The sequence below is a fragment of the Mobula birostris genome, chromosome 10 (genome assembly GCF_030028105.1).
Source record: "Mobula birostris isolate sMobBir1 chromosome 10, sMobBir1.hap1, whole genome shotgun sequence".
Classification (NCBI taxonomy): domain Eukaryota; kingdom Metazoa; phylum Chordata; class Chondrichthyes; order Myliobatiformes; family Myliobatidae; genus Mobula; species Mobula birostris.
The window spans coordinates 11,265,356-11,325,365 of NC_092379.1; the positions used below are offsets into that span (position 1 = coordinate 11,265,356).

The 60,010-nt window shown below is 48.4% G+C and overlaps 1 protein-coding gene across 2 annotated transcripts; it reads right to left on the bottom strand.

Moving 5' to 3' along the window:
* Positions 1-19,483: 19,483 nt before the first annotated feature.
* Positions 19,484-49,300, bottom strand: dmac2 (distal membrane arm assembly component 2). 2 transcript variants are annotated; one of them, XM_072269908.1, is made up of 6 exons: positions 49,199-49,300; positions 41,507-41,688; positions 39,880-39,960; positions 32,772-32,911; positions 30,078-30,240; positions 19,484-19,997 (listed from the first exon to the last, which is right to left on the bottom strand). In XM_072269908.1, the coding sequence occupies exons 1-6, from the start codon at positions 49,247-49,249 to the stop codon at positions 19,796-19,798; spliced, it is 819 nt and encodes a 272-aa protein (XP_072126009.1). In that variant the 5' UTR covers positions 49,250-49,300; the 3' UTR covers positions 19,484-19,795. The 2 variants fall into 2 exon arrangements, with proteins under 2 accessions (XP_072126009.1, XP_072126010.1); XM_072269909.1 differs by lacking the exon at positions 49,199-49,300 and adding an exon at positions 41,783-41,936.
* Between the last annotated feature and the right edge of the window lie 10,710 nt (positions 49,301-60,010).

Here is a 60,010-nt window from a genome sequence, read left to right on the forward strand (position 1 = left end):
GGTGGAGGATTACAAATACCTGGGGATACGAATTGACAATAAACTGGACTGGTCAAAGAACACTGAGGCTGTCTACAAGAAGGGTCAGAGCCGTCTCTATTTCCTGAGGAGACTGAGGTCCTTTAACATCTGCCAGACGATGCTGAGGATGTTCTACGAGTCTGTGATGGCCAGTGCGATCATGTTTGCTGTTGTGTGCTGGGGCAGCAGGCTGAGGGTAGCAGACACCAACAGAATCAACAAACTCATTCGTAAGGCCAGTGATGTTGTGGGGATGGAACTGGACTCTCTGACGGTGGTGTCTGAAAAGAGGATGCTGTCCAAGTTGCATGCCATCTTGGTCAATGTCTCCCATCCACTACATAAAGTACTGGGTGGGCACAGGAGTACATTCAGCCAGAGACTCATTCCACCGAGATGCAGCACAGAGCATCATAGGAAGTCATTCCTGCCTGTGGCCATCAAACTTTACAACTCCTCCCTTGGAGGGTCAGACACCCTGAGCCAATAGGCTGGTCCTGGACTTATTTCCTGGCATAATTTACATATTACCATTTAACTATTTATGGTTCTATTACTATTTATTATTTATGGTGCAACTGTAACAAAAACCAATTTCCCCCGGGATTAATAAGGTATGACTATGACTACTATTATCTAATAAAGTGGCCGCTGAGTGTATCTTCGTCTGCGGTGGCCCGTCCACTTCAAGGTTCGATGAGTTGGCCGTTCAGAGATGCTCTTCTGCACACCACTGCTATAACGCGTGGTTATTTGAGTTACTGTCACCTTCCTGTCGGCTTGAACCAGTCTGGCCATTCTCCTCTGACCTCTCTCGTTAACAAGGGCTCTTCACCCGCAGAACTGCCGCTCACTGGAGGTTTTTTCTTTGTTTTTCACACCATCCTTTATCACCCTATCTACTAGCTTGGCTACTTAGCTATCTTGTAATTGCTGTGGAGGGAAGGATAGTGAGGGCTAGTAACTAGTAACTAGAGATATGAATTGTGCTAATGTGGTAACAGGGAACCACAGACAAAGCCAAACAGCAGGGACGTGGAATTCGGCAGAGATGACACCCAATCCCAGTAACTTCTCTAATTATAAGAGGGTTGATTGATAAGTTTGTGGCCTAAGGTAGAAGGAGTCAAAAACGTAGCACATTTATTTTTCAACATAGTCCCCTCCTACATTTACACACTTAGTCCAGCGGTCGTGGAGCATACGGATCTTGGACCTCCAGAAAGTGCCCACAGCAGGGGTGATTGATAAGTTCGTGGCCTAAGATAGAAGGAGATGAGTTATACAGCTCTCGTTACATGCACATGCAGTTCAACTCCTTGAGTGATTGAAGTTAATAACTCATCAGTTAATAATGCTTAAGGGTTTTTTGATAAGTTTGAGGCCTAAGGTAGAAGGAGATGGGTTATTAACTCTGTGGGCATGTGGCCAAGTGGTTAAGGCACAACACGTGGCCGAAAACAGAAGGAGATGAGTTATACGGCTCCCGTTGCATGCACATGCAGTTCAACTCCAAGTGATTATGCAGGAAGTTTGAAGTTAATAACTCACCAGCTAATAACGCATCAGGGGTGATTGATAAGTTTGTGGCCTAAGGTAGAAGGAGATGAGTTATCATCTGTGTGGGCACGTGGCCAAGTGGTTAAGGCATTGGACTAGCGACCTGAAGGTCGTGAGTTCGAGCCCCAGCCGAGGCAACGTGTTGTGTCCATGAGCAAGGCACTTAACCACACATTGCTCTGCGACGACACCGGTGCCAAGCTGTATGGGTCCTAATGCCCTTCCCTTGGACAACATCGGTGTCATGGAGAGGGGAGACTTGCAGCATGGGCAACTGCTGGTCTTCCATACAACCTTGCCCAGGCCTGTACCCTGGAGAGCAAGACTAATGGATGCCCTTAATAACTCATCTCCTTCTACCTTAGGCCACAAACTTATCAATCACCCCTCGTATTACAGCAAACTTCCACTGTTGTGACAGAAAATTGATTTAGTAGAGGCATAGAGTACTGCAGTATGACACCAATTTTCAGTAAGGCCACTAATTATATTATAATGTGCACCCATTGTTGTAAGAGTAAACTAGATTTGCTGTGGGGGCCTCCGTTGGTCAGAGTTGACCATGGATTCTGCGTCCTAGTTGTCTAGATACGCAAGCCTGGGCAGTACAATATGGAGAGCGAGCTGTTGCCCATACAGCAAGTTCCCCCTCTCCACACATCTGATGAACCCAAAGGAACGGCAGAGACCGATACAGTTTGGCACCAGCAGTGTTGCGGGAGTTGCCGGTCGGTGTTTAACTCAATCTAGAAATGCCTTGGGGACACCAGCTCCGGATTTTTCCCTCGGGGTTTACTCCCGAAGCCTCCCTCATGAGTGGGTACAGCCGCAAGGCAGCGGAAGTTCGAGATTGGAGCTTTCCTTCTCCTAGACGAGCTGCCAACCATGGCTGACGAGCCTCGTCTGCCCGAAGCGGCTGGTTTTAACGCACCAGTAACCCGGCTCTGTCAGTAGAAACGGTTCCATTGGGCTCAATAGCTAAGCCACATGCAAAAGCCAGGAGCTGGACTTGGTTGTCAGAGGCTATTTGAGGTGCACACCACTGGGAGCATTTAATAGGTAGTGGGAGCTTATCCCCACTACCACCTCCTGGCTCTAACAACTGTTAATCCTGTGGATAATTAATTTATTCTGTAATCAGGTCCTAGTCAGTTCCTTATTTAAGTCTTCCTGTAGCTACTGTTCTATTATCAAAACATAATTTCACTGGTAAAATCATCAACTGAAAATGGAGATTCAGGCTCAGCTAAATCAGTATTGACTGGTCCCTTGGTGTGCTCCCCTTTTTAAAAACTCGCCTGTTATTTTGAACCCCAACAATTGAAGGCCTTTCCAACTGCCAGATGTAATAAGACCATAAGCTACAGGAGCAGAATTAGGCCATTTGGCCCATCGAGTCTGCTCCACCACTTCATCATGGCTGATCCATTTCCCTCTCAGCCCCAGTCTCCTGCCTTCTCCCCGTATCCCTTCATGCCCTGACTAATCAAGAATCTATCAGAGTATTAATGGCTCTGTCTGTCTGAGTAGATGCACCCGGTTCCGGGGCGCAGACCTGGGCGATGAATATGGAGATCCTGGGCTGCCCAGGCATCAAGATCCCCCGATCAGCCTCGCAAAGGAATGCGAAGCAGTACATTTGGCATCAGCTTGGCTGCAGGAGCTGCCGGGAGGTGATGTGATACGTCATCCAACCCCCTTAGGGGCTCCACTCCGGATTTGTGTAGGGTTTACTCCTCAGCCTTCTCTTCTCCCGAAGATACCCACAAGGCAGTGGGATCTGTAACCCTGGATAGGGGCCCATACCAGGTACTGTCAGCCGGAGCCAGCTGAGCCCGGGACTCGTGTAAGGCAGGGTCGTCACGCCCTGTAGTAGTGACATATGGAGCCACTACCCACTACCTCTGCCTTAAATATACATAAAGTCTTGGCCTCCAAAGCTGCCTGTGGCAAAGAATTTCAGATTCACCACTTTCTGGCTAAAGAAATTCCTCCTCATCTCCATTCTAACTGGATATCCCTTTATTTCTGGGCTGCATCCTGCGACCACAGGAAACATCCTCCACACATCCACTCTATCAAGGCCTTTCAACATTTGAAAGGTTTCAATGAGGTCATCTCTAATTCTTCTTAATTCCAGTGAGTAGAGGCCCAGAGCCATCAAAATGCTCTTCATATGAGAAGCCTTTCAATCCTGGAATCATTTTTGTGAACTTTCTTTGAGCAAATCCATTCTCAGATAAGGGGCCCAAAACTGCTCACGATACTCCAAGCGAGGCCTCACCAGTGCCTTATAAAGCCTCAACATTGCATCCTTGCTTTTGTATTCTAGTCCTCTTGAAATGAATGCTAACATCGCATTTGTCTTCCTCAACACTGACTCAACCTGCAAATTAACCTTTAGGCAACCCTGCTCAGGGTCTCCCAAGTCCCCTTGCGCCTCAGATCCCTTTGTGATGTGAAAGGTTAGTTTTCCCAGTCCTAAGCCGCTTCTGCCATGCTGGTTGCTGATTGGCCTGTTCGAAGGATGCAGCAGCATTCCTATTGGTCACCCCCATTACCTTAAACTTTGATTTGCCTGTTACAACACTAGTGTCCAGTCCTGGTCACCTCAGGGGTGTAAGAGTAACTTTCCTTTGTCTCCAGGGGCTCCTCTTCACACTGAGGTCACGAGCAGGGCTGAAGAACCATTGGGAAAGTGTGCTGCTGATGGGGGAGGGCCCACACACATTCTTCGCTAAGTATCTCTTTGTTGAATGTTTAGTTTTGCAGTGGTGTAACTTGTGTGACTTAACAAGGTACCCATTGAGTATGAAGTGTTACTGAAGGTTTAGTGTCGTAGTTTGTGTAACTTAAGGTGGCTTTGGTGTTAGGTCGAACGTTTTACTGTTTGTAAACAAATGGTTAATGTGCGTATTCGTAATCGGTGCCTTCTGCCTCACTCACCAAACCTGCGAACCTGCTTCATTGTAACACCAGACATTTCATTTCCAGATATCCGTACCCCTTCCCACAATTACTTTGAAACGTGCTGGTTGGGGGTTGGGAAACACTTGGAAACATCTGCGTCCCTCAGCCTCAGAGACGACCAGGTTGCACGTTGAAGCAGAGTGGCTTTCCTTGGAGGCTCAGTGTTAGCGACATCGAACCGAGCGTAAAAGCGATTGAGCTCATCTGGGAGAGAGGCCGCGATGTTGGCCGCAGCACAATGTTTGGCCTTGAAGTCTGCGATGGTATACAGCCCTCGCCACAAGTCACGTGTGCTATTCGTTGTTCATACCAAGGGGCTGGAGACTACCTAGATAGTATATCAGGTGTTGCTCCTCCAACCTGAGTTTAGCCTCATCACGGCAGTAGAGGAGGCCATGTATGGACATATCTGAATGGGAATGTGAAGCAGAGATGAAGCGGGTGGCTACCGGGAGATCCTGTCTGTTGTGGCGGACGGAGCAGAGGTGCTCGACGAAGTGGTCCCCCAATCTGCATCGGGTTTCACCGATGTAGAGGAGGCCGCACCGGGAGCACCGGATGCAATAGATGACCCCAACAGATTCAAAAGTGAACTGTTGCCTCACTTGGAAGGACTGTTTAGGGCCCTGAATGGTGGCAAGAGAGGAGGTGTAGGGACAGGTGTAGCACTTACGCTTACAGGGATAAGTGCCGGGTGGGAGATCCATGGGGAGGGACGTGTGGATTAGGGAGTCGCGGAGGGACCGATCCCTGCGGAAAGCGGAGAGGGGTGGAGAGGGAAAGATGTGCTTAGTGGTGGGGTCCTGTTGAAGGTGGTGGAAGTTGCAGAGGATAATGTGCTGGATCTGGAGGCTTAGTGTGAGTGTTGCTTTGACCCCAGCGTCTGCAGATTAGTTTGTGTTTACGATAGCCTTCCTCACTGTCCACTACACCCCCAACCTTGGTGCCATCCACAAATTTGCTGATCCGGTTAACCACGTTATCAGCCAGATCATTAATATAGATGACCAACTACAAAGGACCCATGATGTTGAATACTGAACTGCAGTCCAGGAACAACATTTTAACGTAGGCATCCCTCTTCTCCAGGTGAGTGAGGACGGTGTGTAGTGCTGGGTTATGGCATCAACAGTAGACCAGTTCTGTCGGTAGGCAAATTGTAATGCCCCACCTCCCCTTCGTACCCCATCCGTTCGTTCGTTCTTTCTTTCTTTCTTTCTTTCTGTATTTATTTATTTGTTAATTATTAATTTTTCTCTCTCCTTCCTTTTTCTCCCTCCGTCCCTCTCACTATACCCCCTGCCCATCCTCTGGGCTTCCCCCCTCCCCCTTTTCCTTCTCCCTGGGCCTCCTGTCCCATGATCCTCTCATATCCCTTTTGCCAATCACCTGTCCAGCTCTTGGCTCCATCCCTCCCCCTCCTGTCTTCTCCTATCATTTCGGATCTCCCCCTCCCCCTCCCACTTTCAAATCTCTTACTAGCTCTTCCTTCAATTAGTCCTGACGAAGGGTCTCGGCCCGAAACGTCGACTGTACCTCTTCCTAGAGATGCTGCCTGGCCTGCTGCATTCACCAGCAACTTTTATGTGTGTTGCTTGAAATTCCAGCATCTGCAGAATTCCTCGTGTTTGAATTGTAAGGGGTCCAGTGTGGGTGGTAACATGCTGCAGATGTAGTCCTTGACCAGCCTCTCAAAGCACTTATAATTGAGGTGAGTGTGACAGGGCGTCAATCGTTCAGGTATGCTACCTTGGTTTTCTTAGGTACGGGGACAATGATGGACGATTTGAAACAGGAGGGAGAGGGAGATATTGAAAATGTCTGTAAACACACCAGCCAGCTGCTCAGCACACACTTTGAGGACGCGGCCTGGGATGCCGTCCAGGCCTGCTGCCTTAGAGCTGTTAACACGTTGGCATGCTCTACGTCACCAAGGTGCAGGTCTCGTGTGTGCTGCTTGGATTTCCAGCATCTGCAGATTTTCTCTTGTTTGCCGCAATTCATATTCAAGATACTCCAAGTGAAGAGTGCGTACAGTGTGGGGGTAAGGATCCGACGACATCTGAAGGCACTTGAAAAGTTCTATCAGTGCTGCCTTCCAAACATCTTAAATATGAGCTGGGAAGCATCAGCAAGGGAGATGAGGCTGAGTACAGGGCTACGGTAGGAAACTTTGTCTCATGGTGTGAGCAGAATTATCTGCAGCTTAATGTGAAAAGACTAAGGAGCTGGTGGTGGACCTGAGGAGAGTTAAGGTACCGGTGACCCCTGTTTCCATCCAGGGGGTCAGGGTGGACATGGTGGAGGATTACAAATATCTGGGGATACGAATTGACAATAAACTGGACTGGTCAAAGAACACTGAGGCTGTCTACAGAAGGGTCAGAGCCATCTCTATTTCCTGAGGAGACTGAGGACCTTTAACATCTGCTGGACGATGCTGAGGATGTTCTACGAGTCTGTGGTGGCCAGTGCGATCATGTTTGCTGTTGTGTGCTGGGGCAGCAGGCTGAGGGTAGCAGACACCAACAGAATCAACAAACTCATTCGTAAGGCCAGTGATGTTGTGGGGATGCAACTGGACTCTCTGACAGTGGTGTCTGAAAAGAGGATGCTGTCTAAGTTGCATGCCATCTTGGTCAATGTCTCCCATCCACTAGATAATGTACTGGGTGGGCACAGGGGTACATTCAGCCAGAGACTCATTCCTCCGAGATGCAGCACAGAGCGTCATAGGAAGTCATTCCTGCCTGTGGCCATCAAACTTTACAACTTCTCCCTTGGAGGGTCAGACACCCTGAGCCAATAGGCTGGTCCTGGACTTATTTCCTGGCATAATTTACATATTACATTTTAATATTTATGGTTCTATTACTATTTATTATTGATGGTGCAACTGTAACAAAAACCAATTTCCCCCGGGATCAATAAAGTATGACTATGACTATGACTATGACTATGAATGAAGAGCCAACGTCAGTGTGCTAAATGAAGCAAGAACAACAAGCATTGAAGCCTACGTCATCAAGAACCAACTAAGGTGGAGCGACCATGTTGTTCGGATGAAAGATGAATGTCTGCCGAAACAAATCTACTACTCCCAGGTTAAAGAAGGCAAACGTAAAAGAGGCGGACAACACAAGAGATTGAAAGACGTCTTAAAAGCCAACATGAAGAAATGTAACATCGACATCAGCAATTGGGAAACCAATGCCAATGACAGGAAACTCTGGCAAGCCATCAGCCAGACAGCAACTTTCGAAGCCGACAGATGTGCAGAATTAGAAGAAAAGAGAGGAAAATGGAAAGAGAGGCAGCAACAACCAAAGCCCGATCTGCCATCTGGAACTACCTGTCCTGAATGCGGAAGAACTTTCAAAGTCAAGATTAGACTCATAAGCCACTTGAGAGCCCATAAGTAGATCAACAGAACAAAGACCATCATCCTCGACCTCGAGGGATAGCCACCACGACGACGAAGGCTCCAAGTGAATACCCTGATGTGCTGGAAGCCGGCCGTAGCCAAAAATCCACGCCATTCACTCCTCCTCTGAGACTCCCTTCGAACAACACGTCACTCCCTCCTTGGTGCCCTTTTCAAACCAGCCGACAGGGTCTCTTTCAGTTACCACATCTCTCCCTTCCTCTCGACCGAAACACAAACTCCCCTCCTGGCCATTTCCTCCTTTGACAATTGTCTGCGAGTTATTTCTTTTCTGGTTCAGGGACACAACAATAACAGGCCCAACGAGCCCAATTACAGGAGCAGCTGAGGACCCAATTACAATTAACATGCGACCTATTAGCCTACTATCACATACGTCTTTGGAATGTGGTAGGAAACCAAGATCACTGGAGAAAACCCATGTGCTTGCAGGGAGAAGATACAAACTCCTTGCAGAGAGCAGAGGAACTGAATCCAGGTCACTGGTGCTTGAATCATTTTTTGCTGGCTGCCATGCTAATATGGGAAATGAATCAGCTGTGCAAGGGGACCGCAAACTTGCCATTGGGTTTGGAGGGTTGCGTGCCTCAACAACACGGGGGAACTCTGTTGGCTGGAGTCAGGGCTTTCTGCTTTGACTCTTGGTAGGGTCAAAGGGTAGAGGCCAGGCTAAGAGTGGTCCACCAGTCCTCCAGGTTCGGGGGTTCAGGTCAGGGCTAACAACCCTGACTGGTCAAAGTTGTTACAGAAACAGCAATAGAAATATAGGTGCAGGAGTAGGCCATTCGGCCCTTCGAGCCTGCGCTGCCATTCAGTATGATCATGGCTGATCATCCAACTCAGAACCCTGTACCAGCCTTCTCTCCATACCCCCTGATCCCTTTAGCCACAAGGGCCATATCTAACTCCCTCTTAAATATAGCCAATGAACTGGCCTCAACTGTTTCCTGTGGCAGAGAATTCCACAGATTCACCACTCTCTGTGTGAAGAAGTTTTTCCTAATCTCGGTCCTAAAAGGCTTCCCCTTTATCCTCAAACTGTGACCCCTCGTTCTGGACTTCCCCAATATCGGGAACAATCTTCCTGCATCTAGCCTGTCCAATCCCTTTAGGATTTTATACGTTTCAATCAGATCCCCCCTCAATCTTCTAAATTCCAACGAGTATAAGCCTAGTTCATCCAGTCTTTCATCATATGAAAGTCCTGCCATCCCAGGAATCAATCCCAGGAATCCTTCCACATCTGAGTGAGACAGTATTCCTGAGTCTCCACCCGGAACTTGCTTGACCAACAGTAGTGAAAACCGAGAACGTTGAAGGAAGCCCTGAGCACCGCCAGGACCAAGACCTCGATTGGTTTGGATGGCCAAGAACAGAGATGGAGGACTTTCACTGCTGCCCTAAATGCCAGCGGTCAAGGTATGCTGCTACACATGTTGCTGATGTGTTCAGATAGATTGCTACGCGACCGGTAGTGGTTACCAGGAAGCTGTTTTGGCTCAGGGCATTAGAGTTCAAAGTTCAATCCTGACACCCTCTGCTAGGAGTTCCCACTTGTCCCCGGGTCAAAGTTGCTGGTGAACACAGCAGGCCAGGCAGCATCTCTAGGAAGAGGTGCAGTCGACGTTTCGGGCCGAGACCCTTCGTCAGGACGTCACCCTATCTAGTCCGTTCTACATTCGGTAGGTTCCAATAAGATTCCCCCGTATTCTTCTACATTCTAGTGAGTACAGGCCCGAAGCTGCCAAATGCTCCTCATATGTTAACCCCTTCATTCCCAGAATCATCCTCATCAGCCTCCTCTCCGATGACGACACCTCCTTTCTGAGATATGAGGCCCAAAGCCGTTGACAATACCCTAAATGCGGCCTGACTGGTGTCTTATAAAGGGAGGGAGGGAATGTCTTATAAAGGCTCAGCATTATCTCCTTGCTTTTATATTCTATTCCCCTTGAAATCTGATACAATATGGATGTTAAATTCCCAATTAGACTATTAGATTAGATTATGAGAACACTCAGTCCTCATTTATTGTCATTTAGAAATGCATGCATTAAAAAATGATACAATATTCCTCCAGTATGATATTACAGAAACACAAGACAGACCAAGACTAAATCTGACAATAACCACATAATTATAACATATAGTTACAACAGTGCAAAGCAATACTGTAATTTGATAAGAACAGACCATGGGCACGGTAAAAAAAAGTCTCCCAAGTCCCAATAGCCCCAACATCTCACGTAGATGGGAGAAGGAAGAAAACTCTCCCTGCCGTGAGCTTCCAGCGCCACAAACTTGCCGATGCAGCATCCTGGAAGCACCCGACCACAGTCCGACTCTGAGTCCGTCCGAAAAATCTGAGCCTCCGACCAGCTCTCCGACACCAAGCACCGAGCACCATCTCTGCCGAGCGCTTCGACCCCGACCCTGGCAACAGGCTTTAGGCAAAGCCGAGGATTTGGGGCCTTCCCCTCTGGAGATTCTCGATCGCACAGTAGCAGCGGCAGCGAAGCGGGCATTTCAGAAGTTTCACCAGATGTTCCTCCGTGCTTCTCACGTCTGCCTCCATCAAATCAGGATTGTGCACGGCCCCCTACTTGACAGATAAGAGATATTCATTACCGGAGAGGCCACGTGCGCTGCATCGCGCCACCATCTTCTCCTGCTCTTCTTTCAGCCATGACCCAGTAACACCCACATACCTATCAATCTCTAACTGTGCTACGAGATCACCTAGAAGCTTATTCCATCTTCTGCGTATATTCAAGTCTCTGGCTTTTGGTTTGCATCATTTCCATCTAGGGAAAACACCTGTGTCTCCAAGTAGCTGTCTGCACGCGACAGTGACCACACCATGGTACACTGTTTCGACCGCCGGGCTAAAGCACGTGAGGGCAGCCAGCAACCTCATACTCCGGTGAGTTAGGGACGTGCCAGGCCCGGCATGCAAAACCAGCTCCAGCAGACTGCGTGGGTGGGATCGACAGTGAGATCCAATGGCCAGGAGCTGGCTCAGGGAGTGACAGCAAGTTAGGATTTGACCGCACTCTATCTTCCCTGCAGCCCTGGTAACGAGAACAGGAAGGTACGGCACCAACCTGGTTTCCCACAATCTATTTACATATTAAAATGCAGCATCATTACGGCAACATTGCCCTTTCTGTCACCTGTTGTAAACTTGTATCTACAATGCTCCGTGGAGAGCGAAGGGCACGACGAGGCACAGGAGACGTCATGGTGGTGGTGGCCAGTGCTATTGTTCCACGAGTCTGTGGTGGCCAGTGCGATCATGTTTGCTGTTGTGTGCTCGGGCAGCAGGCTGAGGGTAGCAGACACCAACAGAATCAACAAACTCATTCGTAAGGCCAGTGATGTTGTGGGGATGAAACTGGACTCTCTGACGGTGGTGTCTGAAAAGAGGATGCTGTCCAAGTTGCATGCCATCTTGGACAATGTCTCCCATCCACTACATAATGTACTGGTTGGGCACAGGAGTACATTCAGCCAGAGACTCATTCCACCGAGATGCAACACAGAACATCATAGGAAGTCATTCCTGCCTGTGGCCATCAAACTTTACAACTCCTCCCTTGGAGGGTCAGACACCCTGAGCCAATAGGCTGGTCCTGGACTTATTTCATAATTTACTGGCATAATTTACATATTACTATTTAACTATTTACGGTTCTATTACTATTTATTATTAATTGAGCAACTGTAATGAAAACCAATTTCCCCCAGGATCAATAAAATATGAGTATGACTATGCATCCAAGACAGACCCCAGCCGTGATGAATACTTGCTCCACTGGTCCTGGCCTTCCGAGGTTGAGAGAGCAGAACTGCCCCAGGGCAACGGCTTTCCCACTTTGAAAACTCTCCCTCACGGATTCCCCGTCATCGTTGGACACAATGGACAACCACCACCACATAATGTGATCACATATTGTGGTCATTTCCACCCAAGGGTTTCTGAGGAAAGGAATGAGGAAAAAAAACAACGAAGAGGAAAGAGAAGTGGAGAGAAAAATAAAAAATTATACTTCTCTAGCATCTTTTTTAAACTTCAAGACATCCCAAAGCACTTTGTGGCTAATGGAGTACTTTCAAGGCATGAAATGGGGGATGGGGGAGGGGCTGTTGTTGCACAGCAAGATCCCATTATTAGTTACCAGTACTTCTATTTTTTTTTGTTTTCTTCCTGACAGAGATACTATCTGAGAAACTGATATTGACCCCTCCGAAAGGACCACAAAGTTGTCGTTGGGTTTGGAGGCTTGCGCGCCTCAGTGACCCGGAGGTCTATGTTGGGCTGGAGTCAGGGCTCTTGGCGGGGTCACCCATGCCAAACAGGTCAAAGGGTAGAGGCCAGACTAAGAGTGGTCCACTAGTCCTCCAGGTTCGGGGGTTCAGCTTAGGGCTAACAGCCCTGACTGGTCAAAAACAAAATTGTTACGGAAACAGCAATGAAGAACCCTTCTACATCTGAGTGTGACGGTATTCCTGAGACTCCACCCGGGACTTGCGTGACTGACAGTGGTGAAAACTGAGAGGAAGATACCAACGTGACAAAGGAAGCCCTGAACACTGCCAGAGATGGAGGACCTTCATTGCTGCCCGAAACGCTGTGACATAAGTAAGCAGTGATAATTGAACCGTTACTAATGAGAATTGCCCAAATACTGTAGTGGCCATGGGATATTTGACTTCACCGAAGTTCAGTAAAGCAACATTGAAATAGTGGGTACACGTTCAACTCTTCCACTCTGCACAGTGACATCTGTAACCTCTTTCTGGGTGCCAGGATTTGTCCAGTAATATTTTTAGCAACAAAAAAAAAACCATGAGCACTTCTTATAAAAATCACTAAATGGCTCCCTTCCCTTGCCAATTCCAGATGAAAATTTCCATATTTGTACTACTCTGAACTTCTCACTGTCAGATAGGGCTCCCCAACTCCCCAAGTGACAGAAGTACCGACCGTATTGGTACTCCTTGAAAACCACAATAAAATAATATGTTTTTAGAGATACAGCGTGGAATAGACGCTTCAAGATGCACTGCCTAGCAACCCCCAATTAACCCTAGCCTAACCACAGGAGAATTTGCAATGGCCAATTAAACTACTAACAGCTAATAAACACGAAAAGGTCTATAGAACTCTAGAGCAACACACACACAAAATGCTGGAGGAACTCAGCAGGCCAAGCACTGTCTATGGCAATGAATAAACAGTTGATGTTTTGGGACGAGACCCTTCCCGAGGACTGAGAAGGAAGGGGGAAGATGCCAGGATAAAAAGGTTGGGGTGGGGAGCGGGGGAGAGGACGGAGGCTAGCTGGAAAGTGATAGGTAAAGCCAGGCGGGTGGGAAAGGTCAAGGGCTAGAGAAGAAGGAATCTGAGAGGAGAGGCCACACTTGGAGTACTGTGTCCAGTTCTGGTCGCCTCACTATAGGAAGGATGTGGAAGCATTGGAAAGGGTACAGAGGAGATTTACCAGGATGCTGCCTGGTTTAGAGAGTATGCATTATGATCAGAGATTAAGAGAGCTAGGGCTTTACTCTTTGGAGAGAAGGAGGATGAGAGGAGACATGATAGAGGTATACAAGATAATAAGAGGAATAGATAGAGTGGATAGCCAGCGCCTCTTCCCCAGGGCACCACTGCTCAATACAAGAGGACATGGCTTTAAGGTAAGGGGTGGGAAGTCCAAGGGGGATATTAGAGGAAGGTTTTTTACTCAGAGAGTGGTTGGTGCGTGGAATGCACTGCCTGAGTCAGTGGTGGAGGCAGATACACTAGTGAAGTTTAAGAGACTACTAGACAGGTATATGGAGGAATTTAAGATGGAGGGTTATATGAGAGGCAGGGTTTGAGGGTTGGCACAACATTGTGGGCCAAAGGGCCTGTACTGTGCTGTACTATTCGATGTTCTATGTTCTATGAAAGTGGACCATAGGGAAAAAGTGAAGGATGAGGGGACCCAGGGAGAAGAGGTAAAAGGTCTTTGGACTATGGGAGGAAATCAGAGCACCCAGAGCCCTTCCTCTCGTTCACCATTCCCCATTCCTGTTTCTGTCTCTCCCCTTCTCTCCTTACCTGCCCATTACCTCCCTCTGGTGCTCCTCCCCCTTCCCTTTTTTCCATGGTCTTCTGCCCTCTCCTATCAGATTCCCCCTTCTCCAGCCCTTTATCTCTTTCACCAGTCAACTTCCCAGCTCTTTAACTCAACATCCTCCCCCTCTTCCGGTTTCACCGATCACCTAACACCTTATACTTCTACCTCTCCTCCACACGTGGCCAAGTGGTTACGGCTTTGGACTGGCGACCTAAAGGTCGTGAGTTCGAGCCCCAGCCGAGGCAACGTGTTGTGTCCTTGAGCAAGGCACTTAATCACACATTGCTCTGCGACGACACTGGAGCCAAGCTGTATGGGTCCTAATGCCCTTCCCTTGGACAACATCGGTGTCGTGGAGAGGGGAGACTTGCAGCATGGGCAACTGCCAGTCTTCCATACAACCTTGCCCAGGCCTGCGCCCTGGAGAGTGAAGACTTTCCAGGTGCAGATCCATGGTCTCGCAAGACTAACGGAGGCCTCCCCTCACCTTCTTACCCTGACATCCCATCTATCTTTCCAGTCCTGATGAAGGGTCACAGTCCGAAACGTCAACGGTTTACTCTTTTTCCATCGATGCTGCCGGGCCTGCTGAGTTCCTCCAGCATTTCGTGGTGTGTTGGTTTGGCAAACTTGCCTTCACCGGGCAGTGAGTACGGGAGATGGAGCCACATGCTGCCACTGCAAGAGTTGATGGCAAGCCCACGCTTTGAGAAGCGAATCATGAACACAAGAGATACTGCAAACGCTGAAAATCCAGAGCATACTTGCAAAATGTTGGAGGAACACAGCAGGTCAGGCGGGGAGGGGACTGCCTTTTGATCGTTGGTGAATAGCTCTATGGTCTGCTATTGGGAGCGGGAGACTGCCTTTTGATTGCTAGTGGGATCGCTCTGCAATTGGAGAGGGGAAGACTGCCTTTGACCGCTGGTGGGATCACTCTGAGCTCTATTGGAGAGAGGAGACTGCCTTTTGAACACCGGTGGGATGGCTCTGTGCTTTGCTGTTGGAGAGGGGAGAATGTTACTCAGGTTTCTGCATTTTGGATACGGACTTGGATTCTGGACTTACTTTCAGCCTTATAGATTTTTTATATTCTGTGTTTAACGCTGATCTTTCTCGGGGTTTTTTTGTGCGGGGCAGGGGGATTTGGGGGTCGATGCTCTTGGTCCGTTTTTGTTCTTTTTTAATGTGGGGAGGGGGGGATTTGGGGGTTGCCGATCGAGCTGCTGTTCTTTTCTTTCTGGCTATCCGGAGAAGAAGAATTTCAGAGTTGTATACATCGATAATAAATGGAGGGGAGAAAAGATGGCCACTCCGAAACGATATCGTATTTGTGAAGTAGGATGCCGTGCACAATCCTGATTTGATGGAGACAGCCGTGAGGAGCACGGAGGAACATCTGGAGAAACTTCTGAAATGCCTGCTTCGCTGCCACTGCTACTGTGCAATCCAGAATCTGTGGACGGGAAGGCCCCAAATCCTTGGCTTTGCCTATTGCCTGTTGCCGGGGCCGGGGTTGAAGCGCTCGGCAGAGATGATGCTCGGTGTCGGAGAGCTGGTCAGAGGCTCGAAGTTTTCGGACGGACTCGGAGTTGGGCTGTGGTCGGATGCTTCCAGGATGCTGAATCGGCAAGTTTGTGGCGCTGGAAGCTCATGGCAGGAAGAGTTTTCTTCCTTCAATCGTCTTCGTGAGATGATGGGACTTTCGAGAGACTTTGAGATTTTTTTTACCGTGCCCATGGTTTGTTCTTCATCAAATTACGATATTGCTTGCACTGTTATAATATGTATATGTTCTAATTATGTGGTTATTGTCAGTTTTTTTTTAGTCTTGGTTTGTCCTGTGTTTCTGTGATATCATTCTGGAGGAACATTGTATCATTTCTTAATGCATGCATTACTAAATGACAATAAAAGAGGACTGAGTGACCTTTGAACCTTTTTACAGTCGGTGGCTCACCAGGACTGGAAAGGGAGGGGGAGGAAGCAAGAATAAGAAGGTGAGGGAAGTGAAGGATGAAGTAAGAAGTCACAGTCTTGTGTGCAGTTCAGGTCACCTGGCGGTAGGAAGGATGCCATTTAAGCCAGAAGGAGTGCAGAAAAGAGTCACAAGAACGATCACTGGGACTGCAGGGCTGGCGACTGAGACTGTTTTCCCTTGAACAAAGAAAGCTGAAAAGTGACCTTATCAATATGCCTAAAACAAGAACACACAGATTTAAAAGGGAACTCCTTCACACAAAGGGTGCAGGGAATATGGAACAAGATGTCAGAGGAAGTTGTAGAGGTGGATGTGTCGAAAAGACTTTTGGACAGGTACATGGATAGGAGAATGTTTAGATGGTGGTGGGGGGGCGGTGGTTGGAATCAATACCATTAAGCAAGGGGTCCAAGGACCCCAGGTTGACAACCCCTGGTTTAGAGGGATATAGGCCCAAATGCAGACAAGTGGGATCAGCTTAGGTCGACATTTTGGTCAGTTGGGCTGAATGGCCTGTGTTCGTGCTGTGTGACTCTGTCACTCTGCATGCCGCTATTGACTCAAATAACAGTAACACGAGATGGGTGAAGCCACCTACTCCTCAGGGTATTAATTACTGGACCTTCTCACCGTGGGAACGTTTTCATCAGAGAGTGGGAGGAGCTAAAGATGGCACCAGTGGGCTTTGCAGACCCTGGTGACGACTTCCAGTTTGTCCACAAAACAGTTTAATCTTCTCTTCTTGCGTGTCTTTTCTTCCTTTTCAAAGAGGCTGCAGGCCTGTCGGTGTCCGTGATCTACAGCTGCAGCTCAAACTATGGTTCTTCACGGGCAGGGTGGGTTCTCACTTTTGGGCTCGCTGTGCGGCCTGGAAGACGTGTGCCTTCAGGGTGCGGCCTCATGGACGACCCGGTCCCTCACCGAAGTTGCCAGCTGAAGTATCATGAGAGATTGAAGCATCCAGGCAGCAGGTGGTGTGCGTTGCTGTCGGAAGAAGGGCCCCTAGGGACCCTTTCTGAATTACTTTCATAATCTTTGAATGGTTATTCAAGTATGGATCTGAGTCATTATTATTATAAAATCATATGGTAAGGTATTTTTCTTTTTTCTTCTTTTTTTTTACCAACCAGCTCATTTTGGTAGTGGGGATAGATTTTTTAAATAAAATACAATTATTTTATTTTATTTCATTTCATAGTTCAATCTTTTTTTCTACATGATTGATTTGTAATACGGGATACTGTGATTTAAGTGTAACGTAATTTGTATTATTTACTTGTATCCTTATGAATTTTGTATTTGTATTCATGCAATTTATATAATATCAATAAAAATATTGAAAAAGGAAGAAGGGGCCCCTGTACTCGGTCGATCTCTCCCTCACTCAACGATGAATGAGAGTCTGTTGCTCGATTCGGGGGAACCCAACCAAGCAATGCGGCAGATTCTACCATCGAAACGGCAAGCTGCTGGTCTCCCTTGCTGTCGCTGCAGAAGCGATACCTCTCTCCCTCGCTAGTGAGAGAGAGCCTGTCTGAGGTGTCCAAGTGTTGGGATGGACAGTAGGTTTTTGATGGACTCTAGATCATGGTCTCTTTGGGGGGGGAGTCTTTGCTACTGCTGGCATTGTGGGTGGGAGGGTTGGGGCTTTTGCTGGAGCAAGTGGGGGGGTTGGGGAAGGGGGGGTTAATGCTTTTGCTGCTGCTTGTTTGGGGGGGCTTTGGGGTTCTAACGTTTGCTGTCATTCATTCTTTGGGTTTTTCCTGTTCCGTGGATGTCTGTGGAGAACAAGAATTTCAGGTTGTATACTGTATACATTCTCTGATATTAAATGGAATCATAAGGACTGCTCAGCGATTCTCATGACCAGCTTCTTGAGGGCAATCAGGGTTGGCCGATAAACGCTGGCTCTGTCACGCTCTGAGAATGAACACTGAAAAGTACTCTTTGCAGACACTCACCACGACGACACCACCAGTCAAATCCTACTGACGAGAAGAACGCATGGGCGGCTACTGCAGCAATCAGGGTTTAATTACCCCTGCAAGGAACAGCCTCTCTACTCTCTGTATACCCATGACTGTGTCGTCACTCACAGCTCCATTCTGCTAATTAAATTTGCTGATGAAACTACATTGATCAGCCTTCTCTCAAATAATAATGAGGCAGCCTACAGAGAAGTCATCACTCTGACACAGTGGTGTCAAGAAAACAACCTCTCCCTCAATGTTGCAAAAACAAATGAGCTGGTTGTGGATTACAGGAGGAATGGAGACAGGCTAACCCCCATAAACATCAAAAGATGGGGTTGAGAGGATGAACAGCTTTAAGTTCCTCAGCATACACATCACCGAGGATCTCACATGGTCTGTCCATACCGAATGTGTGGTGAAAACAGCACAACAGTGCCTCCTTGACCTCAGACAGTTGAAGAAGTTTGTCATGAGTCCCAAATCCTAAGGACTTTCTACAGGGGCACAATTGAGAGCATCCTGACTGGCTGCATCACTGCCTGGTATGGGACCTGTACCTCCCTCAATCGCAGGGCACTGCAGAGAGTGGTGTGGACAGCCCAGCGCATCTGTAGACGTGAACTTCCCACTACTCAGGACAGGTGCGTGAAAAGGGCCCGAAGGATCATTGGGGACCCGAGTCACCCCAACCACAAACTGTTCCAGCTGCTACCATCCGGGAAACGGTACCGCAGCATAAAAGCCAGGACCAACAGGCTCCGGGACAGCGTCTTCCACCAGGCCGTCAGACTGATTAATTCACGCTGATACAATTGTATTTCTATGTTATATTGACTGTCCTGTTGTACATACCATTTATTACAAATTACTATAAATTGCACATTGCACATTTAGACGGAGACGTAACGTAAAGATTTTTACTCATGTATATGAAGGATGTAAGAAATAAAGTCAATTCAATTCAATTCGTCCCCTCTGCCATCCGATTCCTAAATGAACATTGAACCCGTGAACACCACCTCACTACTTTTTTATATTTATTTTTGCACTACTTATTTAATTTAATGATATTATATATTTACAGCAGTTCAGGATTTTTTCCTATCATTATTTATTCGATTGTACTGTTGCCGCAAAGACCACAAATTTCATGACACTCTGCCTGCGGTATTAAACCTGAGTCCGATTCTGAGTTTGTACGCCGTCCCCGTGACCGCATGGGTTTCCTCCGGGTGCTCCTGTTTCCTCCCACAGCCCAAAGATGTACGGTTAGGGTTGGGGTTAGTGAGTTGTGGGCACGCTACGTTGGCGCCCTCCAGCACGATCCTTAGACTGTGTTGGTCATTGACGCAGAACGATGCACTTCACTGTTTCAATGTGCAGGTGACAAATAAAGCTAATCTTTAAGAAAATTTTAAACTTTAATAAATAACTTTCGATATCTGAAACGAGTGATTGGACTTAAACTGAGGCAAAAGCAAAATTAGGGAAGAAATTGATTAAGTTAAGATTGATTAAGGTCAGCACTACAATAAGTTCTTCTGTGATTAAAGGCTGGAGCACAGATTTGAGGTTAATTCAGTTAAAAGAACAAAGTTACCACTGACTGATCCTGCTCTGCCCTCTGGTGGCTGGTTTGAGAATAGGCTGATGGTGCTGGGGAACAGACCAGGGAGACGTTGAAACCTCTGCAAGATGTGTGAAGTCCGTTGGGTGTCGGTCAAAAAAGGTCGCTCCAACCCTTTTGCTTGTTGAAACACGGAGTGGGACTGTTCTGTTTGGGAAGGGGCTGTGGTAACAATCCGTCTTCGTACTCGATCCCCACAATTACACACTGCGGGAGGCTCTCCTCCAGCAGGATCCTCACCAGTCCTCGGTTGTTCACGGAGGGAAGGTCCGACAGGTCCAGGCGCTTGAGGTTCCTGTGCAGAACAGACAACAGTCAAAGAGGACAAAGGAAGGGACCTAAAGCAGGAGACTCAGCGCGGCTATTTTAAAGTGCAGACCTGTAAGATAAAATATTGGCATGGAGAGTACTCGGACTGGTTGCATCACTATCTGATGTGGAAGCACCAATGCACAGGGTCGGAGAAAGGTACAGACGGTTGTAGACTTGGCCAGCTCCATCACACGCACAAGCCTCCCCACCATTGAGGACATCTTCCCAGAAGGTGGCATCCATCATAAAGGACCCTTCGGCCAGAGGGTGGTGAATCTGTGGAATTTATTGCCACGGACGGCCGTGGAGGCCAATTCATTGGGTATGCTTAAAGCAGAGGTCGATGGGTTCTTGGTTAGTTAAGGTGTTTGTGTTAGAGTTAAAGGTCGTCAGTTCGAGCCTTGGCCAAGGCAGCGTGTCATGTCCTTGAGCAGGGCACTTAATCACACATTGCTCTGTGACAACACTGGTGCCAAGCTGTATGGGTCCTAGTGCCCTTCCCTTGGACAACATCGATGTCGTGGAGAGGGGAGACTTGCAGCATGGGCAGCTGCCAGTCTTCCATACAACCTTGCCCGGGCCTGCGCCCTGGAGAGTGAAGACTTTCCAGGCACAGATCCATGGTCTCGCAAGACTAACGGATGCCTTATTAGGGTGTCAGAGATTACAGGGAGAAGGCAGGAGAATGGGCGTTGAGAGAGATAATAGATCAGCCATGGAGAGGATTGGCCCAACTCTGGTCCTACGCCTTCTGCTTTTACAGACTTAGTTCCGATGCTGTTTATTCCTCAAACCTTTGATGGGAGCAGTTAGACCACAGCTGGAGAGCTGCCAGCGGTCCTGATCACCACCTTACAGGTAAGACGTGATTAGATTGGAGAGGATGCAGTGGAGATTGACAAGTGTGCGACCAGGTTTGGAAAACTGAATTTTATGAGGAAAAACTGGAGAGATATAAACTTGGCCAGCTCCATCATGGGTATTAGCCTCCCTACTGTCGGGGACACCTTCAAAACACAATGCTTCAAACAGCTGACATCCATCATAAAGGACTCCCACCACGCAGGAGATGCCCTCTTCTCATTACTACCATCAGAGAAGAGGCACAGGACCTGAAGACCCACGCTCAACATCTTTGGCACTGCTTCTTCCCCTCTGCCATCAGATTACTGATCAGTCATGAATCCATAAATACCATCTCACTATTTTGGCTCACACCTCACTATTTTCCTCACCTTTTGCACTAATTATTATCTTTCAGATTTTTTATTGTAATTCTAATCATAATTTTGTTACAAAATTGAAGGGTATAGATGGGGTAACAGCAAGGAGGTTTTTTCCCACTGGGTTTGGGTGAGACTTGAACTCGAGGTCATGGGTTAAGGGTGAAAGGTGAAATATTTAAGGGGAACATGAGGGGGAACGCCTTCCCTCAGAGGGTGGAACGAGCTGCCAGCAGGAGGAGTGGATGTGGGTTCGATTTCAACATTGACGGGAGGTACATGGGTGGGAATGGTCACCATTTCACAGGTAAGTTGTGATTATATTGAGTGTGGGCACGTGGCCAAGTGGTTAAGGCATTGGACTAGCGACCTGAAGGTCGTGAGTTCGAGCCCCAGCCGAGGGAACGTGTTGTGTCCTTGAGCAAGGCACTTAATCACACATTGCTCTGCGACGACACCGTAATGCCCTTCCCTTGGACAACATTGGTGTCGTGGAGAGGGGAGACTTGCAGCATGGGCCACTGCTGGTCTTCCATACAACCTTGCCCAGGCCTGTGCCCTGGAGAGTAAAGACTTTCCAGGCACAGATCCAGGGTCTCGCAAGATTAACGGATGCCTTTATATTGGAGAGGGTGCAGTGGAGATTGACAAAGATGCTGCCAGGTTTGGAGGGAAAAACTGAAGAGCTGAAAACTTAGCCAGCTCCATTTCTTGGGCACCAGCCCCTCCATCATTGACGGCACCTTCAGAACGCAATGGCACAAACAGCTGATATCCATCATTCAGCCATGACCCAGGACATGCCTGCTTCTTGTTACTACCATCAGACAGGAGGCACAGATGCAAAATTCAGGATTGTTTAATGTCATTTCCTGCAGCACGGGTCTAAAGGAGAATGAAGTAATTGTTGCTCTGGATCCAATGCAGCATAAAAATAAACACAAAAAGACAAAGTACACAATAATAATAATAGAAGTGGTGACATCCGTTAGTCTCGCGAGACCATGGATCTGCGCCTTGAAAGTCTTGTGTTGGTAGAGCAGCATCTGTTGTGGCTGTACAGTCCCACACGGGAGTGACAGTCTCGGCTGCAGCAACTGCACTTGAAGGTGCTGTCCTCCGGTGTTGTCTTGGTGCTGTTTTTCCGACGAGTGCGGAAATAATAAAACACAACAATAATAATAATACAGCACAACAAATATAAATACATAAGATAGCTTCTATACATAGCTGTCTGTCAGTAAAGTGATGCTGGGCTGCACATAAGGTGACTGACGGTGGTGGTGGAGTTAGAGAGAGGAGGTGTTGATCAGCCTTACTGCTTGGGGGAAGTACTGTCAATGTTTTTGAGTCTGGTGGTCCTGGAGTGGATGTTACGTAGCCTCCTCCCCATGACGTTACTGGCCCTTTTCCAACACCTTTCAATATATATATATGTGTCCTTGAAGGTGGGTAGGCTGGTACCGGTGATGTTTTGGGCAGTTTTGACTACCGGTCGTAGGCCCTTCCTGCCCGCCACAGCGCAGTTTCCACGCCGAGCAGCCATGCAGCTTGTTAGGATGCTCTCTGCTGCATATCTCCAGAGTGATGCGAGCTTGCTTGTACAAAGTTGAGCTCTCGTCAGCTTCCTCAGAAAGCAGAAGTGCTGGTGAGCTTTCTTGGCCGTGTAGGATGTGCCTGGGAACATGAAAGGTTGCGTGTGATTTACACTCCCAGGGGTTTGAAACTGCTCGTAGCTGTGCCCCCTCTGCAAAGTGGGGGGCGGTGTGACTACTGCAAGTCCTCCTGAAGTCAATAACCATCTCCTTTGTCTCCTTGACAATGAGGAAGAGGTCATGTGCCTGGCGCCAGGACCAGAGCCCTTCCGCCTCCTCCCTGTAGGCCGTCCATCGTTGGTGGTGATCAGCCCCACCACTGTCGCATCGCCAGTGAACTCGATGATCTGATTACTCAGCTGTTTGGTAGAGTGTTCTCCTTCTTCGGTTGTCCATCGAAATCCGATGACGACATCCACTCCTTTAACGGTGAGCTCTTTGATGACGATACAGTCCTATCCTGGACCCACAAGCTCTATTGCAGGTGGGACATGTATATGTGGTAGTGGTGACAACCGTGGCTGCATTTCTCCTGGCTCTCTTCTGCTGTCTTCTGGTTGTTCTTTCCATCTCCAGAATACGAACCCCGTCCCTACACAGCTGTCGCCACGTGGAACGGTCAGCAGCAACATCCTCCAGGTCCTCGGGTCTGATCTTGCACTTCCTTAAAGCATTCTTCATCTGACCCTTATAGCGCTTCTTCGGCCCTCCAGCTGAGCGTCGACCATGATGTAGCTGGCCGTATAACACTCTGCGGGGTAGCCGACACGGGGGCATCCTGGGAATTACCTGGCGTGAGCGGGTGCCTCACACTAAGATACTTGTAAAGACCAACTGCAGGAGTATCGAGGCCGTGATCACCCAGCGTCAGCTGCAGTGGCTGGGGCACGTGATAAGGATGCGCCCCATGTCGGCAGAGTGTACAGCAGTGGGCTCAGCACCGGTGTCGAGGAGCGGCTGTGTGTCCTGACTACGTGAGGTCTATTCAACCCAGCCGAACACCAACAGTAGTATAAGACCAAGGATTAGGAGCTCGTTCACGAAACAGGGGGCTGAAGACGCACACTGTGCTTTCTATGTCCTCCACTGTCAGATTTCCAAACGGACAATGAACCAACCCATCAACATGATTTCTGCTCTCTTTTTGAACTATTTATTTAGTCTAATTATGTGTATATATATATTTCTTATTGTAATTTATGGTACTAATATGCTGCTAACAAAAAATTCCAAGATATTAAACCTGATTTTGAGGTCAGATTATTTTCCTTCAAACAAACAAGGACGGGGAGGTTACGTAAATTACGTGAGGTCTAGATCGCGGTAAAATGCCGGAGCCTACGGAGGCAGCCGCCTCTCAGGAGCCAACCAAAGGTGTTTTTTTTCCTTTGTTAAGAGTGTGTTTTTTTTATTGTAAGACTATACTGGACTCCAAGAATTTCGGGTACGGCCGGTCTACTGCATCAGTGAGCTGGTCGTTGATCAAAGTAGCTGATGAAGGAGCCGGTCGGCAGGTTGGAGAGGGAGGAGGGGGAGCTGACCTGGGTGCAGACCGCGTTGCCGCCCGCTACTCGAAGGCATTGAGGTTGGCGCGCGACGGTGGCGGGCAGTGTAACCGTGGGTGACTGCCGTGGACGCTTCACCTGCGATCGCAAGGACCCGATTGGACATTGACAATGTGAGATGCTGCAGGCCTGTTTATCTCGGCGAGGGAGCTGTGCTGCCTCGGTTGAGGCGAGGACATGACGTCAAGCTGTGGGCTTGCCTGCTGCTGCATTCCAGGTGAGGAGATGTAGTAGCATGGCGTCAATGTCTAACTGAGGCCTGGCCGTTCCTGTTGGTGCTGCCCTCCAGTGTTCGATCAGTGGAATGACAGGCTAGATTGCTGGGAGTTGTACCATCAATTTGCGGGACATGTCACTCAGGGTCTTGGGCTATATATGACTATTTTGCATGACTACGTTTTTATTGCTCGCTATTTTTTAATGTACTGTGTATGTTTTGCACCCTGGCCCCACAGGAACGCTGTTTCATTTGGCTGTATCCATAGTTGGTTGACTGATAATTAAACTGGATTTGATTTGATTTTTATATCCTAGGTAAAAGAGACCCATCTCCTGGAGCAAACAGGTCGAAGGCCAGCAGTAGTAGAAGGATTAGAGGAGAGATAGGAAAAGATGTTTTACTCACCCGGAGGGCAGTGGGGATTGAAAGTCATTGCCTGACAGGGATGGAGAGACAGAATCCCCCCATTACATTCACAAAACATCTGGACATGTCCTTGAACATCTGTGACCTTGTGCTGGAAGGTGGACTTAGGCTCTGCAACTCTTATGTTTGACCAGCACAGATACAGCGGCTGCTTTCTGATTTTACTCTGCCTAGCTAAAATTGAGTGTGCAAACCCCACAGAGGCGCACCCAACACCAGGATTGAACTTGGGCCGCTAGAGCTCTGAGGTGGAAGATCTACCAGCAAGCATGAGGTTTCTTCTGACTGGGGCAACCATACCCCAGAGTCATAGTCTCAGAGCACGAGATCCATCATTCAGGACAGACTGGAGAAGATATTTCTTCTCCAACAGCATGGGTTCCCAACCTTTTTTACGTCATAGAGCCTTACCATTAACAAGGGGTCCTTGGACCACAGGTTCAGAACCCCCAGCCTAAGGGATGGTGAATCTTTGCCCAAATGGATTGTGGAGGCTCAGTGAGTATATAAGTGAGTGAATAGGCTTTCTCCATTGAGAGTGGGGGAGATTCAAACAAGAGGACGTGAGTTGAGAGTTAAAGGGCAAAAGTTTAGGGGTAACATGAGGGGGAACTTCTTTACTCAGAGAGTGGAACGAGCTTCCAGCAGAAGTGGTTGAGGCAGGTTCGATGTTATCATTTAAAGTTAAATTGGATAGATATATAGACAGGAAGAGAATGGAGGGTTATGGACCGAGTGCAGGTCGGTGAGACTAGGTGAGAGTAAGAGTTCGGCACAGACTAGAAGGGCCGACATGGCCTGTTTCCGTGCTGTAATTGTTATATGGCTATATATTCATGACAGAGATGATTAGAATTTTAGATAGAAGGAAATAAAGAGCGAAGATGGACCTTTGAAAGACTGGGAGATAAAATACTTCGGAGCTAATGATGGACTCTTAAGACTGTGTGGTATGGGAAATGGATCAGCTCTATTGCGCAGAGGGACCTCCGAGAGGACCACAACCTGTCGTAGGGTTTGGAGGCTTCTGTGCCTCAGTGATCCGGACAGCTACGTTGGCTGGAGTCAGGGCCTTGTGCTTTGGCTCTTGGTAGGGTCACCCATGACAGACAGGTGAAAGAGTAGAGTGGTCCACTGGTCCTCCAGGTTCGGGGGTTCAGCTCAGGGCCAACAACCCTGACTAGTCAAACAGAATAGCTACAGAATCAGCAATGAAGAATCCTTCTGCATCTGAGTGCGACGGCAGTCCTCAGTCCCTGCATGACTGACAGAAGTGAGAACTGAGGGGAAGCTACTGACATGATGAAGGAAGCCGTGAACAGAGATGCAGGACGTTCATTGCTGCCCCAAACGCCAGCGGCGTTACAGGCAAAAGAGGGAGTGTGCAGCAGATGATCCCATAAGCAGGAAAGACTAGCCCCACCATGGGCATTAGTCCCCCTCTACCAAGGACATCTTCAAGAGGCAGTGGCTCCCATCCTTAAGAACCCTCACCGTCCAGGTGCTTTAGGAACAGCTTCTTCCTGCACCATTATATTTCTGAATGGTCCATGAACACGACGTCACTATTTTGCTCGCTCTTGTGTCAAGGATGCAAAGAGGACATTGGAATTCATTGCCACAAAGAGCTGTGGGAGCCAGGTCACTGGGTATATTTAAAGTGGAGCTTGATAGGTTCTTGATTAGTTACGGGGAGAAGGGTTGAGAGGGATAATAAATCAGCCATGATTAAGTGGCAGAGCAGATTTGACAGGCTGAATGGGTTAATTCTACTCCTACGTTTTATGATCATATATTTTCTGTTGCAACATTATTTCTAAAGTACTGCACTGCACTGCGGCTGCAGCACAACAAACTTCACGATATGTCAATGACATTATTTATTTCGTTGTTCCCGCCCCGCATGGGGTATCAGGTGGCAAGCTTGGTTTTTTTTATGTTTTTTTTTATGAGGCCGAGTTGCTGTCTCGACACTCAACCCAACACGGATGGAAAGCGTCTAAGGAGCCCAGTTGGATTCGAACCCGGGACCATCCGCCTCGAAGTCCAGTGCACCACCGGCCGGCTTTCGATGATTCTGATTTCGATTCATTGGCTGAAGACAAAGAGGATAATTTCCTAGACTCTGAAAGAGAGTCACAGGAACCTTTGTAACCTGCTAAATATGCCGTCTTGCTGATGGAACCACGGGTTCAATATTTCATCAGCAGGATTGCAGCTCCTCAGTGTTACCCCTGGGATCAGTCTGCATTGGATACTGGAAACGCACGAGACCGGATATGCTGGAAATCTGGAGCAACACACCATGGAGCTGGAAAAACCTAGTGTAAGGGTTTCTTCTTTCACGTTACTGCTAAGGTGCCGACATGGGGGGAGGGGGGCATCCTTATCATGTGCCCCAGCCACTGCAGCTGACGCTGGGTGATCATGACAAAACGGGCAGCACGGAAACGCTCAGCACAACACTTAACAGCGCCAGCGACCTGGGTTCGATTCCCGTCGCTGTCTGAGAGGAGTGTGCACGTTGTCCCCGTGACCACGTGGGTTTCCTCCGGGTGCTCTGGTTTCTTCCCACAGTCTGAAGGCGTACGGGTTAGTAGGTTAATCGGTCACACGGGTGTAACTGGGCGGGCGGGTGGGCTCTTTGGGCCGGGAGGGCCTGTGATCTTGCGGTACAGGACTGCGCAAAAATATGTGGCACATAGGCATAGCTGGAGTGTCTAAGACTTTTACACAATACCATATTTTGTCAACGTGGAGCGGACAGCAAGTTTGTAAGTCTACGGATTTTGGGAATGGCAAGGTTGGAGCGCCAAGGGAGAGATGTGAAACAGGTGGCAGAGAAGGCGTGCCGGGGGGGGGGGGCAGGGGTTGGTGTGGGTGCAGATACACCCAGCCCTGAGACACCAGGCAGGGTCACTTGATTCCAAATAATTGTCTTATTGATCATTACAGAATGTCTCTCTGGTGCTTCCCTCTCCCTTCCCCTTTTCCCAACCATGATTCCCCTCTCCCTGTCCCCTTCCCACTCTCAGCCCACAATAGAGACCCAGATCAGAATCAGGTTTATCAGCATTCACATATGTCATGAAATTTGTTTTTTTTTTGCGGTAGCAGTACAGTGCAATATATAAAGTTACTGCAGTATTGTGCAAATATCCTGGGCACTAGCTATATATATCTATCTGACATATATCTCAAAGACTTTTGCACAGTACTATATCTCTTTAAAAAATTTACTATTTTATATTTTACGGCACCACTGCAGCATAGCGGTCAGCGCGACACTATTACAGCTTGGGGTGCCAGGGTTCGGAGCTCAATCCTGAAGTCATCTGCAAGGAGCGTCTGTATGTTCTCCCTATGGAATGCAAGGGTTTCCTCCGGGTGCTCCAGTTTCCTCACACAGTCCAAATACGTGCCAGTTAGTGGGTTAACTGGTCGTTGCAAAAAACGTCCCAAGATCAGACTAGGGTTCAAATCGGGAGGTTGCTGGGTGCCGCAGCTCTTTGGGCTACGAGGGCCTACTCCGCACTGTATCTCAATAAATAAAATTCCGCAGGAAATCAGCAGGTCAGGCAGCAACCACGGAAGGGAATAAATGAAAACTATCACACAGGAGTACTCTGCACTATGACGAGACCTGATAGAAGTTTATCAAACTATGAGAGGCACAGATGGGTAAATGGTCATAATCTTTTCTTCCCCCCAGAGAAGGAATGTCAAATTGTAGAGGATTTGTTTAAAGGTAAAAGGGGGAGAATTTTAAGGGAGATTTTACGGGACAAGTTCTTTTAGACAGAGTGAGAAAAGACATCTGTGGATGTCCGGCTGTCCCAGGATCAGATCTAATATCTATCTAATATATATCTCTGAGACTTTTGCACAGTACTGTATCTCTTTAAAAAATTTACTATTTTATATTTTGCGGCACCACTGCAGCGTAGTGCAAATATCTGCGAGAGCAGGAGGCACGAGGGCCGGTCAGTCAGCGCACACGGAGATCGGCAATGTCGAAGGTCAATCGGAAGTCCAGAAATGAAGGCCTGAGGGCTGAATTCTGGAGGCAGGGGGCTGGGCCCTGGACCCTGTCCTGGAGTTGGCGGTGCATGGGAGGGAGAGTGGGAGGGGCTTGTTTTGCTGTTGTTGCATTCTGTTTTGTTGTGTTCTGCGTCGTTCTGCCCAGCGTCACGGGCATGCTGGGTCGGTGCTCGAATGTGTAGCCGTCCCCAGCACATCCCCAGGTTGTGTTGGGTTTTCACAGTATGTAAAGGCAAGTGGATTGTTCGATTTAGACTGGGGCGCTTTGGCAAAGACGGACTCTGCAGCCTGCATTGGTTATCGCAACGACGCTGAACTGAACTGAACACTACCGGCCTCCTGGTTTGGCGTTTGATACACTCGTTTTTTGTCATTTGCGCAATTTGTTTTTTTTTTCCCCGCACATCGGGTGGTTGATGTTTTCTTGAATGAGTTCTGTGGTTTTTTTATGTTTCATGGCTGCCTGCGGGTGGCCAAATCTCTGAGTCGTATTTGGGATACGTACTTTGATAATAAATGTGCTTTGAGTCTTTGACTGAAATAAATCTGAATCTGAGAGGTCAAGGCGTTCGTCTAGTGATCTGAAGGTCGCTAGTTCGAGCCTCAGCTGAGGCAACGTGTTGTGTCCTTGAGCAAGGCACTTAATCACACATTGCTCTGCGACGACACTGGTGCCAAGCTGTATGGGTCCTAATGCCCTTCCCTTGGACAACATCGGTGGCATGGAGAGGGGAGACTTGCAGCATGGGCAACTGCTGGTCTTCCATACAACCTTGCCCAGGCCTGCACCCTGGAAACCTTCCAAGGCGCAAATCCATGGTCTCATGAGACTAATGGATGCCTATATATATATAAAAGGCGCCCGGAAAAGCCCTGCCGGGGTAGTGGTAGAAACAGACGTGACAGAGGCAATTAAGAGGCGTTTCCGACGGACACGTGAGCAGGAAGGGGAGGGAAGGGTTAGCACGCCCGTAAATGGCCGGCCCAACTTACTTCAGATGATGCAGCGAGGCCAGACCTCTCTCCGTGATCCTGGGGCAACCTGCCAGCCCCAGCTCTTCGAGCGACTCTCCAAACACGTGCAGGCGGCTCAGGCACCAGTCATCAATGTAGGGGCAGTTGTTGAGATGCAGGTGCTTCAGCTCCTTCAAGCCCACTAAACGAGCAAAGGCATGCGACTTAAAAACAGGGGGATTTACATCATACGCTCCGTGCAGAAAGGTCTCGCACACTGTTTCACAAGAACATCACAGTCACAACAGAAGTCACAGATTTATGCAGCATGGCAACAAGCTCCTCAGAACATGGAACATAGAACAGTACAGCACAGTACAGGCCCTTCGGCCCACAATGTTGTGCCGACCCTCAAACCCTGCCTCCCATATAAGCCCCCACCTAAAATTCCTCCATATACCTGTCTAGTAGTCTCTTAAACTTCACTAGTGTATCTGCCTCCACCACTGACTCAGGCAGTGCATTCCATGCACCAACCACTCGCTGAGTAAAAAAAACCTTCCTCTAATCTCCCCCTTGAACTTCCCACAGGAATGGTACCGGAGGATTGGAGGGAGGTGAATGTTGTCCCCTTGTTTAAAAAAGGTAGTAGGGATGGTCCGGGTAATTATAGACCAGTGAGCCTTACAGCTGTGGTGGGAAAGCTGTTGGAAAAGATTCTTAGAGATAGGATCTCTGGGCATTTAGAGAATCATGGTCTGATCGGGGACAGTCAGCATGGCTTTGTGAAGGGCAGATCATGTCTAACAAGGCTGATAGAGTTCTTTGAGGAGGTGACCAGGCATATAGATGAGGGTAGTGCAGTGGATGTGATCTATATGGATTTTAGTAAGGCATTTGACAAGGTTCCACACGGTAGGCTTATTCAGAAAGATGGTTTTTATTAACGTTAATACCCCTCCACATTACCAAGTATCCTGCCATTTACTTTGTACTCTGCCTTGGAGTTTGTCCTTCCAAAGTGTACCACCTCACACTTCTCCGGGTTGAACTCCATCTGCCACTTCTCAGCCCACTTCTGCATCCTATCAATGTCTCTCTGCAATCTTCAACAATCCTCTACACTATCCACAACACCACCAACCTTTGTGTCGTCTGCAAACTTGCCAACCCACCCTCCTACCCCCACATCCAGGTCGTTAATAAAAATCACAAAAGACAAGAGGTCCCAGAACAGATCCTTGTGGGATAGGTAGATGGTCAGCATCTTTTTCTCCACATCCCTCCTGACAAGATCTCAGCTGAAAAGATTGTCTCATGCCCTTGAGAAAAGGTTAAATGAGCTAGGGCTTTTCTCCTTGGAATGAAGGAGGCTGCGAGGCAACTTGATAGAGGAGTATAAGATTTGTATGTGCGAAGACAAGTCTCAGGTGTACACTGCATATGGACTTTGATAACACTGGACAACAAAGATTTTACTTTCTGAATACTTTTGGGTGTACCTAATGGATTTTGGGCAGTCGATCATGAAAATTGCCATGAAATTTCCCAATCACACACCATTTTTTTGAAATCGTCTATACTTGTTATTTCAATTCATAATTCAAGTCAGGATAATTGATGTTAAGATTAAGGAAGGCATTTTTTGTTGGTCCACAAATCAAACAGGTCATCGATGACAGGCAATTTGAAGAACTTCTAGTGGGACTGGAAAAAATCGCTTACATTCAAGGATGTCGTTGAAAATTTTCTTGGCAACTACAGAGTACCAATCTACGTGCAGCTGGCTGACAACATGCTTCAAACATACAAAACCATGAAGTGCAACATGTCACTAAAGATTAATTTTCTGCATTCCCATTTAGACTTCTTCCTTGCAAATCCTGGCACTGTCAGCGACGAACATGGTGAAAGGTTTCACCAGGACACTGCGGTCATGGGGAAACGGTATCAGGGCAACTAGAATCCATCAACGCTGGCTGATTATTGTTGGACACTTAAGTGAGAAGCCTCATACACTGAGTACAAACAAAAATCATCAACAAAAGATTATTTGCTTAGTTGAACCATTGCAAAGCGTCAGCCTTGTTATGTAATTAAACACGTTATATTCAATAAAAGTTAATTTCTCGTTTCTCCAAATTCCTATGTGACACAAGTAGTCTGAAATTATATTTGTATTCAGCTTCAAATGGTCTATCATAAACAAAAAAAAATGCTGAGGAAGCAACACTTTTGGAAAACATTTGTTGTCCAGTGTAAAAAACACTGAGGCTTCCGTTGGTCAGAGTTGACCATGGATGTTGTGTTCTAGCTGTCTAGATACGCAAGCCTGAGCAGTACGATATGGAGAGCGAGCTGTAGCAAGCTCCTCCTTTCCATTGTGGTAATGGCTAATACCACAGAGCATTCTTTTAAGGTGAGTAGAGGAAAGGGGGTAACATTTTTACACAGAGTGACTGGAATGCACTGCCAGGGATGGGTGATGGTTGTGGCTGATACGCTATGGACATTTAATAGACTCTCAGATAAGCACGTAGGTGAAAGAAAAACAGAGTTGTGGGCTGTGAAGGTGGGTGGGGTTAGATTGATCACGGAGTAGGTTTATATACGTAGGTCAGCAGAACATTGTGGGCCAAAAGGCCTGTACTGTGTTGTACTGTTCTACGCTCTATAAAAGCAAGGCTGAGAGTCACCGATTAACCGTCGTTCCCAATTTCACTCGCCACTCACCCAAGTTCTCCAATCCGTCGTAGGTTATCGAGCAGCCGCTGGCATCTACCGCTTCCAATGGGACCTCTTTGAAGTTGAGGAAGTCCCAGCTGAACTTTCCCTTTTTGTTTGGCCTTATCCATTCGTCCTTCCCTGCAAAGCTGCAAAAAAAAAACAAACCGATGGGAATCAGAGACTACGAGGCAGACGTTGGGATCTGGAACAACACACAAAGTGCAGGAGGTTCAGGCAGCATTGTTGTACGGAGATGAACAGTCGACGATTTGGGTTGAAGACCCAAAACTTTGGGTGTTCATTTTCCTCATAGATGCTGCCTGAGCTGCTGAGTTTCTCCAGTACTTTGTGTGTTTAATATCACCGGCCTATGCCGTAGAATTTGTTGTCTTTGCGGCAGCAGTACAATGTAATACATAATAATAGAAAAAATTGAGTTCCATCAAGTATATATATATATATGTCTGTTACATAGTTAAGTTAAAATTAGTGCAAAGTTAACAAATAAAAAAGTAGTGAAGTAATGTTCATGTGTTCAATGTCCATTCAGGAATCGGATGGAAGAGGGGAAGAAGCTGTTCCTGAATTGCTGAGTGTGTGTCTTCAGGCTCCTGTACCTCCTTCCTGATGGTGATCATGAAAAGAGGGCATATCCTGAACAGTGGGGTTTCCTTATTGAGGGACGAGGTCTTCCTGAAGCACCACACCTTGAAGATATCTTGGGTACAATGGAAGCTAGTACCCCTGATGGAGCTGACTAATTTTACAACTTTCTGCAACTTACTTCAGTCAAGGCCACAATGAATCCAACACAGACAGGTAGAACATCTGTGCCCACTCAGTGACAGAACACACTGTGGTCCACGAAACCCCTCGGTTAATGGTAGTGGTCCATGGCATAAAAAAGGGTTGGGCACTCCTGCTCTAGCCCGACTTCCTGACAACCCAACCCTTCAAAAGGCAAAGAAATCTGCAAAGGCAAATCCAGTGCTCAGCAGGTCAGCTGGAAATTAAACAGAATCCGTGACAGAGTGAATGGGAGTTAACATTTCAGATCAGCGAATTTCATCAGGACTGGAAGGGTGATGTGATGCACTGCTCACGGCAGCAAACACAACACCAGTCCCTAACAGGCGGGTGGATAAGCAGGGAATGGAGGGATATGGACGCTGTGCAGGCAAGCAGGATGAGTTTGAATTGGCATTGTGGTCGGCGCAAATGTTAACGTTGTGGGTTCCTGTGCTGGACCATTCTATTGTCGGTGTAACAGGTTGTAAGTGTGTATAGGGGCAGGGTAAAAGGGGAACAGAGGGAAGTTCTTTGATAGGGTACAAAATTAAAAGATAGATGATGAGTCCCAGGCAGGAGGAACCAACCCTGGGGTGAGGGAAGATGGAGACAGCTTGGAGTTACGGAAGGTTGTGAGAAGACTCAGTGAAAACTCAGATGCTCTTCCCCCAAGTTAGGGTCATCATCACTGGAACAGAAATGTTGTTTTCAGAAGTAAAGAATAACAAAGATCTACAGTAGCATTGAAGCTAACGAAATGAGGACAATCTACAGTCATACCAGTCTGGGACCTGGGCTATATTATTTTATTTGCTTTGTGACTGTATGTTTTTCTGTTATAGTAACCATATGCGCCGTTTGTGCTGTGTGCTGTTGGTAATGTGTTTTGCACCTTGGCCCTGGAAGAACACGGTTTTGTTTGGCTGTATTCATGGTTAAATAATAATTAAACTTGAACTTGGACATGAGGGAGTACCTCTCCCTCTCTACACTGAAGAGGAGTTAATACAGCATTGACATCAAAGGCAATTTTCCACTTTGGGAACTTCATGATCCACAGGAACTTAAACAGAATAAGAGATAACGTTAAGGAGTGCATCTTAAACACAAGAGATTGAGCAGAGGGATAAGAAACCTGGAACAACACATACAAAATGCTGGAGGAACTCAGCAGGTCAGGGAACATCTATGGAGGGGTTTCAACAGCCAGTGTTTCAGGCTGAGACGCTTGATCAGGACTCCGATAACTCTTCTTCCCACATTCCCTGGAAGAGAGCCCGATGATACAAAAGTCTGACACCTTCCCTCCTCCACCAACTCCTTAGTCACTGTATTAAACTGTATAATCTTCCTAGTTCTGGCCTCACTAGCACGTGGCATGGGTAGCAATCCTGAGATCACAATCCTGGAGGTCCTGCCCTTTAACTTAGCACCAAACTCCCTGAACTCCCTATGCAGAACCTGATCACATACCAGGTCATTGGTACCTACATGGATCACGACCTCTGGCTGCTCACCCTCCCACTTAAGAATGCTGAGGACTCGATCCAAGACGTCCCAGACCCAGGCATCCGAGAGGTAAAGTACCATCCGGGAATCTCAGTCTCATCTACAGAACCTCCTTTCTGTTCCCCGAGCTAACGAGTCCCCATCACCACAGCTCGCCTCTTCTCCCCTGTTCACTTTGAGTCACAGAGCCAGACTCAGTGCCAGAGACCTGACCGCTGTGACTTTCTTCTGCTAAGCTCTCAACCGTCTGGGACAAAGGGCTCCTCTGTTCGTAGTTTATTACTGTCACGTGCTGAAGCACAGTGAAAAGCTTATTTTGCGTCATCCATCTGATCACTGGTTGAAGAATTAAACTGGTGCAGTAAAGAGGAAAACAGAATGCAGAATAAAGTGATACAGTTAAAGAGGAAGAGCGGTACAGGCTGGCACATGAAGTGTAAAGACCATGCCTTGGTAGAACGGGAGATCAAGAGTTCCTCAATTTCCTCGTTACCACTATCAGGGAGGGTGGCACGGTAGTGTAGTGCAGTGGTTCCCAACCTCCGGGCCGCGAAGCATGCAGCGGTGCAGCGGTAGCAGGAACGCACCCAGCACGTCTTTAAAAAGAAAGCCGACATAAACAAGCTAATTAATTAGGTACAACCCGGCATGTAAATGTCGGCCCAGATCAGAGGTGACACAATCGGCAATCGCCTCTGATCTGGGCCGACACTTACGTGCCGGGCGGCACCTAATTAATTGGCTTGTTTATTTCGGCTTTTTTCTTAAAGATGTGCTGGGTGCATCCCAGCCACCGCTGCACCGCTGCATTCTTCGCGGCAATGTATTGGTCCGCGGCCCGGAGGTTGAGGACCACCGGTGTAGAGGTGAGCACGACACCTTACAGTACAGGCAACCAGGGTTCAAATCCCACTGCTGCTTGTAAGGAGTTTGCATGTTCTCCACGTGACCGCATGGGTTTCCTCCGGGTGCTCTGGTTTCCTCACACAGTCCAAAGAAGTACCGGTTGGCAAGTTAGTTGTTCATTGCAAATTGTCTCATGATTAGGGTTAAATTGGAGGATCGTTGGGTAGCACAGTTTGAAACCCAGAAGAGCCTGTTCCATACTGTATTTCAATAAAATTAATTTTTAGAATGGGTTGGTTATTTGGTGTGTATTTGTGTGGGGTGTATGGGGTGTCTAGGGAGGGGTAGCACCTCTGTTGGGGGGGCCTGCCGTGCCCTTTTTCAGGGCAGCTCGTCCACCTTTGGTCCCCACCTGGTGCTCAGCTCTCACCTGTGGCTCCAAGTAGCTGTAGCACACTCAGCGGCCACACCCCAGTAAACCGTCTTGGCAGACGGGCCAAACCAGGTGAGGGCAGCCGACGGGTCTTCGACCCTCGGTGAGGTAGGGGGTCTGCCTGTCCCAGCGTGTGAAGTCTGGCCCTGGCAGATTGAGCGGGGAAGACCGATTAATGGTCCAACGGTCAAGAAGGCAGGCCCAGCAGGCGTTTGTGGAGCACTAACAGCGCGACAAGGCACGTAGACGTCCTGGTCATCCACTGCAGCAGGAGAGGTCTCCAGCCTCAACGGTTGTCCGTGCCACTGGATCAAGGTCCCTTCTGCCAAGAGATTGGGATTGCCCCTGTGCAACGGCTGTTCCCCTTAAAACCCCATCACGCACAGGTTTCAGAGTGTCTTCTTCGAATCCAAAGGACTACCGCTATTTGTGTGTGTGCATGTTTGTTCCACTTGCTAAATAGTCCTATGCTAACAGCCCTCTCCTCAACTCGTTGGGTGGAAGTTGTAATGAGGCCGTTGGTGCAGGTGGCAGTGAAGGAGTGCCAAGGGTGGGGGGGCACAGGTGTGGACACACCCAGCCCTGAGACACCAGATCAGGTTATTTGATTCCAAACAATCGGTTTATTGATCATTACAGAACGCCTCTCTGGTGCTTCCCGCTCCCTCCCCTCTCCCTTCCCCTTTTCCCCAACCATGATTGCCCTCTCCCTGCCCCCTTCCCACTCTCAGTCCACAACAGAGACCCAGATCAGAATCAGGTTTATCATCACTCACATATGTCATGAAATTTGTTTACTTTTGCAGCAACAGTATAATGCAATATATAAAATTACTACAGTACAGGACTGTGCAAAAGTCTTAGGCATCCTAGCTATGAGTAAGTAGTTCAGGATGCCTGAGACTTTTTCACAGTACTGTGTCATCAAACATCCCCACCATCTGTGCCATGCCTAACATTGGGCAGGAGATAAAAAGACTAAAGATTGCCTTTAGTTGTCACATGCACGTCACTTTTTGTCAACGGCCCACAGCAGTGAGCAAAACACACAACATGCTGGAGGAACTCTGCAGGTCAGGCAGCATCTGTGGATGGGAATAAGCAGGCAACGTTTCAGGCCTACAGTACTGTGCAAAGGTATTAGGCTCCCTAGCTGTATATATGTGTATATGCACAATACATCAGAATCAGGTTTACTGTCACCAGCATGAGCCGTGAAATTTGTTTACTTAGCAGCAGCAGTTCAATGCAATACATAATATAGAAAATGAAGAAAAAAATAATAATAAAATCAATAAATTACAGTAGACATATATTGAATAATTAAAAATCGTGCAAAAAACAGAAATAATATATATTTTAAAAGTGAGGTAGTGTTCATGGGTTCAATGTCCATTTAGAAATTGAATGGCAGAGGGGAAGAAGCTGTTTCTGAATCGCTGAGTGTGAGCCTTCAGGCTTCTGTATCTCTTACCTGATGGTAACAGTGAGAAAAGGACATGCCCTGGGTGCTGGAAGTCCTTAATAATGGACGCTGCCTTTCTGAGACATCGCTCCCTAAAGATGTCCTGGGTACTTTGTAGGCTAGTACCCAAGATGGAGCTGACTAATTTTACAACCCTCTGCAGCTTCTTTCAGTCCTGGGCAGTAGCCCTACCCCCATACTAGACAGTGATGCAGCCTGTCAGGATGCTGTCCACAATACATCTATAAAAGTTTTTGACTGTTTTTGTTGACATACCAAATCTCATCAAACTCCTAATGAAGAATAGTCTCTGTCTTGCCTTCTTTATAGCTGCATCAATATGTTGGGACCAGGTTGGGTCCTCAAAGATCTTGACATCTATATCTACACACACTGTTAACAAAATTGTTATCAGTGAACTCACAGATTACAGAATCAACCCCAGAAATTTGCCTGCAAATGGAGAGACTGTGGAAACTAAGAACAATTGAAACACATTAATGGGGAATTCATTAAGCTCACAATATTGAGGGGTTGGGGAAGAGGATTGTACTTTGATAATAAATTTACTTTGAACCAAGTGGCCCACTTTAATGCTAATAACACATTCTTAAGTAAAACCTACTACAAACTGCCCCCACCATATAAATGCCTGACATATACATACAATTATTAAATTTTAAAGTCCAATGTGCATACACAATCAGTAGCCACTTTATCTTGTACCGAATAAAGATGCCATTGAGTGCATGTTCGCGATCTTCTGCTGCTGCAGCCCACCCACCTCAAGGTTCGACATGTGGTGCGTTCAGAGATGCTCTCCTGCACACCACTGTTGTAACGCGTGGTTATTTGAGTTACTATCACCTTCCTGTCCGCTTGAACCAGTCCGGCCATCCTCCTGGGACCTCTCTCATTAACCAAGCGTTTTCCCCCACAGAACAGCTGCTCACTGGATTTTATTTTGTTTCTCACACCATCCTCTGTAAACCCTAGAGACTATTGTGCGTGAAAATCCCAGGCAATCAGCGGTCTCTGAGATACTCAAACCACCCCATCTGGCACCAACAATCATGCCACAGTCAAAGTCACTTAGATCACATTTCTTTCCCCATTCTGATGTCTAGTCTGAACAACAACTGAACCTCTTGACCACACCGGCATGCTTTTATGTATTGAGTTGCTGCCATGTGATTGGCTGATTAGATATTTGCTTTAACGAGGTGATAGGTGTACCTAATAAAGTGGCCACTGAGTGTACGTTCGTTCTTATGAGCAGAAGAACAGGTTTCTTCTCCCTTTCCACCTCTAGTAATTATTTTTCTTAACCGTCTTATGTATTTTTGATGCAATTTGAAGATGGGTGCTGCCAAAAACTGATGGAAAAACCGTGAGCGGCGTCACAGAACAGCAGCCCCAATTATTACAACCACGGACCTCCAGTGCCCCCATTGTGCTGGACCCTGCGCTTCTAGACTGGGACTGCAGAGCCACCTCCGTGTCCACAGATGAACCGCACAACAGCGTGTCTTCTTCCAATCCAAAGGACTACCACTATAGTACAACAGTATGGAGGTACAGTTACCGTAAGGAGTGATTTTTGTGCATTTTCCAAACTTACAAAGAAAATCAACTTAAGGTTGTTTGTAAAAATGGAATCTTTACAAATGGCAACACACGTAAAAGTTGCTGGTGAACAGAGACAACTTTTATGTGTGTTGCCAGAAATTCCAGCATCTGCAGATTTCCTCGTGTTTGCATCTTTACAGATGGTCTGTGATGTGAATTACGGTAGAAGTGGACGAGGCACTGAGCCCCCGTGGAAACCCTTCAATGACTTTCTCTTCGCAGTTACAGACAAATGTGTCTATACTGGTCACAGGAGAACGAGCCAACTCCAAACAAGGTCAGGATGGGACTGGGGTCACGAAAGCTACGAAGCAGCGCCCTTGACTGTGCTGTCCTTCAGTTGCACGGGAACGATGAGCCAAATGGCCGATTCCCCAACAGCTAACAGATCCAGCGCTCCGCATTGTCGGTACCGAGCAGGGAGAACAGCAGCAATGACTTACCGTACAGCTCCTCGCTGGCTCAGGATGTAGTAGGCCGCTGCGATGTAAATGCCGTATGTTTTCTGGGTGTACCCGTAGTACCTGGAACGAGGAGAGAAGCTCGGTTAAGAGGCTCACCATGGGCACACCCCTCCCCGTCATCAGTAGCATCTACAGGAGGCGCCGCTTCGAAAAGGCAAGATCTACCGGACTGTGCAAAGCTCTTAGGCACACTTATATAGCTGGGGTGCCTAAGGCTTTTGCACAGTACTGTACTTGTCCACATGAGTTTGTAAATCTGGCGGGAGCAAAGGATGTTGGGAATGGTGAGGGTGGAGCGCCGCGGGAGGGGTGTGGGGACAGGTGGCAGAGAAGGAGTGCTTGGGGTGCGGGTGCAGACACACCCAGCCCTGAGACACTGGCAAGGTCATTTGATTCCAAACAATCGGTTTATTGATCATTACAGAATGTCTCTCTGGTGCTTCCCTCTCCCTTCCCCTTTTCCCAACCATGATTCACCTCTCCCTGCCCCCTTCCCACTCTCAGTCCACAATAGAGACCCAGATCAGAATCAGGTTTACCACCGCTCACATGCGTCATGAAATTTGTTTTTTTTTGTGGCAACAGTGTGGACGGAGCGGAAGATAGTGCTAGAAGGCTCATCAGTGCAACAGTTGAATCCTTCCTATTCTAATGTCTCTGTTTTTCTTTTCAGGGTGGCTGGGGTCCTGTCGATATCCTGGATCTACAGCGACACTCAAACTGCGATTCTGCATGGCCGCACGCCCCTGTTCTTGGAGCTCACAGATCGGCCACCTTCAGCCTGAAGTCGGGCAACTTCGGGGCCCGCGTGGCTCTGTGGATGGGAATTCTCACCGGTGTCGTGTACTGAGGCGTAGCGGGAGCCGGAACATCGAGGGACAGCGGGAGTCGGAGGCCGTCTTCGATTTGCCGATTCTCGAGTCAGGGGACTTGAAATAAAAACAACAATGCTTCAGATTGAAATAGCCACTGGTGTCTCCCCCGTCACTGTGGAAGGAGTGATGTCTGTCTCTCCCTTGTTAGTGAGAGAGAGAGAGCCTGTACGATGTCAAAATGATGGAGTGAGCAGTTAGTTTTTGATGGACTGTAGACCGTGGTCTCTTTTTGGGGGCTTTGCTGTTGCTGGCTTGGTGGGTGTTGGGAGTTCTGGTGCTTTATGCTGGAATATTTTGGGGGTGGGGTTGATGCTGCTTGCTGTTGCTTGTGCATGGGAGGAGGGAAAGGGGGCTTTGGGATTCTTAGGTCTTTTTTTGTCATTCATTCTTTGGGGTTTTTTTCTGTTTCGAGGGTGTCTGCGGAAAGTAAGAAATTCAGGTTGTATAATGTATACATTCTCTGATATTAAATGGAACTATTAAACTATCACATTTCTCCCCCATTCTGATGTTTGGTCTGAACAACAGCTGAACCTCTTGACCATGTCTGCGTGCTTTTATACATCGAGTTGCTGCCACATAATTGGCTGATTAGATATTTGCATTAAAGAGCAGGTGTACTGAATGAAGCGGCCAGACAGTATAAGGCTCAGGTGTTGTTGAACTATGACCCAACTGGGGATGTTTCTCGATGCTAATTTAAATAGCCGTTGTTGACGAATAGCACATACGCATTTTTCCTCCTCAGGTTCCAGTTTCTCAAGGCCATGCTCCAATTGAAAAGGTTTTCAACATCATAAAAACGTTCATAGAGTTTCAGCAGGCCACGCTGCATCCAGTGAATGTGCTTTGGCTTCAAAGGGTGGGAATGTGCCTGGCAGCAGAGTGGCGCCAAGACCTGGTAGCCTCGCATCTGGAATTAAATATAATATGTCAGTGTTAAAAGTGAGAAGAGACAGAGAACACAAAATCAACACCCAACACTTAGAGGTCACATAGGGGCTGACCAAATCATCTGTCCACAACAGCAGGGGTTAGTCTCCATAAACGCCTCCCCTAGTGCTGAGGAGTAACACGTTGTCTGCCCTATAACCCCATAAATAGGGGGCGTCCTTCAGTCACCTTCCTCAAGTGAACAAATACACAGGCACTGTCCCCCAATCACCCTACCCTCCAACAGTAAACAATCTCATAGGGACCGTCCCCCAATCACCCTACCCTCCAACAGTAAACAATCTCACAGGGACCGTCCCCCAATCACCCTACCCTCCAACAGTAAACAATCTCACAGGGACCGTCCCCCAATCACCCTACCCTCCAACAGTAAACAATCTCACAGGGACCGTCCCCCAATCACCCTACCCTCCAACAGTAAACAATCTCACAGGGACCGTCCCCCAATCACCCTACCCTCCAACAGTAAACAATCTCACAGGGACCGTCCCCCAATCACCCTACCCTCCAACAGTAAACAATCTCACAGGGACCGTCCCCCAATCACCCTACCAACAGTAAACAATCTCAGGGACCGTCCCCCAATCACCCTACCCTCCAACAGTAAACAATCTCACAGGGACCGTCCCCCAATCACCCTACCCTCCAACAGTAAACAATTTCAGGGACCGTCCCCCAATCACCCTACCCTCCAACAAAATGTAAACAATCTCACAGGGACCGTCCCCCAATCACCCTACCCTCCAACAAACAGTAAACAATCTCAGGGACCGTCCCCCAATCACCCTACCCTCCAACAGTAAACAATCTCACAGGGACCGTCCCCCAATCACCCTACCCTCCAACAAACAGTAAACAATCTCACAGGGACCGTCCCCCAATCACCCTACCCTCCAACAGTAAACAATCTCACAGGGTCCGTCCCCCAATCACCCTACCCTCCAACAGTAAACAATCTCACAGGGACCGTCTCCCAATCACCCTACCCTCCAACAAACAGTAAACAATCTCACAGGGACCGTCTCCCAATCACCCTACCCTCCAACAAACAGTAAACAATCTCACAGGGACCGTCCCCCAATCACCCTACCCTCCAACAGTAAACAATCTCAGGGACCGTCCCCCAATCACCCTACCCTCCAACAAACAGTAAACAATCTCACAGGGACCGTCCCCCAATCACCCCTCCAACAAACAGTAAACAATCTCACAGGGACCGTCTCCCAATCACCCTACCCTCCAACAAACAGTAAACAATCTCACAGGGACCGTCCCCCAATCACCCTACCCTCCAACAGTAAACAATCTCAGGGACCGTCCCCCAATCACCCTACCCTCCAACAGTAAACAATCTCACAGGGACCGTCCCCCAATCACCCCTCCAACAAACAGTAAACAATCTCACAGGGACCATCCCCCAATCACCCTACCCTCCAACAGTAAACAATCTCACAGGGACCTGTCCCCCAATCACCCTACCCTCCAACAGTAAACAATCTCACAGGGACTGTCCCCCAATCACCCTACCCTCCAACAGTAAACAATCTCACAGGCACTGTCCCCCAATCACCCTACCCTCCAACAGTAAACAATCTCACAGGGACCGTCCCCCAATCACCCTACCCTCCAACAAACAGTAAACAATCTCACAGGGACCGTCCCCCAATCACCCTACCCTCCAACAGTAAACAATCTCACAGGCACTGTCCCCCAATCACCCTACCCTCCAACAAACAGTAAACAATCTCACAGGCACTGTCCCCCAATCACCCTACCCTCCAACAGTAAACAATCTCACAGGCACTGTCCCCCAATCACCCTACCCTCCAACAGTAAACAATCTCACAGGCACTGTCCCCCAATCACCCTACCCTCCAACAGTAAACAATCTCACAGGGACCGTCCCCCAATCACCCTACCCTCCAACAGTAAACAATCTCACAGGGACCGTCCCCCAATCACCCTACCCTCCAACAGTAAACAATCTCACAGGGACCGTCCCCCAATCACCCTACCCTCCAACAAACAGTAAACAATCTCACAGGGTCCGTCCCCCAATCACCCTACCCTCCAACAAACAGTAAACAATCTCACAGGGACCGTCCCCCAATCACCCTACCCTCCAACAGTAAACAATCTCACAGGGACCGTCCCCAAATCACCATCCTCAACAGTGACACTCAGAGACTGTCCTCAAATCTCAACAGTGACACACTCAGGAACTGTCCTCAAATCTCAACAGTGACACTCAGAGACTGTCCTCAAATCTCAACAGTGACACACTCAGGGACTGTCCTCAAATCTCAACAGTGAACACACAGGGACCATCCCCCAATCACCTTCCTCAACAGTGAAACACACAGGGACCGTTCCCCAATCACCTTCCTCAACACCAGGGACCATCCCCCAATCACCATCCTCAACAATGCAGCTACCGTCCCCCAATTACCTTCCTCAATGGTGAACAAATAGGGACCATCCCCCAACTTTCTCTACTGAACCACACAGGGACCATCCCCCAATCATCTTCCTCAACGATGCAGCCACCGTCCCCAAATTACCTTCTTCAACAGTGAACAAATAGGGACCGTCCCCCAATCACCTTCCTCAAGAGTGAACAAACAAACAGGGACCGTCCCCCAATCGCTTCATCGGTGACCAGTCACACAGGGACTGACCCTCCACCAGTTACCCTGCTGTGTCAGGATCAATCACACAAGAGCCTCTCCCAGACTCCCATCCATCTACAAAGGCAAACTGCATGGTGGCCAACCACTCCTTCAAGAATGGGGTCAATATCACAGGGATTATCCTGCAGTCCTCCGGAGATCAACCAGTCTCTTTGGATCGGAGGGTTATCGTATCGTGAGCAGCAAAAGAGACTGAGTCAATACTCTTTGGAAATTAGAAGAGTGGAAGGCGACCTTATTAGAACATAAAGCATATAGCAAAGGAACAGGCCTTTCGATACAAAATGTTGTCCCAAACCAAATAAACTGATCATTAAATGGCTAACTAAACTAATCCCTTATGTTACAGGCAAGAGAGAATCTGCAGATGCTGGAAATCCACAATGCTGGAGGAACCCAGCAGGCCAGCAGCATCTATGAAAAAGAGTTCAGTCGACGTTTCCGGCCGGGATCCTTCGGCAGGACTGGAGAAAAAATGCAGAGGAGTCGATTTAAAAAGTGGGGGAAGGGGAGAGAGACACACAAGGTGGATAGGTGAAACCGGGAGAGGGAAGGGATGAAGTAAAGAGCTGGGAAGTTGATTGGTAAGAGAGATACAGGGCTGGAGAAGGGGAAGTCTGATAGGAGAGGACAGAAGGCCGTGGAAGAAAGAAAAGGGGGGAAGCACCAGAGAGAGGTGGTGGGTGGGCAAGGAGATAAGGTGAAAGAGGGAAAAGAGGATGGGAAATGGTGAAGGAGAGAGGGATTGAGGGCATTACTGGAAGTTTGAGAAATCGACGTTCATGCCGTCAGGTTGGAGGCTACCCAAACAGAATATGAAGTGTTGCTCCTCCAACCTGAGGGTGGCCTCATCACGGCAGTGAAGGAGGCCATGGACTGACATATCGGAATGGAAATAGGAAGTGGGATTAAAATGGAGGGCCACTGGGAGATCCCGCTTGTTTTGGCGGATGGAGAGTAGCGCTCAGCAAAACAGTCTCCCAATATACGTTGGGTCTCACCAATATACAGGAGGCCACATTGGGAGCACCAGATACAGTAGATGACCCCAACAGACTCACAGGTGAAGAGTCGCCTCACCTGGAAGGACTGTTTAGGGCCCTGGATGGTAGTGAGGGAGGGGGTGTAGGAGCAGGTGTAGCACTTGTTCTGCTTGCAAGGAGAGGTGCCAGGAGGGAGATCAGTGGGGAGCAACGAGCGGACAAGGGAGTCGCGTAGGGAGCGATCCCTGCGGAAAGCAGAAAGTGGGGGGGAGGGGAGGGAAAGGTGTGCTTGGCAGTGGGATCCCGTTGGAGGTGGCGGAAGTTTCGGAGAATAATGTGCTGGGTGCAGAGGCTGGTGGGGTGGTAGGTGAAGTTAAGAGGAACCCTATCCATGGTAGGGTGGCGGGAGGACGGGGTGAGAGCAGACGTGTGTGAAATGGAAGAGATGTGGTTGAGGGTAGCATTGATGGTCGAGGAAGGGAAGCCCCTTTCTTTGAAAAAGGAGGACGTCCCCTTCATTATAAAATGAAAAGTCTCATCCTGAGAGCAGATGTGGTGGAGACAGGAATTGAGAGAAGAGGACGGCGTTTTTGCAAGTAACCAGGTGGGAAGAGGTATAGTCCAGGCAGCTGTAAGAATCTGTGGGTTTATAATAGACATCAGTAGATAAGCTGTCTCAAGAGATAGATGGAGTGAGATCAAGAAAGGGGAGGGAGGTGTCAGAAATAGACCAGGTAAATTTGAGTGCAGGGTGGAAGATGGAGGCCAAGTGGATGAAGTTGACGAGTTCAGCCTGGGAGCAGGAAGCAGCACCAATGCAGTCATCGATGTAGCGTAGGAAAAATGGGGGACAGACACCAGTGCAGACTTGAAACATGGACTGTTCCACATAGCCGCCAAACAGGCAGGCATACCTGAGACCTATGTGAGTGCCCATGGCTACACCTTTTGTTTGAAGGGAGTGGGAGGCACCAAAGAAGAAATTATTAAGGGTGAGGACAAGTTACGCTAGACGGAGGAGAGTGGTGGTGGAAGGGAACTGACTGGGTCTGGTGTCCAGAAAGAAACAGAGAGCTTTGAGGCCTTCCTGGTGGGAGATGGAGGTGTGTAGGGACTGGATTTTCATCCATAGTGAAAATACGATGATGGAGGCCCGGGAACTTGAAATCCTTGAAAAGATCCAGAGCTTGTGAGGTGTGACGGATGTAGGTAGGAAGGGACTGAACTGGGGAGGGGGCAATAAGGCAGAATTGAGGTACGCAGATATGAGTTCAGTGGGGCAGGAACAAGCTGAAATAATGGGTCTTTCTGGACAAGTGGGTTTGTGGATCTGGGTAGGAGGTAGAAACGGGAGCTGCAGGGTGCAGGAACTGTGACGTTGATGGCGGTAGATGGGAGATCTAATAAGATCAGAGTGCCTGGTGCTCCTTAATGGGATCCTGTTCGAGAGGTAAATAAGAGGAGGTGTCTAACAGTTGTCGCTGGGCCTCAGCAAGGTAGAGGTCAGTGTGACAGACTACTACAACACCGCCTTTATCTGCGGGTTTGGTGGCGAGGTCAGGATTGGTGCGGAGGTAGTGGGGAGCACAGCATTTGGAAGGGATGAGGTTGGAACTGGAGAGGAGTGTTGAAGTCTAGACGGTTAATGTCCCAATGGCAGTTGGCAGTGAAAAGGTCCAAGGCAGGCAGAAGACCGGGGCGGGGTGTCCAGGAAGAGGAGGAGGATTGAAGACGGGGGAAGGGGTCATCGGTGCGGGGTGGAGAACCCTTCCCAAAGAAGTAAGCTGGGAGACAAAGGCGGCAGGAGAAAAGCTCAACGTCATTGCAGGCGTGGAACTCGCTGAGGTGTGGGCGCAGGAGGACCTTATTGAGAACAGAATATCCTGCCTCAGAGAAGGGAAGGTCGGAGGGAATGGTGAAAATCCGGCACGGATGAGAGCTGGGATCGGAAGGGGGAAAGGGGTTGGTTGTGCCTGAGGAAAAGGGAGGTTTGAGGTGTTCAGGGATGGTGGGGTGAGAGGAAGATGAAGTCCCTTATGTTATTGCAAATTTTAAAATGCTACAGGGTCATGAGCAGGTAGATACTGAGATTCTAATGGGAATATCTCCAGTGAGAGGGCACAGATACAAGATATGAAGGAATCGGCAGCAGTACAATGCAATACATGATAATAGAGAGAAAAAGAAAATGAGTTACTGTATATATATAATATATAGTGTTGTTTTGTAAATAACACTATTCTTTGCATTTCTGGTCAGATGCTAAATATATTTCATTGGCTTTGTATCTGTACTCAGCACAATGACAATAAAGTTGAATCTAATCTAACCTATATATATTATATCATGTATACACATACATACAGAGAAAGCCAGTGTAATATATTAAATAATAGTGATATATTAATATATAGTACTAAATTAAATTAAGTAGTGCAAAAGTAGTGAGGTAGTGTTCACGGGTTCAATGTCCATTCAGAAATCGGATGGCAGAGGGGAAGAAGCTGTTCCTGAAATGTTGAGTGAGTGCCTTCAGGCTCCTGTACCACCTCCCTGATGATAACAGTGAGAACAAGGCATGACCTGGGTGATGGGGGTCTTTAATGATGGCTGCCACCTTTCTGAGGCATCGCTCCTTGAAGGCGTCCTGGATACTATGGAGGCCAGTGCCCGTGATGAAGCTGACTAAGTTTACAACTCTCAGCAGATTACTTCGATCCTGTGCAGTAGCCCCCACCCCCTCCCCCATCATTTTTGGGAATTCACCAACCCAAACAGATATGGGACCGAGATCGTTGCGGGCATTTAAAGAGGAGGGAGGTACATTTTTGAAAGATCAGGGAACTGAGCTCTATTGGGTACTGGCGCAGAGGTGGAGATCATGCTTGAAGGGCCGAGTGGCCTGCTCCTGCTCCTGTACACTCCTCAACCCTGACCTGATACGCACTGGCAAGGGGCAGGGCATTGGGTTCAGAGTTCAAAGTTCAAAGTAAATGTTATTATCAAAGTACATTTATGTCACCAAATACAACCCGAAGATACATTTTCCTGTGGGCATACTCAGCAAATCTATAGAATAGTAACTTTAGGATGCTGGTGGATATTCATAGCTGGGGTTTAGGCGTTTGATGTTGCTGTGTTTGCCGAGCTTGGCTTACCGTAACTATAACTAGATCAACGAAAGATCAACCAGAGTGCAGAAAACAACAAACTATGGAAATGCAAATGTAAATAAATAGCAATTAATAACGAAAACATGAAATAACAAAATAAAGAGTCCTTAAAGTGAGATCATTGGTTGTGGTTACAACTCTGATCTGGCTATTGTTCACGATTGCACTTAATAAAAAAAATTGAGTGTCGTTATCCCCTTTTATTCAAGAGCCCAAAAATGATTGAGGGGCGGAGCCAATGTGGGATGGGGGCGTGGCTGCAGTGCCGATGGGCGGGGCTAGGTGGTGGGGGGGACGAGGCGGGGTTATGTGGATGATTGGCAGAGTGTTGTGGGACAGGCAGGAGCCTGGGGCGGCGCCAACAGAGAGGGACTGAGGCGAGCTGGAATTGGGTTGGTCATGGAGATGATGGACAGTTGTAGTGGGCGGGGTTACGTGATGGGCAGGCGGGAGGCGGGGCTACGACCTGTCGCCGAGCTCGCTTCCTGAGCATCAGACGCAGGTCGGACCCAGGTCTCGGTTCTCGCTTTCCGATTCCCACCCTATCCCGGAGGGGGTTATAGGGTCTGCACATCCTCCGCCGGGAGCAACGAGAAATCCGCCCGCCGCCCCTGTCTCCCTACCGTTCGCCTGGAGTACAGTCCTAGCCGGTGGCTCAGCACCACCGCCGCCATCCCTCATCCCCGCGCAGAGGAGTGAGCGGACTGAGCAAGAGTGGACCCTCTGGGAGGCGGGGACTCCAAGTAGCACCGCGGCAGGTGGGAGGACTGGGCAGCGCCACGGCTGGCGGGAGGACCAAGTAGCACCACAGCTGGCGGGAGGACCGAGTAGCACCACGGCTGGCGGGAGGACTGAGCAGCGCCACGTCTGGCGGGAGGACCGGGCGGCGCCACGTCTGGCGGGAGGACCGGGCGGCGCCACGTCTGGCGGGAGGACCGGGCAGCGCCACGGCTTCTGCTGAACTCTTCAAACCGCTGGAAGAGGGAAGCGGATAGAAAGTTCCACGTGATTAATTTTTTTTACCCTTTAATTAAATGCCACTTATGTGAGACACAATCTGCACTACAATAGACAATAGGTGCAGGAGTAGACCATTCGGCCCTTCGAGCCAGCACCGCCATTCACTGTGATCATGGCTGATCATCCACAATCAGTACCCAGTTCCTGCCTTATCCCCATAACCTTTGATTCCGCTATCGTTAAGAGCTCTATCTCTTTCTTGAGAGCATCCAGAGACTTGGCATCAGACAGAAGGTACAAGAGCCTTGGGACTCGCACCACCAGGTTCAAGAACAGTTACAAAAACATTTGATTTTGGGTGTCTGGAGTGTGGGTGCGAAGAAGGGGTATGTGAAAACTACATGTAATTCAAAGGAAGCATTGTCCTGCTGCTACTTTTGATCTCAGCATATAAAAAGGTCATGTAATATTGGGCTGGGAGTATTTGTTGAATAAAACATTTCTGGTACCCACTAGCTTCAGTATCTCTCCACTGACTTCGTTCATGTTACAACAGCGGGGATAAGCTCTAAGTACCTATTAAACGCTCCCAATGGTGTACTGGGTGGCAGGGTGGAGATGTGTCTCTACCAAAGGAGGTGTAAGGCACTCCTTCCCTCCGCTAGCCTGCAGGTCACCCTAGGGCAAGGTGTAGCACCTGTTCAGCCCCCCGATCAGGGTCACGTGAAACCATGGGGGCAGGTAGTGGATGGTCGTACGAGCAGCCGGTGGAGATCACAAGTCCTGATTATGCGACCACTGACGCCAGGCAAACAATCTCTGAAGAGTATTGATAATGGCTGGGGTCACCCGTCTAGTAAAGACACTGCCCAGAAGAAGGCAACGGCAAACCACTTCTGTAGGAAAATTTGCCAAGAACAATCGTGGTCAAAGACCATGATCACCCACATCATACGACACAGCACATCACAAAACACACCTCAAATAGCCTCTGACAACTCAGGCCGGATGCTGACATTCACGCATAACCCAGCTACTAAGCCCAGCAGAACTGCTTCTGCCAACGCTATCAAAATCAGTGTGTGAGATCTAAACTACGGAGTTGTGAATGTGGTTTAGCTCTGGTCCGTGAGGAAGCTACGTTAGAGGGTATGACAAGATAGTGGTGAAGAAGGCATTTGGTTCATCGGCTTTCATCACTCAGGCACTGAGCATAGGAGCTGGCAAGTTCCTGTTTTTTATTATTGAGAGGCCGCGGAATAAGCTCTTCGAGCTACACCGCCCAGCAACCCCCCCCCCGATTTAATCTGAGCCTTGTCAGGGGACAATGCCCAATGACCAATTAGCACCTCCAAGAGGACCATAACCTTGTCGTAGGGTTTAAAGGCTCATGTACCTCAGTGACCCGGAGAGCTGTGTTGGCTGGAATCAGGGCTTTATGCTTTGGCTCTTGGCGGGGTCACCCATGCCAAACAGGTCAGAGGGTAGAGGCCAGACTAAGAGTGGTCCACTGGTCCTCCAGGTTCGGGGGTTCAGCTCAGGGCTAACAACCCTGACTGTTACGGAAACAGCAATGAAGAATCCTTCTACACCTGAGTGTGACGGTATTCCTGAGTCTCCAACCGGGACCTGCATGACTGACAGTAGTGAAAACCAAGAGGAAGCTACTGACATGATGAAGGAAGCCCTGAACACCACCAGAGATGGAGGATCTTCACTGCTGCCCGAAACGCCAGCGGTGTAGTGGGTAGTAGGTAATCAATTAACATAGAAACATAGAAAATAGGTGCAGGAGTAGGCCATTCAGCCCTACGAGCCTGCACCGCCATTCAGTATGGTCATGGCTGATCATCCAACTCAGAACCCTGTACCTGCCTTCTCTCCATACCCCCTGATCCCTTTAGCCACAAGGGCCATATCTAACTCCCTCTTAAATATAGTCAATGAACTGGCCTCATCTGTTTCCTGTGACAGAGAATTCCACAGATTCACCACTCTGTGTGTGAAGAAGTTTTTCCTCATCTCGGTCCTAAAAGGCTTCCCCTTTATCCTCAAACTGCGGCCCCTCGTTCTGGACTTCCCCAACATCGGGAACAATCTTCCTGCATCTAGCCTGTCCAATCCCTTTAGAATTTTATACGTTTCAATAAGATCCCCCCTCAATCTTCTAAATTCCAGAGAGTATAAGCCTAGTCAATCCAGTCTTTCATCATATGAAAGTCCTGCCATCCCAGGAATCAATCTGGTGAACCTCCTTTGTACTCGCTCTATGGCAAGGATGTCTTTCCTCAGATTAGGGGACCAAATCTGCACACAATACTCCAGGTGTGATCTCACCAAGGCCTTGTACAACTGCAGTAGTACCTCCCTGCTCCTGTACTCGAATCCTCTCGCTATAAATGCCAGCATACCATTCACCTTTTTCACCGCCTGCTGTACCTGCATGCCCACTTTCAATGACTGGTGTATAATGACACCCAGGTCTCGTTGCACCTCCCCTTTTCCTAATCGGCCACCATTCAGATAATATCTGTTTACCTGTTTTTGCCACCAAAGTGGATAACCTCACATTTATCCACATTAAATTGCATCTGCCATGAATTTGCCCACTCACCTAACCTATCCAAGTCACCCTGCATCCTCTTAGCATCCTCCTCATAGCTAACACTGCCGCTCAGCTTCGTGTCATCCGCAAACTTGGAGATGCTGCATTTAATTCCCTCATTCAAGTCATTAATATATATTGTAAACAACTGGGGTCCCAGCACTGAGCCTTGCGGTACCCCACTAGTCACTGCCTGCCATTCTGAAAAGGTCCCGTTTATTCCCACTCTTTGCTTCCTGTCTGCCAACCAATTCTCTGTCCATATCAATACCTTACCCCCAATACCGTGTGCTTTAAGTTTGCACACTAATATCCTGTGTGGGACCTTGTCAAAAGCCTTTTGAAAATCCAAATATACCACATCCACTGGTTCTCCCCTATCCACTCTACTAGTTACATCCTCAAAAAATTCTATGAGATTCGTCAGACATGATTTTCCTTTCACAAATCCATGCTGACTTTGTCCGATGATTTCACTGCTTTCCAAATGTGCTGTTATCACATCTTTGATAACTGACTCTAACATTTTCCCCACCACCAATGTTAGGCTAACCGGTCTATAATTCCCCGGTTTCTCTCTCCCTCCTTTTTTAAAAAGCGGGGTTACATTAGCCACCCTCCAATCCTCAGGAACTAGTCCAGAATCTAAAGAGTTTTGAAAAATTATCACTAATGCATCCACTATTTCCTGGGCTACTTCCTTAAGCACTCTGGGATGCAGACCATCTGGCCCTGGGGATTTATCTGCCTTTAATCCCTTCAATTTACCTAACATCACTTCCCTACTAACATGCATTTCCCTCAGTTCCTCCATCTCACTAGACCCTCGGTCCCCTACTATTTCTGGAAGATTATTTATGTCCTCCTTAGTGAACATACCAGCCGGTACATCTTTGGACTGTGGGAGGAAACCAGAGCACCCGGAGGAAACCCTTGCAGTCATGGGGAGAACATACAAACGGCGGCAGGAGCTAAATCTGGGTTGTCTGCACTGTGCCAACCACTACAGTATCACGCCACCCCAGTTACATTGCAATTGGCGAAGGCCATACTTTGGGAGTATTATGTAGGGTTGATGTTGCCCAGTCTTGGGGATCTAAGTCACAAGGTGAGGGTGTGTAGACTGGGACAATTCCCATAACCGTCAGAGATTCAGCAGGTGTATTAAGGCATACAAGGTGATGGGGGCATGGACAGGGTGAAAGCACACAAGGAAGAGTTGACAAATGTAAGAGGGCATCGGTTTAAGATCAGAGGAAAGAGACACTTGGGGCACTTCTTCACCAAAGGATGGTGCGTATTCGGAACGAGCTGCCAGAAATAGTGGTTAAGGTGGGCACATGAGCAACATTTAAAACCCATCTAGATTACTACATGGACAAGAGAGGTTCAGAAAGCCATGGGCCAAACGCGGGCGGGTGGAACTAACTCACGGATGAGTTGGGCAACACTCAGAACACTCAGCAGGTCGGGCAGCATCCGTGGAAATGATTAATCAACGTTTTGGGCTGGAACCCTTCGTCAGGACTGCAGAGGGAAGGGGCAGAGGCCCTATAAAGAAGGTGGGGGGAGGGTGGGAAGGAGAAGGCTGGTAGGTTCCAGGAGAAAAACCAGTAAGGGGAAAGATAAAGGGGTGAGGGAGGGGAGGCAGGGAGGTATAGGCAGGAAAGGTGAAGAAGGAATACGGGAAAACACAATGGGTAGTAGAAGGAGGCAGAACCATGAGGGAGGTGGTAGGCAGCTGGGGGAGGGGGCAGAGTGCCATAGGGAGGGGGAGGGAATTACCGGAAGTTGGAGAATTCTATGTTCATATCAAGGGGCTGGAGACTACCTAGACGGTATATGAGGTGTTGCTCCTCCAGCCTGAGTTTAGCCTCATCATGGCAGTAGAGGAGGCCATGTACGGACATATCTGAACGGGAGTGGGAAGCAGAGTTGAAGTGGGTGGCTACTGGGAGATCCTGTCTGTTGTGGCGGACGGAGGAGGGTGCTCCGTCTGATGAGTTGGGCCGAGGGCCCGTTTCCATGAGGTATGAGGCCCTCTGTTGGTCAGGTTCAGTACTGCGCCCTGGCTGTCTACCAGAGCCGTACGACACGGACAGCAAGTTGTTGCCCACGCAGCCGGCTCCCCACCCTCCACGTAGCTGACGAAGGCTGGGGGAATGGCAGAGACCGACACCTTTCGGCACCAGCGGCGCCGCAGGAGTTGCTAGTCAGCGCCAAACTCAACGTAGGGCTGCCTCAGGGGCCCCGCCTCCGGATTTTTCCCTCGGGGTTTACTCCCGAAGCCTTCTCCATGAGCGGGTACAGTCGCGAGGCAGTGGAGGTTTGAGATCAGAGCTGTCCTTCTCCTAGACGAGCTGCCGGAAGCGACAGGTTCTCAGGCGCCAGTAACCCCCCTTCGCCCCTTCTCCTGTCAGTAGAAACAGTTCCACCAGGCCGAGCAGCCCAGCCACACGCAATTAATATATAAAAATACATAACTAAAATTGTGTTGGCGCGTAGCCAAGTGGTTAAGGCATTGGACTAGCGATCTGAAGGTCGTGAGGTCGCGACCCAGCCGAGGCAGCGTGTTATGTCTTTGAGCAAGGCACTTAATCACACATTGCTCTGTGACGACACCGGTGCCAAGCTGTATGGGTCCTAATGCCCTTCCCTTGGACAACATCGGTGGCGTGGAGAAGGGGGACTTGCAGCATGGGCAACTGCTGGTCTTCCATACAACCTTGCCCAGGCCTGCACCCTGGAAACCTTCCAAGACACAAATCCATGCTCTCATGAGAATAACGGATGCCTATTAATTAAACTAAAATTATAGTAATCACAGCAGGCAGAGAGATTTGACTGTAATATGTGGGCGCTGATGAAACCCAAAAGAGCCCATTTTTTTACAAGAAGACCGACCAACTCCCAATGTGCAGAGGGAGAAAAAAAACACAAATCGTGCAAACGGTAAAGGCAAACAACGGCACGCAGGACGTGAATGCGTCCATCGACACGAAGCCCAGAGCAGGCCTCAGTTCACCACACGGTGGAGCAAAGCACCGCGGAGGTCCCAGGCACGAAGCCCGGAGCAGGCCTCAGTTCACCACACGGTGGAGCAAAGCACCGCGGAGGTCCCAGGCACGAAGCCTGGAGCAGCCTCAGTGCAGCAAAGAGTGGAGCAGAAGTCACAAGGCAGCGAGCAGAACAGGGCCGACCCTCGCCTCTGGCCCCGACACCCTGCCTTTTCAAAGTCCGTCTGGCCCGGCGTTTAAATTGTACAAACCGCCGGTAAGCTGTCGACCACCTTCAGTAGCGACGCCTTAAACCGCCTTGTTGGATTTTAGACTGAAATTAAAATGCAGCCCGGGACCATAGTTCCCCTGGAGCTGCCGACTGGAGTTGATTGCAAAGCAGACAGTGCAGATTAACATTCATTTTGGGTGTCTGGAGTGTGGGTGCGAAGAAGGAGGCGATTGAAAACTACATGTAATTCACAGGAAGCATTGTAGAATACATTGTAACTATAGAATTGTCCTGCTGTTACTTTTGATATTTAGCATGTAAAATGTCCACAAGACCATAAGGTACAGGGGCAGGAGTAGGCTATTTGGCCCATCAAGTCTGCTCTGCCATTCAATCATAGGCTGATCCAATTCTTCCAGTCATCCCCACTCCCCTGCCTTCTCCCCATACCCTTTGATGCCCTGGCTAATCAAGAACCTATCTATCTCTGCCTTAAATGCACCCAATGACTTGGCCTCCACAGCCACTCGTGGCCACAAATTCCACAGATTTACCACCCTCTGACTAAAGTAACTTCTCCACATCTCAGTTCTAAATGGACATCCTTCAATCCTGAAGTCGTGCCCTCTTGTCCTGGACTCCCCTACCATGGGAAATAACTTGGCCATATCTAATCTGTTCAGGCTTTTTAATGAGATCCCCCTCATTCTCCTGAACTCCAGGGAATACAGCCCAAGAGCTGCCAGACGTTCCTCATATGGTAACCCTTTCATTCCTGGAATCATTCTCGTGAATATTCTCTGAACCCTCTTCAATGTCAGTATATCCTTTCTAAAATAAGGAACCCAAAACTGCACACAGTACTCGATGTGTGGTCTCATGAGTGCCTTATAGAGCCTCATCATTACATCCCTGCTCTTATATTCTATACCTCTAGAAATGAATGTCAATATTGCATTCGCCTTCTTCACCACTGACTCAACCTGAAAGTCAACTTTTAGGGTATCCTGTACAGGGACTCCCAAGTCCCTTTGCATCTCTGCATTTTGAATTCTCTCTCCTTCTAAATAATAGTCTGCCTGTTTATTTCTTCCACCAAAGTGCATGACCATACACTTTCCAACATTGTATTTCATTTGCCACTTCTTTGCCCATTCCTCTAAACTATCTAAGGCTCTCTGTTTCCTCAACACTACCCACTCCTCCACCTATCTTTGTATCATCAGCAAACTTAGCCATAAATCCATCAATCACATAATCCAATCCCATGTCATGTAATATTGGGTCGAGCAGGCCTCTTCTTACCAGAGTGTCTCAATATGATGCCTGTTTTGCTGAATAATTTACTCCTGTATCTACTAGGTTCAGAGTCTCCGCTAATCTTGTCTAAGTCACTGTATATGTACGTAAAACTGCACTTGACTCACTTACACGCCACGTTCTATAGATTATAGACACTATGTAGTGAGTTTAAACATACGCTGCCTTACCGGAGGCCAGAAATTAGTATTCCCTGGTCCCATATGTTCTGAATCAGCCACCCTTCAGTTAACTAGCCCTGGAAGGGACACTCATTGCGTTCTGTAAGGCTCCGCCGTTTCAGACCGTAACACACAGCTACTTCAGTCTCGCTGTTCACCAGTGGAAAATTCCAGAAGAGCCGATCACAAGACGCGGCTCGTCGTAAACAACACAGAGTCGGGAACGGAATCCAAACCGAGGAGAGGCAGGTGCCCCCGCGGGAGGGGAGAAGGACTCCCGGCTCGGCAGCAAGACTTCGAGGCTCCACCCAGGGGAATATAATTCAAGCTTGCGTTCACCACTGAATCACAATCAAGTCTATTACCACTGTCTCGCATTATGAAGTTTGTCGTTTTGTGGCAGCAGTACAAAGGCCAAAGTAACTTTTTTTTAAATCAAGTTAGTATATATCGCCTTACGCGACCCTGAGATTTATTTTCTTGTGTGCGTTCACAGTAGAACAAAGAAATAGAATAGAATCAGTGAAAAACTACACACAAAGACTGACAAACAACCAATGTGCAAAATTAGACAGTGCAATAAATAAAATTTACTATAAATTATAAGAATATTGTATTTTAAAAAACTAAATACACACTGTAAAAAGAGTGAGGTAGTGTTAATATAGGGTAGTGCGCCTCTACCAAAGGAGGTGTAAGGTGCTCCTTCCCTCCGCTAGCCTGCAGGTCACCCTTGGGCAAGGTGTAGTACCTGCTTAGCCCCCTGATCAGGGTCGTGTGAATCCATGGGAGTAGGTGGTGGATAGTTGTACGAGCAGCCGGTGCAGATCACAAGTCCTGGTTATGTCACTGTTGACAGGCAGACAATCTCTGATTAATGGCCGGGGTCACCTGTCTTTATTGCCCATGGCCCAACAACATGGCACATAACGATGATGTTACATGCCACAATTTTCATGGGTTCAAATTAAAGGTTGTCACAAGCCTTGTGCCCCATCAGGCCGGTGCTTATGCTGGTTTCCATGGCGTGAAGCGACTGGGAGTACAAGACTCCTCCCCCCCCCCCCCAGATAGGACGCCAGTCTATCGAGAGGTTAACCCCCAGCATTCGCCGGTACCCATTCTCAGCTGGGTAGACTGGAGCACTGTGTGGTTAAGTGCCTTGCTCAAGGACATGCACGCTGCCCCGGCTGAGGCTCGAACCCACGACCTTCAGATCGCTAGTCCAATGCCCTAACCACTTGGCCACGCGCCACACAATGGGTTCAGCGTCCATTCAGAAATCAGATAGCAGAGAGGAAGGAGCTGTTCCTGAATCGTTGAGCGGGTGCCTTCAGGCTCCTGTACCTCGTCCCTGATGGTAGCAATGAGAAGAGGGCGTGTCCTGGGCGGCAGGGGTCCTTAATGATGGATGTTGCCTTTCCGAGATGGTGGGGAGGCTGGTGGAACTGGCAGAGTTTACAACCCTCTGCGGCTTTTTCAATCCTATGAAGTGGCCCTTCCATACTGGGACAGTGTTGTAATCAGTGAGGGTTGTGAAAGAGTGCTGCAGCCACTGAGGTGCACGTCCGACGGTAGCCAGAGGTGGAAGACGTCAGATAAGTGTCGTTGCCAATTAACAGGACACTCTTAATTTCCTCCTCAAAAACACACTCTACCTACTCGTGCACAAGGAGGCAAGCAAGGCCTCTGTCATGAAACTGTTCTAAAGTTTGAACAAGAGTGCACTGGTTGGATACAGAAAATGGCCCACTGGTAATTGTGTGGACGATCTAATTCCTTACTTGCGTGAGGAATCTCCAGTTATGCTACGACGATCGTTGGTTATGTGGTGTGTTGCATGATGTGGGTCATCGTGGTCATACTGTTCTTGGCGGTTTTATCATCTTCTGGGCAGCGTCTTTACAAGACGGGTGACCCCAGCCATTATCAATACTCTTCAGAGACTGTCTGCCTGGCGTCAGTGGTCCCGTAACCAGCTGCTCGTACGACCATCCACCACCTGCTCCCACGGCTTCACGTGACCCTGATCGGGGGCCAAGCAGGTGCTACACCTTGCCCAAGGGTGACCCATATGCTAGCGAAGGGAGGGATCACCTTACACCTCCTTTGGCTGAGACACATCTCCACCCTGTCACCCCACCACAACAATACAGGTATTAACAGCCAATAGAATCTACATGTTAGGGGCCAATGTAACTTCAGAATTAGTAGAACAACTGACCAATAGGGTGTCACCCCAGAATTCTTCATTTGCATTCGTCTTGTCTTGGTACATGAATTGGCTCCGGTCCTCATGCTTTCCTAAGAGAAGCTATGCTCTTCAACGGCCTCATGCGTCTGAGCTGACTTCACACACTCTCAAGACTATCCTTGCCTGGACATTGTCTTAACCCTTGCCTTGCCGCAACTTCCACCGAAACACTGCTGCTTCCCTTGTGCTCTCAGCCAAGGTGACTTCGATTAGTGGTGACCACGTTCCTGGTGTGGGAGCTGGTTTATGCCCTCTGGCTTCCAGGGTCCCAGAATACAGCAGCTAATTAGCTACACTTTTATCAGTTTCTGGGAAACGCAGAGTACTGGAAGTTATGAAAGATGGGATAGAAATAGGCTTTGTGCTCCAGTACACAAATATTCTTTTCATCACTTTTTAATGTGACCTTCCGGCTACTTGTAAAACCTTTAGCTGGCCGGTGTAGTGACATCAGCACCGGACTCCAAGGCCAACAGTCCCAGGTTCGAATCCGGCCAGCCCCTTGCATGAGGAGCCAGCAACTTGGCCCTCATAAACAAAAACAAACAAAATGCTGAAGGAAACAGCAAGATGGGGGGGGGGGGGGAAAAGTACAACGCCCAGGTTAGCAGAATTTGTGGGTTCAAAATCACACTGGTGCACAGTAACAAAACCCAGACGTGTTATAGGAAAGCAGTATCCATCATTAGGGAACCCCTCCCTACTTCACAGACCATGTTCTTTTCTAGTGCAGAAGGTTCAGGAGCACCTTTACCAGAGGTCTGCAGCAGTTTTTAATTTTATTTTTTTACTTATTCAGTAACAGGGCTAATGAGTCTGTGCCATACAGTTACAGCCATGTGAATTAACCCCCCCCCTCAACGTAGGAGGAAACCAGAGCACCCAGGAGAAACCCACGCGGTCACAG

Bases quoted from the DNA above. Each gene is read 5' to 3' on its own strand.
- dmac2 (XM_072269908.1), bottom strand. From the start codon at position 49,249: ATGGCGGCGGTGGTGCTGAGCCACCGGCTAGGACTGTACTCCAGGCGA. The intron at 30,241-32,771 runs GTGAGTGGCGAG...TTGCTCGTTTAG, and splicing joins CGACGGATTGGAGAACTTGG to TGGGCTTGAAGGAGCTGAAG. The intron at 19,998-30,077 runs GTAAGTTGGGCC...TGTTCTGCACAG, and splicing joins GCCTCGCTGCATCATCTGAA to GAACCTCAAGCGCCTGGACC.